We start from the raw sequence: 72,089 nt of genomic DNA on the forward strand, positions 1-72,089 counted from the left end.
CCTGGCGGATGTCCGGGAGGATAACTTGAGTAAGATGGTCACGATTTCATAAGCATCCTCAACATTCTGGAGGTCATTACCGCTATCACCGATGGGCAGAGTAACCTTGGCCAAAATGGTGGCATTGCTGTGACTCCTGTACATATTCACTAATATACCATTGCTCTTGCCGCAAATGGTGTTCCTGGACTTGAAAAGCTGGCTCTCTGAGCTGGTATAGGCCTGGGGATGGTGGCATGTTGCTCTAACCAAGCTATGCCTTCCTATGGCTGCCGAGGGGACTAGGGGCACCCGACTATGTGCTGTTTTATTGGGCCAGCCAGGTGCAGTGGCTGATGATATGGATGACCTAAGAGGCGTTGCCGGGGGTGGGATACCCTTGGCCCTGTGAAACGAGCGGGTACATCCTTGAGTGCGTGATCGGGATGGCACGCCTACACAAGACATTTGCGGAAACATCGCACTATTGTCCGAATTGTGGGGCACAGCAGGCTGGCAATACCCCCCTTCTGGACAGAATTGTGCACACACATAACGTGCTGGACGGGCAGACAGCACTTTAAAAGGCCCAAGACCTGTTTACTGGGCTTGATGTCCCCCTTAAGAACTGTCAGAGTAGACTCTTGAACCTCATCCTGGTGCTAGCATGCCACAGGATCCCTATGCATTGGAAGGGGACGGATAACACCCCACCCCCAACCCCTTTGGGTCACTGTAGAAGAGAGATGTCCAGAGATGGGTACAGGCCGAAGGATGGTGCCTTGCAGTTCTTCCGCAAGCAGGCTGGGAAAGATGCACAGATCTGGGGATATTATATTGCTGGCGCTAGATGGGGAACAAGACTTAAGACCCCTGCCAGGCGGGAGGTGCTGTGCGCCGTGGGGTACACCTATGGCAGGGATTGAAGACACTGGTGAGTTTTCATGTAACAATACACGCCCACCTTTGAGGCATATAGGCTGAATAACACCTGCACACTTGGGACAAGCTGCACAAGGTCTCTGTTGTGGTCTGTGTATGATTAAGTAAAATATGAAACCCTGTATGCACTGATTTTGCATCATTTGTTTGGGGAAAAAAATAAAGTTCAATTTAAATTCTTTTTTTAAAACAGTGTCCCATAGATGTACTCCTGGATGGGTATGTCACACTGAAGTTGAAAATGTCCACTTCGTTAACTAAACTGATTTCCAACATATTAAACTACCAGAATCCCCAATTTAAATAGCCGTATATCAGCAGTCTCTGAGTAAATATGTTTTTTTTGCAGAAAGAGGGCCTGGATATTAATATGTGATTTCTCATCTGTAACAATGACATGGTCTCTTTCCCATAAGTACTTACAGTCTTTTCAGTAGCTAAATACCTTGAGCAATCATTTCTTCTGCTGATCCAACACCCGAGGTTGTATCCTTTGTTTTCACTATTTTGTCTTATTTTTTCCTGCAATGTGTTTGCAACCAGAAAATTGATCTTGGAGGCTATAGTTTGCCTCGTATAATACAGGGTATCCCAGTATATCATGATACCTCCATTCACATGGAGTGTTGGAAAGAGAAAGGCCTAGTTGCCAACAAGAAGCTTACTGTAAACCTAACCCCCAAGGTAAAAATGTGTCTAATGCCCAGCTTCTTCTGAGAATCAGTGATTGTCTCCCCTTGTTTGTAAAATACCTCAGAGAGAGATTACTCATGGGGTGAGGTGACAATGGCTTTAGGGGTGAGAAATGTGCCATGTCAATACCTGAAGACTTTATTATTGTGGAACATCTTGTAGAATGTAATGGCCTGGTGGAGATGAAGAGCTGGCTGGTGATGAAAAACCTTATTGTGTGATGAAAGGGTAATATCTAGAGGAGAATACAACAGTGCATGTTCCTTCACATATTATACAAATGAAGGATGAAATTCCCCAGGTAGAATATCTTCAGGTTTTAGCACTTGTTCCAGAAGGTTCATGTAAGAATAAATCAGGTCCAAGTCTCTTGGTGTCTGCCCCCATTGATGAACTTATCCTTTCAGATCACCATACACAGGATGGCGTTATTCTTGCTGATTTCCCTTAAGGATGTTTTCTTTATGTACAACTGGCAATCCTGCCAAGAGACAGTAACTATCTCTGATATCTCTTAAATGGTAGACCTGTCCTTTCTAAATTAACCCATACTCTAGGTGTTCCATGCCACAGAAGCTAAAAATCGCCAAAGCACACAGAGCCAAATTGAAGGTTCATGCCTGTCAATGCCTTATTACATATGTATTTGGCTATCCTTGTGGCTCTCCCTTTTATATTTCATATAGACATTAATTCCAGAAACTATTAATCAGCACACACACAGTCTTACATTTTGTATTTGTATATTATACATTTTGTTCGCTTCTAGCCTTGTACAAAGTATTCTTATGCATCTCAAAATTAACACTGTGGGGAAAAATATAACATTACACTTTAAGCTTTACTGGCACCAATCTAAAATCTTTGTACCACTTATGTATCATGTACAGTGCCTATTTTATTGATAACACAAATGTAAAAGATTATTTTCCAATTATTTTGAAGCGATCAACCTAACAGGGGCCAGTCTTTTGGCACAATGCCTGAAGCCTTCCCTGTAGGTCAACAACCTCGCCACTCCTTTGCCCTAAAAACAGACATCTAACTCTGGATGATCTCTGTTCTATTTACCTCTAATAGTTATTACAAGACTAATTCACCTGAACATGGAAAATGTAGCCTGGTTTCACCACAAAGATTTCAATGACAATTGATAACAATGTCTTTCAATTAAACTGTGTTTTATCTGTTTGTTTGATGTTTGTGTATACCTTGTATAGTGTACCTTGGGAACTTTAAATTTGACGTATAAATTCGATTCAATCTATTCTTACATTCCAGTTGATACCCCTGCTTATTTTTATACTCTGGCCTAATTTAAAATAAAGGTGTGCAAAACATAACTATATATAGAAAGTATCATTCCTAATATGGCATCTTTTTGAAGCAAATGCAGAACAAATCAAAACGTTCACCCTCTGTCAGGAGATCTGGGTTAAAGCCAGCATTCTTTTGCTCACCATGCCACCAGGGGAGTAACACAGGCTCCAGGAGGCCCCCTCAGCACTGCCCTCTGGCCGGAGAGCTCCTGATTGAGCTCGGAGGGGGCCCCTCTTAAGTTCTGTGCCGGAAGGCCCCTTCAGTTTTCGTTACACCAGTGCATGCTACCCCAGATAAGACCTGGCCATATGAAAATCAGTCTTGACCCTGTGCCGAACAGTCCAGCCCGAACTGCCAAGCCAGGATCTCCCTGGGCCGGAAACAAGCATAATAGAACTGGACCAGTTTAGGAGTTTCACCCCTCATCAGCCAGGATAGCTTGAATCCAGTGGCAAAGTGAGCCTGGGACCCACGTCTGAGCATACCCGGCACACTTAGGGCAAGAAAGCAAAAGACACACAATTTATGGATGTAATGCAGAACAAATCAAAACATTCACCCCCAGTCAAGAGATCTGGGTTAAATCCATAATTCTTTTGCTCACCATGTGACCCCAGTTTAGACCTGGCCGTATGGAAATCAGTCTTGAGCCTGTACCTCATGGATACAGTCCAACCCGAACTGCCAAGCCAGGCCCTCCTTGGACCTGAAACAAGCCTCCTAAGACCGGTTTTGGGGTTTCACCCCTCATCAGCCAGCATAGCTGGAATCCAGTGGCACAGTGAGCCCAGGACCCACGTCTGGGCACACCCGGTGCACATAGGGCGAGAAAGCAAAAGGCACACAATTGATACAATTCAAACTGGAATGGCATGGGTAGCAAATAACTATGGATTTAGTCCCGGATCTCTGTACTGGGATGAATGTATGACATTGTTCTGCATTCTGTCCATCAATAGTTGTTTTTGCATTTGTCACCCCGGGTGGGACGGGTTTGCCCTGACTTGAGTCCTGTGCTCTCCATACCACTAGAGTCAAGCTATCTTGACTGAAGAGGGGTGAAACCCCAAAACTTGTCCTAGGATGCTTGTTTCCAGTCCAGAGAGGACCTGGCTAGGCAGTTCGGGGTAGACTGTTGCCTTGGGCGCAGGGTCAAGACTGATTTGCATATGACTGAGTTCAAACTGAAATTGCATGGGAAACAAAAAAACAATGGATTTACGCCCAGAACCTGTACAGGGGTGAAAGTATGACATTGTTCTGCATTCTGTCCATCAATTTTTGTTTTTGCAATTGTCACCCCAAGTGGGAAGGGTATGCCCAGACGTGGGCCCCGTGCTCTCTATACCATTGGAGGCAAGCTATCCCGGCTGAAGAGGGGTGAAACCCCAAAACCGGTCCTAGGATGCTTGTTTCCAGTTCAGGGAGGACCTGGCCTGGCAATTCGAGATTGACTATTCCCATTGGGTGCAGGGTCAAGACTGATTTGCATATGGCTGGGTTCAAACTGGAATGCATGGGGACCAAAATAATTATGGATTTAGGCCCAGATCTCTGTACTGGTGTGAATGTATGACATTGTTCTGCATTCAGTCCATCAATTGTGTTTTTTAAAATCTTTTTGAAGCAAGCTTTGGCAAGCCAATACACATGGGTCTCGATTCACAAAGGTAAACTGAGGTGAAAGTCTAACTTTACGACCTTCGGTATTCACAAAGGGCATTTACAAGTAGTAAAGTTAGACTTTTGTCTCAGTTTTGGTCTCAGTTAAACTTAGGACCAAAACTTAAGTTTAAATCTTTGCATGCTCGTGACGGCCAGGAGCCATCACGCGTCAAGGTGGGCATGTGCAGAGGACGGCCCCTGGCCGTCCAAATCCCGCCCACTTATTATAATGCCAGCACAGCGTGAAAATTTGCGCCGCATGCAAGGGGTCAACTGATCCAAAAGTTTACCTTTACACTTGTAAATGCCCTTCGTGAATACCGAAAGTCGTAAAATTAGGCTTTCATCTCAGTTTACCTCTGTGAATCAGTCCCATGGTTTGCAGTGTTAAGGAGCTCCTCGGAGAAACACTTGGGGACTGCCACCTTCAGCAAGAGGGGCTGGGCGAGTGCAGCTCATAGGACTGTAATGCTCCAGTATGAAGCCCCTGTCAGGACTGGAGAAACAGCTTCTGATGCTGGCATCGCCACAGGCTGGGTGTGCAGAATTAAACTACTACCACATCACTGAAGCTATATTAATAAGTGCATTACACTGTAGCCATTCTTAACATGTTTTGGCCGTGTATTGGTCACATGAGTGCTCACAACAGACAGCTAAAGCTGCCTCTAGAAAGAACCTAGAGCTACAAACAGAAATTACAATTCTTCCCCAGCAAATGTTTCATGGCTAAACAGTCATTCTGGCTAAACAAATAACAGGACTGGAGATAAATGAAAATACTTGCTTCACACTGGTCAGAATCACACAGCTGTTCAAAACTTAGAGGAATTTCTGGTTCTAATCAAGAATGATGCAACAGCCATTTTCTTTTTTTATTGCATAAAACAGCTGTAGTCAATGTTTTTCTCTGATCACTGAGATTAACAAATAGGAAAACTACTGCAATCATTGATCTCATCACTGTTACCTGCCCCATTATTAAACTGTTAGATTTCGGATTTTTGTTTTATCTACCCGGCCTTTTACTAAACACACGGGCTCATTCGCAGACCGCATTTATACTAAATCCAGAGCTCATACTGAGCTACTTTCCTTTTATGTTCTGAACCCTCTTTACTATGATTCTCCCTGAAGGGACAGCCACTTGCTGAAGATATGTCACTATCTACATCATAGTCCTAGAATATTCTTATGACACATGTCCCCAGGTTCTGTAGGCTAATTACCCCTCCCCAGGGTCTGACTGGGACCAAAAATAAGCCTGGGCACCAAAATAAAAGTGGCCCACTTTAGCGAGTCATATAGTTTAAAAAGTGGTAATATATTAGGTCTGGGCAGAACTCACGGAATTTCACTCGACAGAGTCAGACGGAGTTACATATAAACTCTGCAAGGTTCCACCAACGGGTGTAAAATGTGCATCATGCTGCTTGTGCTCCGATTGTAGCACTGATAGTGCTTCCCATGCTCAAATATCAGTGCGAACAGCGCCACACTATTTTTGAGTTGAGTTTGCTGGCAGTCGAGTAGAAAATCTACTCCGAAAGCAGCCCTCTGACTGCCCACTTTTGTAAAATCTCACTGGACGTCCTCCTAGAAAGACCATAAATCACGCTAGGGACGCCAAATCTCTCTTGCCCCAGGCAGCTTGCATTCTGAAGCCTAATGTTGTTCTCATTATCATCGCTTTGCTCGAATAGGAAAAAACTCCACCACGCGCCAGTTGGCAGAATTTGGTGGGAACGTCGCATTACAGGAGTCAAGCAGAATCACCACAAACCTCCAAATCCACTTGCAGGATTACAATTCTGCCCAGACTTATAATATATGGGGAAAAATTGTAAAAACGGGCCCACCTGGCCATAAACCTGGCCCGAACCTGGTACAGAAACAGCCCACATGCTGATCTGTCAGACCAGCCCATCAGGCACTACCTGACTGCTCTAAAGGCTAGTCCGACCCTGCCTCTCCCTCTTAGCAAAACTAGTAGAACTATATGTAACCATTTAGCTACATATCTGAATTGAAGGACTCAACTTGCTTCTCCCATTTTAGTCTAGACTGAACCTCTCTTTGCAGAACAAATCTATTATTCTGTCTGAGACATTATTCTAAAAGCACATAACCTTTCACAAATGCTTGACTTTACTGAATAAGCCATGATTTGTAACCTGATTACAACAGATGAATCCATGGCTCTGTTTTTTCTCAAATGGTTCATGTCTTTTACTGTGGAGTCCTCGGAAACTTAGAGTGTGGCACACTTTTTTTTATTCATAATGTCTCTTCTGATGCTCCAGGGAGTGTTTTTGTGACTGATTGATTCCCATGTTATGGGTTATTTTCCTGTCATGTTCGTAAATGTCGTCTTGTCACTTCTTAATGGTCTTCCCAAAATTATATTTTTTAAAGGTAGGGATTTCCCTGTTGAAGTCTTTAATACATTTGGGATAAATTAGGGCTCTTGATTCAAGAGGTCTCTCTTTCATTTCTCTTCCAGTGCCTAGATGATGAGAATATCATTTGCTGTCTCAATTATCCACATCCAGGTATATTGACTGTGATGGATATGACAGCGCACCTTCCTCAAAACTGATTGTCATTTGGGAAAACAATTGGGGGCTCATTTAGCGTTTGGTTTGCATGGGGATAGCCAACAAAAAAACCTGTGAATGTTCCAATTATCCTTCTTATTGTCCTCTCTTACCTTATGGAGTTGGCAGAACTTATCACAAAATATTTAAACAGGGGTTCTCAGGGGAAATATTTAAAGACCAAACGGAATTCCATCCTGTAGTGTTGGTGTAGGAATCAGGAATCAGACGAAGTGGAAGGTTAAGGTATTTATTCCAAGTTTGGGTTACAAGTATAAGTCAAGGAGGAATGAACCCCACCAGGAGCAGTGTGATACTTGCTTAGCCCAGTTATCAACTGACTCCTAGAGTCCAGTACCTAGCATTCCATGACATCACATGAAAGATAACATTCCACAGGATAACTAGACAAGCATAGTAGATATGCCAGACACGACACATCCCCAAGCTAAATTATACATAACAAACAAAAACCGTTGGTCTAGAGGAAAAATATATACTCAGACAGCAAAAAACTAGAATTGTGTTGGTCAAAAAAGTCCCTTCAAGAAGGACAGAATCCCAGTGGTATGTTTCATCATCTGGGATGTCCTCTCGACTGCAGGGCTTAATGCAATGACATGCTACAATCTTCCCAACAGTGGAAGAGAGCTCCCAAGAGTGGCTCAAACTAGAAAACCTGTAGGATCCTACATGTGATGAAACAGAATTGTAATTTAGAGTGGGTAATTATGGATATTGCAGTGCAGGTGAATACATCTGTGAAAAAGTGAATCTTTAAATTAGCTACCAAGGCACTCAATAATTTTAATAAACGCTATCCTGATGTCAACAATAAAACAGTGCGTGTACAGTTTGACAAAATAACTGTAGGATGTCAATACAAATGACACGTCTACATGTTTCAGCCAATGGGTTAGTTAATCCAGGCTTTCGTCAGGACCTAAACAAATGAAATCGCTACTGCAATCTAGTGTGATAAATGTGAAAAAACTAAATATCTAAATATAAGGTCTCAAAAAATAGAAAAGGTTAGTTCGATACAACCTACATTCACCTGTGTATCTTGAATGTAGTTGGATATCACAGGAGTATTGGACCCATTCCTAGAAAACAAGAAAATCATGTTTCTACTATCCTGACCAAACAGAAGTAAGTTGGCAGAACTATTAGGTTTCTGCTAGAGAGCCTCAGAAGACAGTAACACTTGTCCTACTGCTTGTCTGCTACTGGGTTGCCATGTCACAGTGATGGTCACCCTTTTATATTTATGGTGGATCAACCATCTCTGCTTTTTTTCATTTCTGTGTCCACCTCCTGAGCATAGTGGACTCAAGCAAGCGAAACATTCAATGGCCCCCACTCATAGGAAGAAAAATCAATTATATTGATACTTTGCTTGTCAGAAATAAAACACTTTAGGATTTGTTTCTCAAAAACAAAAATGAAATCATAAGACTAAATAGGAAAACACTCTATAGCCTGGTCAGCATCCAGCCATGGTGAAACTGCATCTGCCACATTGATGGATGCACTTTCACCCAGATACCCCTGATAAGCAGGCTGACCTGGAGGACCCGCAGCAGATTCAGGAGAAGGGATGACTGATTTTGTTGCACTTATTAACTGGGCTAATAAAGCCACAAAAGTGTTATACCTTCGTCAGGTAAAATTCCAGATATATACAGATGACGCCTAGATCATTAGCTGCCATAAGCAGCAGCCTAGAACTGTTTAGTGCCTTTCCAAGTACAGTTGTGTGTGAAGGAAAGTTGCCTTTATATGAATGGATAAAAGACTGAAGACCTAATCATGGGAGGGTTTTAACCAGTCGTCTCATTTCACCAGCCTTCCATTTGGGCACCTCCTCTCCCAAATTATCAGGTGGGGATCATTTTGGATTCGAGCCCAACATCATCCAATAAATGAATGGACTGGTGAAGGGAACCAACTTCATCTCTCCCCTTTACAGCAAATCTTTCCATTCCTCCAAACAAGACACATAATAGAGCTCTTGTCATGACTGGCATGGACTACTGTAACTAGTTTCACACAAAAACGTATTGTCAGACTACAAAGTCAGAAAAATTAGGAAAAGAGAATGTGCCTTTACATACGGAAACATGACCACATTAAGTCATCCTTAAAAAAGGCCTTTTGACTTCTAGTTTAGTCTAGGATCAAGTTCAAAATTGTTTGCTTAAAAAATAGGGGGCCATCTATATGCTTCACTGCCCTTGCAATTTGATCTATGTGGGTATGACCACACGCAAGGTGAGACAGAGAATAGTGGAACATCAGAGTTCGATACAGTGTAAGAAAAATAACACAAAACTCACTAGCCACTATTTAGATACAGGCCACACAGAGGATGACAGCCAATTGGGAAGCTATTCTGACCTCCCACATCATTAGAATAAAAATGAGTTCATTCCATTTCTGAAGCACACTGGTTCTTTATTTCATACACATCTGCTCTGTTCAGTTGGGGCTCCTGTCCTTTGAATTGTTTCCCTCCTAGCATTTCAACATCTCCCTTTCATGTTGGAACATGTCAGTCTTCCAGGCCTGTTTCCTTTCTCCCTGACACCTCATTCGGTAAAGTTTATCCCCCCCCCCTCTGATAATCCTGGCGCCCACCCTGAAGTTTCTCTTGCGCATGCTCCTGGACCAAGGAACTGCAGTTCTCATGGTCCTTAGAGATGCGTCCCCATGAGTCGCATCGGGTGCATCTTTTTCAATGTATGCTCTCCCGGCGGTCTTCCCTTTCTCTCACTGGCACTTCCACATACTGCAGTAAATGGACCATTATGCAGGTAAGCTGGGCAGCGTGGTCTTTCCAGACCTCGCATTCATCCCGTGCTTGTCTGAACGGCCCTCATACCGCTAGACCAGAGGTCTTTATAGGACATGTTACAGATCTACCCTCTTTTACGGCCACAATTGCAAAGTTTGGGATATACCTTTCCCAAGATTCTTTAGTATGTGCCCCTTCTTTTCAGTATACTTTTCCTGTAGGGCCACATGCTTTTTTGCCATTCTGGCAAGTCCTGGAAACACGAGCCTTTTTCATCTAACATGATATTTCTGAATACACACATGCCTTGCCTGCGGCATCGCACAGTAGCACATGGTTATTTCTTCCATTCCTTTTATAGAACAAAACCGCTTATGTCTCTTGTTTATTTTACAATCAAGACATACCAGATATACTGAGGTTATTGATGAGTGTTTTTTCTGTTCGCATTTCCTGTCCCATTGATTTAATCTAGCCGTGTAAACAGTGGGGTCACCGACAAGGTTGGAGAGAGGTATATATCACCCATTAGGTAAGACCACCTAGTTAACACTTTTATTTCATTGCTGTGGTAAGTTTTGTTTTCCATTTGGTTTGGAGACCTTGCTGTATGTAACCAGTAGGACACTTCAACACATGATTTATGGCCTTGTTGTGTTTTTTGATTATGTTTGTCAGATGAGACAGAGGACCCATTCAATTTCCGGGCCATTGCTTATTTGAACAGGCTACCAAAACGAGGTGGCTAGTATATTTACTTACTCTTTTATATATATATGAATTTCATGCAGAGTGACTTATCATTTGGTTCTGAAAAATGCCCCTGAACCCCTGTAGGGGTCTCTAAAGGGCAGAAACATGTTGACCTACTGTAGGGGTTTGTTTGCTGACAACCCCTAGTCCTCTCTCTTTTTAATCCTATTCCAGAAGACTGCAGAATAAAATATTTGGCCTCCTGTATACAGCTTTAACCTTCCTCCTTGGCACTCAGCCCCTCACCACCCTTACCTTTGGTCCCTTCCTTAAAACACCCCAGCTCCTCTTCAAGCCCAGAAGAGTTGTAGCCCACATCAGTGACCTTGCGGCCCAGGTGTGAGGATGGAACCGTATGATGAAGCATAATAAAAATAATAAGGGTGGCTTATAAAGCGCTTGGTTACGCAGAAGCGTGTCCCCGCGCTACAACTGAAGAACACTGTGCGAGGTTTGCAGACCAGTGATCAGTTATCTGGAGAACAGGTATGTTTTTAGATTCTTGCGGAAGCTGGATTCAGTTGAATCAAGGCGGAGATGGAGAGGGAGGGAATTCCAGCTTTTTGCTGCCAGATAGCGGAAGGAGCGTCCGCCCATACGGGCCCTTCTGACTCTAGGAACCTGGAGTAGGCCCCCATATGAGGAGCGCAGATCGCGTGCTGGTGTATACCTTGTCACTAAGTTCTGGAGTGGGATAGGTGATTTTTTAGCCAGGATGCGGTGACAGGTACAGAGGGCTTTGAATTCCACTCTGCTTTTTACTGGCAGCCAGTGGAGGGTTTTGAGAGCGGCTTTGGTGTCTGATCGTTTAGGGATTTTTAGGATGAGACGGGCTGCCGCGTTCTGTATTGCCTGAAGGCGATTCATAGCTTTGCAGGTGGTACCCAGGTAAAGTAGGTTGCCATAGTCTAGGCGTGATGTCACAAGGGCATGTACCAGTGTTCTCCGTGCTGACATGGGAAGGAGGTCAAGGACCTTCCTTATGGTTTTTAAGACGCTAAAACAGACACCTGCAACTCGGTCTATTTGGGGTCCAAAAGATAGGTCAGCGTCGAGCCATACACCAAGGTTTTTAACTCCCTGGCTGGGTATGGGAGCCTCACCCAGGCATGGAGGCCACCACGCCGATGACCAAGCAGATGGGTTCCTCCCCACCACGAGCACCTCGGTCTTGTTGCCGTTTAATTTAAGGCAGTTGGTGGACATCCAGGCTGCAAGTTCACCTTCGGATGAGTGAGGGTTCTTGTCCTAAAAGAGGTTTCCTCCCTTTGAACAGGGCATACTGTGTGTCCTTTTTATTCACTACACTACATCCAGGGATTTTACTTCCTTCAATTAAGTCCAGCATTTACATCGAATGAATGAAGAATGTCTCATGTAGGATCACCTTAGGCATCCAGTGGACTCTGATGTACGCTGTGCTTTTATTGAACTGTTGAGGTTTCGTCTTCACAGTGCCTGTGGTGTGCTTGTGAAATCTATTGAATTTAATATATCTTAAAATGGGCTAACATCCTGCCCTTACTTTTCATTTCTTTGTGTGTTTGGCACTTACTTTTCCTCCATTTCTATTGTTTGCAGCATGCTACTTCCTGTTGTTCTTCATGTGTTTTTTGTGTTCAGTGGAGCATGGCCAAACTACTCCTTGTCATCCACTTTTGTCGAACTTCTTTCTTATTTGTGAGCAAGCGTATCAGTGCCCCTTCTTGTCCCCTCCTTCATCACCCCGACCCCGTCACTGCTTTTTCCCCTATGTTACTGCTTTCCCTGTTTCCCCCACCTCCTCCCATCCATTGTTGCTCGAGGTGTGTGTGAGTAGGGCCTTTGGATAAGTGAGATCGGCCCATACCAGACCAGACAGACCCAGATCCTGGGTGGGAGGGCAGCCTGCACCGCCCTTTGGCACCTCTCATGCATTCCACAAGACCCTCATGTACCTAGTCAGCAAGAGTACGTGGACGATACCATCTTTATAACCTTCCCCCTAAAGCAACCAAAGGTGGCTGCTTAGATTCCTGAGCTGTAATGATTGGTAAGAAAACATGTCTTATGTATTTAGAAAACTAACATGTTCATATAATAGCGAATGGAGCAACTGATTTGTGAAGTTTGTCTCTACATGTCTTTGCTTGTCCAAAGAACCTTAACCAGTGAAATGTTTTTTTATTTGAGGGCAGTGGCATTGACCAGCATGAAGGCATAGTCATAATATCTGCTGCCACAGCAGGTGCCATAACCCACCCAGGCTTCTTGGCTGGCTCCAGCCTGTGCTGGGGGGTGATGGGTTTCATGCATTCCTCTGGTGGTCTCTGGAGGGGGCACACAGAGCACATACGCCGCCTCCTCTCCCTGCGTGTTTAAGTAAGATAGCAGAAGAGAGACTGCTGCTCAATTTGATTTGGGCATGATTTTATTACATCTTGCCATCTATCCACCCATTCATCATCAGTTTGCTTATTAAAATAGGCACAGGCTCCGGAATACGCATGCTCCCTCTGAATGTTGCCTTCTTGTATCATACCATCTATAACCTAGGGCAGTGAGGCCATGAGAGGGAGAGATGCTAAAACATTGGATTGCACCACAGCAAGAGCATTGCAAATGATTTATGGGCTACCGAGATACACATCCCCCGCACAATTGAGACTAGAGGTCGGGATACAGAGACAAGAGCAGGCCCGAAAAAGAGCATATATCAAAAGCTGGTATAAAATCAGAAAGGGGGAGCCCGGAACACTAAATGCCTACTTATAGAAAGAACTTCAAGCTAAGGAAGCATGTCCAGCCAGACGCTATCTGGAAAGCTCACTCTACCAACTATGCCTACGACATCTCTGGAAGACATCGGGTACCTACGCAATAGTCAACAACACTGTTATCACCTTCGCCGTGGGGGTAATTCCCCCACAGCTTGTGAGAGGGTGGGCCGCGGTGCTCGTGCCGAGCCCAGCTCATCATGAGTCACAGTAGAGCTGTGCTCATGACAAGCTGGGATCGTCACAACCCCGCCCACTGATTAATTCTCCCACACAGGCGGGGAATTGATCGCGCGTGAGCGCGCCCCGGCAGTTATGACGAGCCAACCTCGTCATGAGCACAGCTCCACTGTGCCTCATGACGAACTGGGCTCGTCATGAGCATGAAAGAGGTTAAAAAGGAATCCCTCATACAAGATAAAGCTACGTTGTCAGAGCAGGCACATGGCTGGTTCACCATACAGTCATACAGCAAAGCATCACCCCAAACATACCGTCACACTGGCTTTTCCAAAACAACCAAAGAGAAGTTCCTGAAACAACGCCTACATATATTACCATCTGCGCACCACCTGCTGCCGTGGCCAGCAACCTGTTGTCTCTGCAGGACAGAGGAGGAGGATATTCTGCACCTCCTAACCATCTGCAGGGAGCTACTATGAGAGCGCCGGACCCTACTCAGACCCCTCTTCAACAAGAAAAACATACGGTCCTGCAGACAAGCAGTGCTAGCAAGCTTCGCTGGCGAGGACTTCCAACGGAGCTGATGTTTGGTAAAATTTCTTACCGCTGTGGACACAAGAATTAAAAGACAAACTAGCCAACAAATGGTTGCTTAAACTACATGATTAAACAATCCTAAAAGTGATTTCGCACGGAAGCTGCAATCATAAAAAACGAAATGGTTGAGCTTTAACAGTAACTGTCGATCTCTAGCTGCACTAGAAGGTTCCTGGAAGCCCCAATGCAGCGCCCACAATAGAATCATGCCCACTTCCCATTCTCCGAATTGAATGACCTCAAAAGCGATCTTGGGCGGACGAGGTCTCTAATAACTGCAATTTTTGCACACAGAGCTTGCACTTTATTCTATATGCCACATAGAACCTGCACTTTACCTCCCCCAAGCCAGGGATTTGGACCCGATCAAGCCATAAACCAAAAAAAAACCTACTTAAATCTCTGGGTCTTCATTGTGCTGGGAATCCTTCCATCTGCGATCCTGGAACACACAACTTGCACTTTATTCCTATCCGGATCTGCGATTTGGCACACAGAATTGGCATCTGATCTCCCTCCAGCCAGGAATTTGGAACAATTTTACACTAGTGATGTTATTCTAAAAATTTTAATCAACCTCTTTTTAATCTATATGGGAACTAAAGCACACATAAAATCGGATAATCCGATTCCCTGCCTATTTACCTATGTTTTTATTAATGTAAATTGTTGAAATGATTTTAATTAAGCACTCAAATAAAGGATTATTTTATCTTATCTTATTCTTGTATCATGACACTGCACTTTAAAGCAGAAGCTCTTCTGAATGTAGTACTTCATTAAAAGCATTGGTGTTATAATAATGAATTCCTTCATTTCACATGCATTGTCGTGCCTAATAGTGCAGTGTATACCTGCCTGAAGAAATGCCATTCCATGCTAGAGATTTGGAATTACTGAGGACTGGAATTTGGTCTAATGCCCAGAATAACACTGTCATAATTTGGGGCATGTGAATGAAAGTAATGGAATTTGTAGGCATCAATATTAAGACTTACTTCTTATTTTTAGCAAGAGCTGCCAATCTGATGGTAATACAGCAGCATTATTTGTGTACACACACGTAGAAGCAGCTTGGGAATCTGTGTAGGGGCTAATCCTGGTTAGCTATTCCTAGTTACACCCCCTATCATCATGGCTGTCCTGGCACAGACACTTCCACTGGGTTTTGAGAGACATTAGTAGTTCACCCAGAATGACCAACTTCCCCAGACTCTGCGGCCAATCACATGGCCTGTTTAATAACCATGTGTCTTATACCAGCTTTACCAGCTCCCGCTTTTAGCGCCGATGTTTGATTATTTTAAACTTGGCTGCCAATTGACAGATGCTGTTTTTACTTTCAGCTACAGCTCCGTTTTTAAAAGTGTTGTGATAGATGGGGGGCTCGTCTTGATAATTGATCTTTATACAAATCAGTTATGGATACCTCATGGAAGTGGTCATTGCTTTAGTCGAAGACATTTGCTTCATTTCTGAGGTTTGCTTAGATTGACCAGGTGCTTTCATGTGAAATGTGGCATGTATGGGGAAATGTTTTGAAAGTAGTTTGTGGTTATATTTTTTTCATCGCTTGAAACACATTTTGTTTCGCCAGTACTAAATCGGTGGTAAAGACAGCTATATCATCAGCAAAAGCTGTGATTTTCAAACTCTTGCCTCCATGCTCTACTGGGATTATGTTGTCTTGAGCCATTAATGCATTCAAAAATGGCTCCAAAGCTAAAGCAAAAAGCAGGGGTGATAAAGGACACCTCTGCCTTGTCCCCCTTTTGATAGAAAAGTTAGCCGAGTTGGCTCCTGCATACCTAACTAAATTTTTTGAAAGTAGTTTGTGGTTATATTTTTTTCATCGCTTGAAACACATTTTGTTTCTTGTACTGGACAGGTTGCTTGACTGATTGAAGGGCGGCATTGAGCAGCGGGGGTAATCAAATAGCGGGTTCTGCTGTAAGTGTTGTTTCAAATTTGCAGTATGTGCACATGTGGAGCTGGGTTTATGCTTCGAATGGCATGTGCACTTGTAAATATTGATTTGTGTTGTTTCAAACACTGTGTGAGGGGATAAACATGGCTTTATTTTAGGCACAGAACTGTTAAAGTGTTGCATCTCAGCTTTTGCGTGTCCTCTACAATTTAAACATATATGTACAATGCTCGAATGTGGGTGGAATGTTTTGTTCCCTAAAAACATCATCCTCTAAATCCAAGTAAGCATACTGTTGAGAGAAAAATAAGATATAACTAAAAAATTAGGGAAGATGATCTTTCTCATCTCACCCCACCACAAGCACGCCCCTCATCATTACAAATAAGTTGTAGGTCTCAAGCGAGAACACTCCTCACAGAATGGGTCCAAATGAAAAAAAACTGTAAAAGTATTTTGCACAATTTTGTATTTTCTTGTACACTTGTTTGCCATCACTTTCTAAGATGAAAAAAGTTCAGCAGCAGGCACCAGGCGCCCTCCTTTACTTAACAGAGAGGTGTGAAAGTGATCAGCAAGATAGCTCTCAAAGATGCATTCAGAAACAAAACATGCTTCAAAACTATTACATTCTGCAGCTCCTTTTTTTAATAGAAAAGTATTGAAAGTCACTGTTTAGGTTTCCTCTGCACAGAGCTTGCGAAATCTGTTACCAAAAGAAAATTCAAACCCTGTGACATGCCCAGCATTGTAGTAGCATTTGTTTTATTACTTCACGCCATGTTACACAGCACATGCAACATGTAAAAAACATTGGCAAATTCAATAGAATTTGCATAGGTGAAACCTATTAGCTTTGCCAATACTTGTTTTCTCTTGCTGTGCCAGTGCTCTGAAGTGGGAAGGGGTACATGTCACACTGTACAAATAGAGTCAGGCCGTTCCTATAACATAAATGTTAATCTCCAGCAACAATGTTACAGCTTGAATGTGCGATTTGTGATTGCTACTCCAGGATTTACGCGTTACACAAATAGTTTTAACATAAGGTAACATTTGGAGCCTCGCCCCAGTGCTCAAAGCCAGCAGCTGAAAAATAAAATGATAATAAAACAATATTATTATCATTTTATTTCCTAAGTGTCTGTCTGAGCCTGTGAGCCATGCGTGTGTATGGTGGGGCGTGGCAAGTTCATGGCAGGGAGGAGGAGTGATGGGCATTGTAAATGCATATGTCTTAGGACGACCAAACCAACATGCGTTCTTAGGTTTCCTACCCAGCTGTGTTCCAAAGTCGAGTGGAGAAATGGCACATACTTCTTTTGCCTGAGCGAGCGTCAAATCAGCCCAATCAGACCAATCCCAGCGCTTCTCTCATGCTTGGTAATAGCATGAGAGCAGCACCTGGATTGGATGGGGAGTTTGTGATGGTGTTCCAAGGGATTGCCGGGAGCAGGAGAGCAGAGGAGCACTGACGAGCGAGGAGTCCGGCAGCATTAGGTAAGTCTTTTTTTTTATTTCTTATTACGAAACTGTTACAATGATGTAATACGAAAATGAATTTCACTTTGCATCTCTCAGTTCACCACTAATTTATTCTTACCTTTCCTCGCCAGACCAGCTCCAGTTCTTCAGAGATTTTTCTGCATATCTTTTTTTTTTTTTTAACAAAGGCCTTATTTAGAGTTTGACAGATCCATGACATCCACTAAAAAGCCATACATGCCTCGTCTGCCCTATCTACAGTGTATAGGTTTCTCTGCACTCTAAATAGGGCGAACAAGAAACCCCCTGCTTTTTGAAAGGTAGCCAGCAACTGGTAAAATCTAAAGAAGGCCTTTTGGGTTTTAAAAAGTAGTATAATAGGAACTGCAGAAACAAATCAGTGAACAGTATTTACAAACATTATATTAGTTTAGTGTTTCTTTTTTACATTATCTGTATAGTTAAGAGAAGAAAGTATGTTTAATAATGAAGGCACGATGTGGTGTTTTAAGTCGTATTAAAAGTGGGACATGGACTGGTGGATCAAGAAAGGTAGATGGAAATTGAAATAGATTTTCTACTGAATACTGGGTGTTTTTTTATTGTTTGCTTTGTACAGTTTATTTATGAACACTGCTTGGGATTCTCGCTTATGCACTTGAGTTAGCTCTCTGTTCTGTGTAAATGACAAGTCCTGCTGGAATATGACCTGTAGTTCATACGAGCGAAGCGACAACAAGAACAGACTGTGCCATTCAGCAGTGAAACATTGACAAGTTTACAAAAGCTAAATGCAAGTGACTTATGGAAAGTCATTTGTATATAGCCATCATAACGTGCAATGTCTTACATGTTTGTTGCGGGTAGACCTTATATCATGGCAAATGCTATTAATAGCATTAAGGTGTAAGCTCTATGAAATAATGTATGGCTCTATTTTATTTTGTTTTTGATTCTCATCCTTTAGAAGGTCCTTGTGTGAAGAATGTGTCCGCCGAATTGTTTTACCTTAAATATGATATGCAAATAATATAGCTAATCAAAGACCTGATATCCTTATAGCATGTCCACATGAGGCTTCCATTTTCATTGGGTATCTTAGCTACTTAGCAGTGGCCCCAGCTCAAGTAACCCTAGTCTGCCTGATTACTGTGACAGCATGCTTTGTACAGTTAAGGGCCATCTTCATTTTTGATGAGAGTCCCATTGCCATTAAGTCTGGCGCTATCCGGAAATCTCAAACTAATGTTTTTTTGCAGGGTGGCCTTGTTGTAGATTCACGTGCTCTCAAACGCCACTCCCCTTGGGGCTGGGCTGGGAAATTGCAACATGTCTCCCCAGTCTTTAAAATGTATGTTGGCCCTAGGTGTGGCTGCAATAGTGCTTTAAATCTTGATCACAAAGCTAGCAATACCACACACATGCACACCATGTACAGATTAGCTGCTTCCACCATTTGGATCTAGCTCCACAGGGAGCCCCGCAGATGAGGTAGAACCGAGTATGTTTGATGATGCAATCTTCAGAGGACAAGATGGTGAAAGAATAACTCTGAAAATGTGGAATTGGGAGACCACTCATCTTTTCAACACTTAGCACACAAAACAGATGTTTAAATTCAGCATAGATTGCATCAAATAGTTTCTGCTGACAGATGCACAAGGTTTGTAGTTTCTACTTATCACTGCTTCACTAGGTGTGCAACATTTTAGATTAGGAATCCAAAAATTAGAAAACAAAGGTTTGTGGCCAGTTTATGTAGTGATATCAGGGCTGTAGAGTGTAAACAGGACTCTAGAGATTTATTTCACAAATTAGCATTTTAAAGTGTTTATGTCCTACATAAGCCCAGCAAGGCCATCTTCACTGGTAGTCACACCCTTTAGAAAAATGAACAGGTTGCAAAGAACCTAGAGAGACATGTAATATCTAGGTTCACATGCTGAGGCAGGGAAACATTTATTATAATGCAGGCATTACACCTTTAGTGCCTGTACAACGCAGTCAGTACTACGAGTTCCATCACAACGCAAGTCATTGCAATGACTTGCTTTAGGGAATGCGATGCTGAACTGGTGTTGGAATTTAAGTCCAAATCCTTCCCTACTGATACACTGACTAGAGTTGGGATAGTAATTTAAACTATTCCAAAGTCCAGCGCTTCCCTAAAGCAAGTCGTAGTAATGACTTGCATTGTAATGGAACTCATGATAACGACACAGTTGTGGTATTGACTACGTTGTTAAGCCAAGCATAGTTGTGGCTTGTGTGGTAACAGATGCTATTCATTGAGGCATGCTATTACTTTGGCAGTATCAGTCCCCAAGAAATCTGATTGACCTCAAGCTGTACGGTACTGTGAAAGAAGTGACAGGCTCCGTGACTCCAACATTTCAGCATCAAATTCAAATTAAAAATTGACTTTCAAAACAGCTTTGGCTTCTGCATCCCCTGTACTTCATCTTAAATGGGTACATAAAAAAACTCTGAAAAGGACCACATTTGTATTCCAGATAACAGTATAAATACTTCAGAACCACAGTTGTCATCACTGATAGCTGTGTAATCCTTATGGTGGGGATTCACAATGGAGGAGTTTGAGAGCATGGAAAGATTACAGCACTGTTAGCTTCAATCCTGACGTTTTCCATCTCATCACACTACTACTTCCTGGCCAGAAAAAAAACTACTCACTTTCAAATTGTAACGCCCCCCTATAAAATAAAAGCTAAGTTCGCCCTTTGAATAGCTACTCTGCACTAAAGCAAATGCCATAGTTGATTAGCATTATTAGTGTATTCAGGGAAACCCAATAAACCTTGTAGGCTTGGGCAAAATAGATGATTAAGGTAAGGAGTGTCTACAAGGGATTTTGTTATTAGACTGATTACATATAATTTAAGAAATATCACTTCCAGGATTCATAAGTCAATTGAACCTGACTGTATCCATAGGATAACTGATAGTTGATTAGCAGTCTTTGTAGAAGGATGAGATTCTGCAAAGATCGAAAGGCTTGTTGGAGGTCAATATGTATACCCTGAAATTCATGCACTGCAGACTGATTAGACTAGCTTACTTTTCAGAGGTAATGTTTAAACTTTCTAAACTCAGGACTAATCCCTTGTTGGATTTGCAGATGAGGTGCCACAAATGTAGGCAGATGGATAGGCGATGGAAGTTGTCAAGACAGGTTGCTGATAAAGATAAATGTCATGAGAGTAACAGTTTTTTGTAAAGAGTAATAAGATTTACTGTTATGATTAATTCACGAAGCAGAATAACACGTGAGTGAATAATTAATTTATAAGGTATTTAGGAATTTAAGGTGATCAGGATGTATGGACACTAACGTCAGTCTGTTATAAGATCAAGTGAGACTCCTGGGAGACTTAAGGTAGTTAACATTGAGCAGATGAGGGAAAGGATCCAGGGGTTTCCAGATTGATATCCTTTCATAATCTCTCCCTCCTCAACCACAATTGTGGCCATTATTCTCAACTAGTATTAGACTTAGAGGCGCGTCTGTCAAAGAGCCATTGATCTAGCTGCTCTTGGGCCTTGTCCAAGAGCAACATTGAAAACTTTAGCTCTGCTGATGACTTGTTTGCTAGAGAGAATTTCACTCAATTTGTGTTTGGGGGACCTGGTCCTGAGCCATTAAAAGAGACACTTTATACCCCTTTCATTTAGAAGAGGAACATCCCAGTGGACTCAGCTTAGTTCAGACAATTGTGCAGCCAACCCACGGTTTCAAAAGGACTGCGGGGTGTGGTCAAGAGCAGCTGCAAAGCATCTTCCTGTGACCACTATACCTGATTACTTTCAATCAAGCATCATCCATATCATGGAACAAAGGTGGTCCTGTTGATATTAGAGGGACACAGCTGTGGGTGAGGGATAGAAAGCAAATTGGTGTCCTAAAGCTTTTCCATTTGTCTGCTGCTTTCTATACTGTGAAACATCACATCTTAGTGTAAAGAATGGATACAGGGCTAACAGTGTATTTTATTTACATGTATTTCTCACGTATATGCAAGTAGTATGGATCCAACCATATAGACAGCAGGTGGCTTGGAATTTTAATAATGAGAAAATAATATCAGACACTCATAATTACTGTGGGCTGCATTCCATTTCAGCTTTGTTTGAACACTCTGCCACCGCTGACCAAGAATAACCACATGGAAGTTCTTGGCCTTCCAGTGGGAACAGCCCATCCCAACTTGGCCACATCCCCTGTCAATGGGAACGCATGAAACCACATGTTGAGTCCACAGTGAACAGGAACGGGTAGCCAAGAGATCCACATCCAGCAACTCCCCTCGGGCCTTTCACTGAGTAACATAACAAGCATTTGCAATGCAATTGGTCTCGCATTAGGAAAGTTTGAGCTCTTGGTATTGAAAATGACATATTTTTTATTTAGGTGTTGGTTTTGAAAATAGCGGAATTAATAGCTTTGTCATTTACAATGCCAATAGTTATAACTTGCGCAAATGTGACACCTACAGCATTTGTAATGCAATATGTGTTGTATTTACGTGACTTAGATGTATTAATATTACAAATAACAATGTCTTTTAATTTTTCTAAATAATTAATACTTAAATGAAAGTTATGCTGGCAGATGCATCAACGAAAATACCTCCCGGTAAAACACCGAATCGGTAAAACAGGCCGATACCGAACGCAAAACCAGAAAATACTATGCATCAAACCAAAATCGGTAATAAATAAAGAATCGCTAAAAAACCCCCGCGATAAATTATCGAATCGCAAAACAGACATTCGGAAATACCGAACCCCAAAGCTGACCTCGGAAATACCGATTCGCTATTAACGAATCGCAATGGAATGCATGATAAGTCGCTAATACCGAAAATCCCATAAATCGGTATTTAGCATGAGCAAAATAAGGGGAATCACAATCAGGAGGTAAAGTTAACTGAAGGATAGAAAAAAAAATACACCCCATCAGCAGGAGCTGACAATCAGTAACCCTTCACAAATGCCCTGGGAAACCCCACATGTCATCCAAAATGGCTGCCCTCTACGTGCTTGCTACGAGGAGGAGGATCAACGCCCAGGCCCAGCGCAGGAGGATGATCCAGGACAGGATCTTCAGGGTGCGCATCACTTTGCTGGGGCAGACCGAGGAACAGGTGTACGACAAGTACAGACTCAACTGTGCCATGATAATGCGCCTAATAGCAGACCTGGAACCATTTCTGCAGCACGAGACCCGTAGGACCAACGCCATACCAGCCCATGTGCAGGTCCTATGCTGCCTGCACCTGCTTGCGTCTGGAAGCTTCCAGGGGGTAATAGCTGAGACTGGAGGCGTGTCGCAAAGTGCTTTATCACGCTTCTTCCACCGGTTCCTAGAGCCCATACTGACATTAATAAATCACCACATCACCTTCCCCACAACCCCCCAGCAGCTGACCCGCACCAAACGGGAATTCTACCAGGTGGCACAATTCCCCCATGTCATAAGGTGTGTTGACTGCACACATGTCCCCATCTGTCCTCCATCAGCCACCGAATACATATTCCGCAACCGGAAGTCATATCATTCTATCAATGTGCAGGTGGTGTGCAATGCCAAATACATCATTACGGACCTTGTCGCCCAATTCCCCGGGAGCACACACAACGCTTACATATTCCGTCACTGTGGCCTCCACAGGCGCCTGATCAACGGTGAATTTGGAGAGGGACACCTACTAGGTACATATTGATGCATCATCGTACTCTCCATCCCCACATGCATATTTTCATTCATGCTGATTACCATTCTCTCCCCATCCTGCAGGTGACAGCGCATACGCATTGCGTGAATATCTACTCACTCCCTACCTCAACTCAGCTACACCGCAAGAGCAGCGCTACAACAGAGCACACATCAGCACAAGGAATGTAGTTGAGCGTACATTCGGCATCCTCAAGAGTCGCTTCCGAATACTGCACAAGACTGGAGGTGCCTTGCAGTACGACCCAGTGACCTGCTGCCAGATCATTGCTGTCTGTGCCATCCTGCACAACATCGCCACACGCAGGGGGATACCCATAGAGGTGGACGGAGAGGATGAACTATGTGCACAGCAACCCCCTCCCCCCAACACCGACAGGCGCATGTGCCCAACACAGCTGAAGGGCAACGGAGGCAGACATACATCACACGGAATCATTTCTGAGACAGGTAAGAGAGTGACTTGACAACAGGATCAGATTTGCAAGGGTTTAATGGGCATGGACACCTGACTGGTGCAGATATGCGTAACACAAACATGCTGCTGCTGCAGTTGAAATCTAACTTAAATTGTCCCTTCTCAGAACGGGTGATGCGTGTGGCACTTCAGTCTGGCCATGGCTACGTCACCAAGGACAGTGTGACTTTGCCACATGTTCATTTGCGTTTGCCGCGTTACCCCAGTCTCTTGTCCTGTGACTCCTCGGCTTCTCCACGATGGGTGTCTGTGGCAGTTGCATTGCGCCCACTGCGCCTCCTCCCGCTGGTCTCCAGCAGGGAGACGCTGCTGACACTGGAGGCTGCCTCACTCCCCTCTTCCGCTCCCAGACTGCTGACACTGGCTGACCCAGGCTGCAGTTGCTCCACTGCAGTGGTCACCCTCTCAAGGGCCTTTGCCATATCCCCACAATAATGACCTAGGTCCACTTGCAGGGACACGGACCTGCGGGACAGCACAGCTGTGCTGTTGCACAGCTTATTGATGGCCTTGTTAGTAGAATTCACTGCCAACGTGATCTGCCTGTGACGCCTGCGCTCACTTTGTTGCCCTGCGACTACGGCACGTGTCTGTTCCTGCAGGCAAAGCTTGATTTCATTGTTGCCGGCAGCTACGGCAGTGGTGTGCTCACGCACAGCGTCAGTCATGTTGCCTAGTTTGTTGCAAAGTTTGGTCATGGAGAGTTTCATGGCACCCATGTGTCTCCCCTGCAGGCGCTGGACACGCAGCATCCGGGTCTCCACAACTCTGTACCCTTCGGACAGATCGACTGGTCTTGCAGCTGCCCGACCCGTGGGCACAGCCCTCTGCCTGATGCGCTGTCGTGCTGCAGTTTGGCTGGTTGGAGTGACGACAGCCTGGCGTGGGACATTTTGGGGTGCTGAACTCTGATCCAACTCCATCACTGGCAGGGAGGAAACATCTGCTCTGCGGCTCTGCGGAGTGGCCCGCACTGGTGGTGGTGGGGGTGTCTTGGACCGCGAGGATGGTGGTGGTGGTGGTGGTGTCTTGGATCGCGAGGATGGTGGTGGTGGTGGTGGTGTCTTGGACCGCAGGGATGGTGGAGGTGTTGTCCGCCGTGGTGGTGAAGGGGAGTACATGGCTTCAGCTCCCTGTGAGCACTCCGCATCGGTCAACACTGGTGTCTCTGAGATGACGAGGCGGCCACTGTCGTCAGAATCGATGGGGGATGCATCTGTGTGTGAAACAGTGCATAGTTATTATCATGGTATTGTATGTGAATATTGCTTTGGCATCTCGCAATAAACTACTTTTTGTGACAGACATTTGGTTCTTGCTGCTGTATTCATCTCTGGGTTCTGGCATGCACCCATTCATGTATTGACTACAACTCCCATGGTGCAACACAGTGGTGAGGGTATGTGTTTTGGGCAACCCTACATGTGCACTGGGTCTGGCATGGGGGATTGGGCAGAGACTTACTACACGCTGCATTGTTACGCTGCCATGCACCTTACCTTGTCCTGCTTCCGCAGCACCAGAGGTGTCCAGAAGTGTGACCCCCACAACAGCTTCCGGTTCTATGGTGGACTCCACTAGATCCTCCAGGGCTGTGTTAGGCGTCACATCCAGGGCTGTGTTAGGCGTCACATTGGATGTGCCCCCTCCTGTGCCAGCAGCATCCTTGACCCTCTGCGCAATCCTCTCCTTGGCCCACTTACGCAGGTCATACCTGCGTTTTTTTAAGTCGTCGATGCTGCGGTGGGTGACTCCGCAGGCATTTACCTTGTCCTTGATGCGCAGCCACATCTTTCGTTTTTCGGCCTCAGGCACCTTCAGCGACAACTTCCCAAACAGTCGGTCATTGTTGCTGGTCACACACTCTATTAGGATTTCCAGTTCCTTATCAGAAAACTTGCGTTTTCGCTTTCGGTGTGTGTTCTTTCCCTGCTGGGGGCCTCCTTCTCCTTCTTGTCCTGCTTGCCTAGTCCTGGTTGCTGCTGGTTCAGTCTGGTTCCTCAGCTCCTGTGCTCTGCCTCCTCCTCTGTGCTACTCCGAACACTGAATGGAGCATGGGCTGTCCTACTTCCTGGTTGTGATGTCATCGGCCTGCTAACGATGCGTCGCGTATTTTTGCCGTTTTCGCTATTACCGAATTCGCAAATACCGGATTCGCTAATACCGATTCGGTATTTGCTAACTCGGTATTTGCTAGTCTCGCTGACGTACTTTCGCTATTTAATAGCGATTTTTACCGATTCGGTAATTTTTACCGATTACTTTGATGCATCGCGGTTTGCATGTCCTTAATAGCGATTCCTTATTTTTCGCTATTACCGACATGTATTACCGATTTTTGATGCATATGCCCCATAGTAATTTATAATGGCAATAGCTTAATCTTCACAAAGGTTATTTACAAAAGTTTGTTCAGTGTATTTTATTGTGATGAAAATCCAAGAACAGAAGTGAAATATTAACATCTTTTTGTTACATTTGTAATAAAGCTTGAAACATTGATAGAACATATTTGAACCCGTTGTTTTTGAATGGTTGCATAGATTGATGCTGTGGTAGCATATAGTGATGCTGCGGTGCCCCTAAGTGATGTTGTGGGGCCCCTGAGTGATGCTGTGGTGCCCCTGAGTGATGCTATGGTGATGCGATAGATAGATAGAGTGAGTGAGGGCGATAGATAGATAGAGGGCGGGCGATAGATAGAGGGCGGGCGATAGATAGAGGGCGGGCGATAGATAGAGAGCGGGCGATAGATAAAGTGAGGGCGATAGATAGAGTGAGGGCGATAGATAGATAGATAGATAGATAGATAGATAGATAGATAGATAGATAGATAGATAGATAGATAGATAGATAGATAGAGTGATGGCGATAGATGGAGTGAGTGCGATAGACAGATCGAGTGAGGGCGATAGATAGAGTGAGGGGACGATAGATAGCTACTTAGATAGAGGGCGATAGAGTGAGGGTGATAGATAGATTAATAGAGTGAGGGATGATAGATAGATTGATAGAGTGAGGGCGATAGAGTGAGGGCGATAGATAGAGTGATGGCGATAGATGGAGTGAGTGCGATAGACAGATCGAGTGAGGGCGATAGATGGAGTGAGTGCGATAGACAGATCGAGTGAGGGCGATAGATAGAGTGAGGGGGCGATAGATAGCTACTTAGATAGAGGGCGATAGAATGAGGGTGATAGATTAATAGAGTGAGGGATGATAGATAGATTGATAGAGTGAGGGTATAGATAGATTGAGGGCGATAGAGTGAGGGCGATAGATAGAGTGAGGGCGATAGATAGAGTAATAATTTGACGTGTAATTATGTGGCACTGAGTGGTATTTGCAGTGTATGTTGCGTTGAGCGCAGTGTAAATATGTAGCATATAATTATGTGGCACTGAGGGGTATTATGAGGAGTGTATGTTGTATTCAGTAGAGTGTAATTGTGTGGCGTGTAATTATACTTATGTGGCACTGAGTGGTATTTGCAGTGTATGTTGCGTTGAGCGCAGTGTAATTATGTAGCTTATAATTATGTGGCACTGAGGGGTATTATGAGGAGTCTATGTTGTATTCAGTAGAGTGTAATTGTGTGGCGTATAATTATGTGGCACAGAGTGGTATTTGGAGTGTATGTTGCATTGTAATTATGTAGCATATAATTATGAAGCACTGAGTGGTATTGTGTGTAGTATGTGTTGCATTCAGTAGGGTGTAATTATGTGGTGTGTAATTATGTGGCACAGAGTGGCATTTGGAGTGTATGTTACATTGAGCGCAGTGTAATTATGTAGCATATAATTATGTGGCACTGAGTGATACTGTGTGGAGTGTATGTTGTATTCAATAGAGTGTAATTGTGTGGTGTGTAATTATGTGGCACTGAGTGGTATTTGGAGTGTATGTTGCATTGAGTGCAGTGTAATTATGTAGCATATACTTATAATAATAATAACACGTTTTTAAAGCGCCTGGTTACACAAAAAACTGTGTGTCCCCGCGCTATGTAGACAAAAGGATCTAACCAGCTCCAGGACATTCAGTAACGACCGGAGCACCGGGGTACTGCTCCTTATTTTGGAAACAGAAACGTTTTCATTTTATTTCTAAATCTCATCTCCGATGGTTCCATACGGAATTTAATTGGTAGCGAATTCCATTGTTTACTGGGCAGGTACTTAAATGATAGGCCACCCATCCTAGCTAGGTGGATGCGAGGAACCTGAATGAGCATACTGCCAAGGGATCTAAGATGTCGCTTTGGCCGATACATGGTCAGTAATTTTTGGAGATATGGAGGCCCCTTACCCTGCGCGATGCGGTGGGCCAGACACATAGTTTTAAAAGTAATGCGCTCACAAATAGGAAGCCAATGTAGCGTGGCCAGGGCACGGCTACCTGAGGACTTCCTAGAGAGATTTAGTGCCAGCCTAGCTGCAGCATTCTGTACACATTGTAATCGGTGATGTCCTTTTTTGCTCAGACCCGTGTACAGCGCGTTGCCATAGTCTAAGTGCGGCGCAACCAGAGAATGAATCAAAGTTCTCCTGGTAGTTGCGGGGAGTAAGCCCAAGATTTTACGCAGGCTTTTTAGTATGCCATAGCACTTTCCAGCAACCCCTCTGGTGTGATGTTCATAGGACAGGTTGACATTTAATCTGAACCCCAGGTTTTTCACTAGCTCCGAGGGGTAAGGAGTGGGCCCTAAGTCTGATGGCCACCACGCCGAGGACCAGATGGAGGGTGCTTTCCCTATCACAAGAAGCTCGGTTTTACTAGCGTTAAAATGCAGGCAATTGTTTTTCATCCAGCTAGCAAGCATTCCAAGACAGGCCGAAAAATTAGCTGCAGCCTCTTTTGGGGGCTGGGATAGTGTCACCACCAATTGGGTGTCATCCGCATAGGACACTATCTCCACCCCATAGGCTTCCACCAGCTTGGCAATGGGTTCCATATACAGGTTGAATAAAGTAGGGCTCAAAATAGAGCCCTGTGGAACACCATGCCTTAGTGATCGTACTTCCATTGTATATGGGGGGCAGCAGACTTGAAATCGTCTATCTACCAGGAACGAGGACAGCCACTCGTAGGCCGGCCCCTCAATTCCCGCTTCCCTGAGGCGGGAGAGTAGTATGGGATGCGAAACGGTGTCAAAAGCCGCGCTGAGATCTAATAACAGCAGCGCGGCCGTCCGCCCTTCATCAACTTTACAGCGCAACAGTTCCGTCGAGAAGAGCAGAGCCGATTCAGTGGAATGGTTAGCCCTAAAGCCGGACTGTGAGGGGTGCAGGAGTTGGCCCTCTTCCATATATTTCACCATCTGACCATTCACGATCTTCGCCACAACTTTGGCACAGAAGGGTAGGAGTGAGATGGGTCAGAAATTATCCAAGTGGGCAAGACTGAGATTGGCTTTTTTTTTCATGGGGACAACCTGCGCTATTTTCCAGTCTTGCGGCACATAGCTAACCTGGAAAGACAGTTTAGCCATGTTGCTTATATGGTCGATAAGGAGTTCAGCCTGCTTCATAAAAATTTTAGGCTGAGCCACATCTTTGGGGGAGCCCGATTTAATACTGTGAACTAACTTAATCAGCTCAGGGTTTTTAGGGACTGTGAACTGGTTAAGGCAGGGTTTACTTGTCCGTCTCTCATCCCTAATTTTTTCAGTGGACGCCATTTCTGCTCTAATAGGGAAGGATTTATATATAATTTCAACTTTTTGGACAAAGAAGTCTGCAATCGCCTCACAAGTATCTATAGAGTGGACCTCCGGGGTTAAAGTCCACTCTAGTGAGGTATACTTATGTGGCACTGAGTGGCATTGTGCGGAGTGTGTGTTGCATTCAGTAGAGTGTAATTATGTGGCATGTAACTATGTGTCACTGTGTGGTATTTGGAGTGTATGTTGCATTGAGTGCAGTGTAATTATGTGGCGTGTAATAATGTGGCACTGAGTGGTGTTTGGAGAGTATGTTGCATTGAGCGCATTGTAATTATGTAGCATATAATTATGTGGCACTGAGAGGTATTGTCTGGAGTGTATGTTGTATTCAGTAGAGTGCAATTATGTGGCGTGTAATTATGTGGCACTGAGTGGTATTGTTTAGAGTGTATTTTGCATGGAGTGCAGTGTAATTATGTAGCATATAATTATGTGGCACTGAGTGGTATTGTGTGTAGTGTGTGTTGCCCACTTCTCGACAATAACTTTAATCAGCGAGTCTAGGTCTGTAAGAACAGCTAGTACCAACTCAGTGAATGTTATTATCACCTCAATTAATAAAATACAAACTATCTACCAGATTACATCACAAATGTTTCTTACTCAGCATGTCATACGAGCAGTTGGATAATTCTCATGAGCAGGGCTTTAAATGGGCCGGTACTGCCTGGTACGGAGTTTAATTGGGGGGTACCGGCGCTTCTCAGAAACAAGCAGGTACTCAGGTTCAGAGTACCTGCACTTCTATTTCCCTATTTCAAGCACTGCTCACGAGTCAGATATGATCATTGGCTCATTGAAGTGATTTGACAAAGATCCAAAGAGTTCTTAAGATGTAGCTCAAAGCGACGCGTTAGAGCGCTAAATACATTTCGGATACATTAACAAGTGGCAAAAAAGAGTAAATGGTTATGCGTGTTGCATAAATGCGCCAGTGCCGAGTAAATGATGTACCGCCATTTGTACTGACCAGTGGGAGCACTAACGAATTGGCACTGGTTCGCCACTTCAAAAAAACGCCTGCATCCATCGTCGGAACCAAACGCATTTACGCACCGGCTGGTCGACGAGTGTCGTTCTTGCACTCTTCAGTTGGTGTAAAAATTGGTGCAAACTTCCTACGACAGTTGTGCAAATATTTGTATTCTTGCCCCTTCAGGGTCTGAAGTTGGCGGCATGTTCACTATATCGCATGTAAACATCCTAGAACCAATACACATATTTTCACAACAGTATTTTAAGAGCAAGCTAATCATTATATCACCTGTGTACTTAGTGTGTGATCATAACGAAAATATGTCAATGTGCGCGCTCTCTCTCTAGGAAGGAAACACAAGCAACAGTAAGTAGACATGCGCTGTGGCTCTCTAAATATCAGCCATGCATGGTGCAGTTTAAGTGTGGGGAGGTTTCACTGGCTTCCCCCGGGGAAAAGAGTGCAGCTACAAATATAAGAAATAAGCAATATTATGTCGCAAACTTTACAGGCAGAGTTCCTGGCCAAATACATATATAATACACACAATAATTCCACTTAACGCATCAAAATGTACTCATTTCTAAAAGTAGCAACACATAATTAAAGGTTAACAACTGCAACCAAAGCGTTAAACAAAAGTTGCCAGAGAGATTGAAATCTGCAGAAGGCACTATACATTCAATCGTTCCCTCGTTGAAATAAGGTACCACCATTACTGCTTCTCACTCAGGGCCACCGCAAAGCGCACGCTGGGCAGAAACAAGAGTTTACATCAATAGAGGCATCAGACAGTGTCTTCTGCAAGTGATGGACAATTGCTGCGCCTTTGCCACAACATACTGACCTGTTGCTGAAAGCTCGGGGCGCTCTTTGCTGAATGCAAGAAAGTGATCTGGAGAAAGTGAGCGATAACAGGACCGTCTCGTACGTCATTACTTGGGCGCTGTATTATTTAAAAGGGACAAGGGCACCCAAGGCGCAATATGCTAAGGACCATGGGTAGGTACTATATTGTAAAGAACAAGGGTCCTTAGAGCAACAAACCAATGAAGTGAAAGATAAATATAAACCAAATGGAAATATATTTGGGGGAATTGTCCAGCCGGACGATTTATTTCCCTGATACAAAAGTAATTCTAAAACCAATAGAACACTAGGTGTGATAGAAGCGGGACACCGTCCGGTGTCCGACTAACACACTGAGAAGACATACAACATACCCTCTGTCCTGAGGATGAACCTTTATTAAGTATGGTTCGAAACGTCGTCGACACATTACACTAAATGCATAAAATGTATATATAATTTTTCTTGCATATGTGTATACTTTAGATTGTCTGGTTTATGTCTTATTCTAATCAGATGTCCTGCTATTGCCTGTCATTTTGTATGTTGTATGTCTTCTCAGTGTGTTAGTCGGACACCGGACGGTGTCCCGCTTCTATCACACCTAGTGTTCTATTGGTTTTAGAATTACTTTTGTATCAGGGAAATAAATCGTCCGGCTGGACAATTCCCCCAAATATATTTCCATTTGGTTTATATTTATCTTTCACTTCATTGGTTTGTTGCTCTAAGGACCATTACTTGGGCGCTGAGCACCAGAGATACACTTGTTGTTTGGGCCTGTGTATTTTACACTGAGTCAGAAGCTACATTATTTGTATTTTAAGATAGTCAAGTAGCAACGAAAGCTCACTGTGCTCACACGAGTATCTCAAGCTTCGAAAGCATCACGTTCTCCACACTCAGCAAGCAGGGTCCGTTGCACAGACTTTGCTCAGTGAGGCAGAGAAGGACGGTTGACGAAATAGATAACGTGATAGACTTGCCCGCGAGCCGATCCCCCTGGCTTATTGCCTGAGAAGACTTAACTCCCCCTACTGTTGTTTGCCTTTGAGGCTCTTGCACAGCAAGCAAGCTACTGAATGTCCTGAGCTGCGCCTGTGGCTCCGAGATAGAGATAGCTGTAAACTCTGGAAATAAAAAAATGCCAGACACGGCCTGGCAGCCGTGAAAAGTGTGAAGCATTGCTGTGGGGAGGAGAAATGCGACACACGGCCTAGTGGCCGTGAAGTGTGAAGCAGGGGACGGGGGACTGGATGCTTTTGAAGTGAAGCTCTTGGAGGCAGGCGGGAGCAAATGGCAAGCACGTGCATGAGCACCTGCACTCGACGAAATCAGCGATGGTTTAGACCTTGGTTTGCCCCCAATACTCTCGTCTATTTATTCCTTGCGGAATATAATAGACGAGACCTAAAAATGTGGTGAATTAAATGCTGGAATTAATTTCAGGCCCTCGTGTTTAACAAGAACATGCAGCAAAATAGAGTGACCAACAAAACAGTAGAAAGTGGAACTATGGCAATTATTATTATCACATTCATTATTGGTGGTGCAATTATTATTGATATGATGCATATTATTAATTGATGGAAATAATAACAATCATTGCTGTTCAATGAATAATTCGTATTGCTGTCACACGTATTAAAACATAACGAAAACTGCCAATTTCCTTCTAGAATGTCTAAAACAAGATCATGCCTTGCGTCACCGCTGAAGATGGTGGTCCATGATATGTAATTTCCAGACTAGATTTATGTAATTCAGTTTGGGAAGCCATTTCTCACCTCACCCCCACTCAGAGCAATCTTACACTCAGATTCACGGCTGATGCATAGAGGTAAAAAGTATGATCAGATGTGGTCTCATCTCCATGACCTGTCATCCCAGCTAGAGTCCAATTCAAACTATGTGTCACTGCTCACAATCATTCAACAAGCCTCCTGTAAGTACTCCAACGCTCCAGGGACGTGCTGCACTCAACCATTTTTTACTTCTGCAGCACTTCCTCCTTCCTGGTTCCCGAAGATCTCCCTTGACAGCTACACCCCTCCCTCCAGCCATCCCTCCCACACAGACACACATGCTGCATTACAAATAAGTATTGAAAGTTGATCCTATCCTCAAACAGAAGGAATTTTAAGTAGGCATACGTTTTCATTTACTAGCATTGCATTTTGACACACATTAGGACAAGAACATATATATGCATAATACATGGGAGCTTGCAATCCCTGTATAAATGTCATTCTCTAAGTCACTTATTAGAGTTGAGTAGTGAAGTCGCTAGTCAACTGTGATAACTAAAGTACATATCTGTGCAACTGTAATATGTATTTACAGTTGTGTTGTGACATCAAAATCATGTTTCCAGCAGCCAAGTAGAAAGCAGGTCAGAGAACATAATTACAGCTGCAATTTAAACAAGGAACATGAGATCTGTCTTTTCGTTCTTCTGGTCTATTTTCTAAAACAAACGGTGATCAGCAAAAAGGAGCTATTTATGGCAACATGTTTATTTTTACACATTATTTCAAGAAAAAATAGAGACTGTTTGCATGTTTCAGCAGATTCCGAGCTAGCGCTTTGTTTCAAATCTGAATTGCATTAAACGTATTCTAATATATTGTTGCAACAAATTACTAACTGATTCTGGTATGTTGCATTTTACACTACAGATTACACTTTTATTCTTCATGTCTGCAACAATACTATCTCTTACATGTGAAACAGCGAGACCACATTCATCTCAGGAGTTTGTAGGAAGGGTTATGGCATAACCATGTATTGTAAGGAATAATGCCACCTGCCATACATTAAAAGGATATCGCAAGACACCCTCTGTATTCTTCAGCCTCATCCTCTATATGGTCCTGGAAGTCCTTGGTAACTCGCAATAGCCTTATAATGGACAGTCGGGTTACTCTGTCCCAATATCTTACTCCTCCTGATCCAACCACCAGTTGGGACAGAATGATTCACTTGCTTTTGCGCTGCACAAAGTAGGTGAACTATGATGTTGGCTGCTTATGCTGCAGCATCATATCAGGACAAAGCAGCAATCTGTTTTTAAGTGGCCCAGGCATGTGACACCATCAGCTCAATTTTGATGTTTTCATTGCTCTGCCTCACTGTGTGCTTCTGTGCTCCTCCACAATCCCTACCCAAGTCTCCATGTTGTTCTGTCTCACTACGTGCTTCGTTACCCCTCCAGTGTTGTTTCTCTCCCCAATGTTACTTTCCCCATCTCTGTGTTGCTCTGTCTCGCCATGTGTTTTCGGGCTCCTCAGTGTCTGTGCTCCCTGTGTTGCTATGTCTTGCTGTTTAATTCTATGTCCCTCCGTGTTGCTTCTCCAATCATGTTGCTCTGTATCACTGTGTGCTTCTGAGCTCCCCCCATCTCTGTGTTGCTGTCTCCCGCATTGCTATATCTTGCCATGTTCCTCTGTGCTTCTCCTATGTTGTTTCTGTCCGCCATGTTGTGTCCTCCCCCGCCCACGTCACCCCTTTGCTTCCTCATCTGCCCGCATCCTCCATTTTAATTTCATGCCTTTCACTTGTTTTTTTTTTTTTAATTAGGTACTGATCCAACTCTCTCTAACTAAAAATGGAAAAAAGTGCCTATGTTATTTTGTGGATGCATGCATGCGTAATTTGCTTGAAAGGGTGATTTTTTATTTACTCACATAAAAAACATACATTGATGGACAGTACTGACAGAGAGCGTGAGTGACAAAAAAGGGATTCTATCTTTTTTCTATAATATACTCGCATGCAAAGTGGCATGGACATTCGCAGCATAAGGTTTTTTTTATTTCTTTTTGTGCCATGCAGCACGGCATCAGGGATGCTGTGCAGCAAGGCTAAAACATATTGACAGTAGGTTCCAAAGGCAAAACCTATTGGCTTGGTGAATACTTGTGGCATTTGTAGTTCCACTTTTTATCATTGCAAGTTTGGGTTCTTTTTTTCTTTTTATAAATCTTTTTATTAACCAACATCAACATCAATTGTTAAATCAGGCACTTTTCATTACTATATCTTTCAATCAGGCATCAGCCAGGTAATTCACGACATTAGCACAGTACATACAGAGGGGCAAATCAGGGTGAATGCATATCATCAAGGGCTAGTTGCAACGGCGGGGTAAATATGCTGCCTCTGTATCGATTCCAGAGTCCCCAGACTCAGGACCATTTCCCAGGGTGGACACGGGCCACACATACAGTCTTTACCCGGAACATACACCAGTCCATACAAATCTTCCAATCTTACAGCGTTGGCAGGGCAGCCACCCCCCATGTAAAAAAGGGTTCCAAAGACAACCAGTAACCAAAGACCCTTTTATGTTGCCCGGCGGTATCGCCTCTATGGCCCAGCAATATTAATCAATGAAGAAGCAGGCGCTGGAGACTGGAAGGCAGGAAACGAGGATTTTATTCTCTCCGGAGGAGAACACATCAATTCAGACAGAAAGTATCGTCACGAGGTGCTCTAACCACATCTCTGAGGCCTGGCCTCTTATACTAGGGTTTATGACCTTTATTGCACATAACACATTCTCGCAACACGTCGATAGTTGAAAGAACATCCTCGGAATCTCCCCTTCAGGCCCGTTCCCACATACATTTACAGTTGGATTCCCCACCCCGGTCACAACAGGTGATGGTTGCCGCACAGCAGGGCATTCCGCCGATTCACGGAATGCATGGGGTTGATAGGATCTCATAGGGTGGGGGCTTTGATCGGTTCGTGGGTCTTTTGATGGGGAGGGGAAGCTTCCTACTGTACGGGGTAATAAACAGTATCCGCAGGGCCAGGTGGCGGCCTGGGAACAAGGAAGACAAACGGGGACACAGGAAAAAGGGGGTTTGCATCAAAAGGATCTGAGGCCATGAAAGGAATGAGGGGAGGTGTCGCGCTGGGAACAGGATGGGATTCCGTGGTGAAGCTGCGCTGAAGGGGGTTTATGACCCAAAGCATGAGAGAGCGGGGGTTGTCAGTGTGCGGGGGGAATGCTTGCGAGGCTAAGAGAGAGAGAGAGACGCGCTGGCTATCAGCGAGGGGCAGGGAGGCCATGGTGCTCAAAATGGCTGCCGCTTACGCGCACGAATGGGCTTGAAAAGGGGCAAGATGACGCCGATAATGTTCACCAAGTTTGTGTTAATTTTCCACAGTCCTCCCTTTAACATTTCCAAGACATCTTGCTGGCCTATTTCCTATCTATACCGATATGCAGCGATCATAAGTAAGGGAGAGGGGACTTAGGCAAAAGAACTGTACATAAACATCACATTATAAACATCATATTGAAAAATCTCATCATCTAGTAGGCGGGTTCATCGTTAAGTTGTTTGCAGAAAAAAGTCATCGTAATGCAATATCAGACTAGAATTACGTAGCGAGGGCGTTAGGTACAGATCATAGATACTTATAGTCATTTGGAATAAGAACTGGTAAGTTATCATATAAGTAAGTCCTTTTTTGCATTCGGCGGGTGCATAGTTAGTCCAATGGTGATTGGGAGAGAAAGGAGATACAGTAAAGATATCAGAGTTCTCGTTGTCTTTTGTCGTCTTCTGTTGGCACTGTTAAGTACCTGGATTACAACTCGGTCTGTCAACAGGAATGTTCATGTGGATCGAGTCGTTGGAGGTCTGCGGGCAGGGGTACATTTTGTTTTGTTTCGCCAGACCTCATAGGAGAAATGCGTTACGGTTTTGGAGCAGGTGCATCTTCTTCCGTAATGCAGAGCATAGATTTGCAATGGAAAATGCAATTGTTCCAGAATTGTGAGATCTGTTTGTTTCTTGAGTCTGTGTGGTGGGCATTTCCTGTCGCTTCCATCATCTTCGAGGCGTTCAGCAGCGGGTAGAACCACATACTTCGTTCATCTTCTCTTTAGAGGCGACCCTTGGTGGAGTTCTAGGTCACCGTTCTAAGATTAACATAGTTCGTGGTCTACTTAGTCGGAGCTCCCTCCCTTCTGACGCAGGGAGTACTCTTCTCTGGGTAGCTCAGTAGGATTTGGAGGAACTTGGGAGTTCGGGTGGAAAGGTGCGGGTGTGAACAGTCCTTATGGTAGGTCGGAGGAGGAGGGGATGGAGCAAGGCCAAGTCGGGAACAGATCAGGGGGGCGGAGAGTTTTCGACAGGCGGGTCCGTAACCATGTTCAGAGAGCGGGGACTTTTTGGCACACGTTGATCATAGAGCAGGGGCTTCAGGTCAGCCCTTTCCTTAGCTTTGTCTGAAACAGTGCCCCGTCCTGCGTCTCCTTACTGCTGTGGTCTCGCCTCGGCCTCCGTCGCTGATGTTCCACAATCCGCAGTCAGGCCGCGTGCTCCCACATCCGGTCTCTTTCTCCTCCGACAGTGATACCCTTAAATGAGTTTTGAAAAGACAGTCTTTAGAGATATTGCAGAAGAAGGTAATTACATAAGTCTATTTCTCTCCCAACACCAAGCAACTGGGGTAAGCACTCGCTACATTTGAGATTTTTGCGGCTAACGTATAAACAATTGATGATGGGTTTGCTGGATTCCTTACGACTTTCTTTTGTTGGCTAATTCTTTGGCGCTTTGATAGTTATTACGTTCATTTGTAATAGGTACGAGGTCTGGTACTCATTTATTGCATACGTCTATTATAGTAGATGTCAGTTCTTCTGGTAGGGACCCATTTCCCTAGTACGAGTCTTGCAAGGCTAGGCTGGTCTTCAGGACCTTGTATTTTACGAAAAAGTGCAACGTGCTATTCACCATAGTCTGATAGGCATCCTTCTGAGGGGTGAACATAGGCTAAACAAGTCTGCATTACATAAAAACATCTTATTTTCAACAAGGCTTACTGCAACAAATTCTTTCGATTTTCGATCTAATTTTCAACTTTGCACACATCTTTCTAACTTTCTATATAAATCCTCGCAACCTGGTTACTACAAAAAACTCGGGGGGTGGTTTGCGATAATTATTAAACTTATCCTCGGGGAAGGAGGGATCTTATGGAAAACAATTGGGAACACAGTGAATTAGAGCAGGGGCGTTTTTCAGGCTCTCGTTCAGGGCAGCTGACACCAAACTGGGGGCATTTTGGGAAGACGGGGGTGTCTCGATCATTTCTTACTGTTTGGGGTATGGGGACAATTTGGGATGGGGATGGTCGCATTACCACAGACATATGTTATCATAGAAGCCACTGACAAATAGTTCCCTGGTTGTGGGTCAAATTTGGAGAACCTTAGTTGTCTTACCTGTCCTTTTCCTTTCGGTCAATTTAAATTTCATCCATATTTTAGTAGAAAAGGAGAGGTAGTAACGTGGTACCGATACAATTTTATTTAGGACAAATTTGTGCAAATACTTGTGGTATTTGGGGCCAATCAGGAGGTGCACCAGGTTCGTCAATTAGGTGCCAGTCGCTAGGAAGAGGGAAAGTGTGGAGGGGTGAAAGAGTGAGAGAGAGAGAGAGAGAGAGAGAAAGAGAGAGAGAGAGAGAGAGAGAGAGAGAGAGAAAGAGAGAGAGAGAGAGAGGGAGAGAGACAGACAATAGGCCAAACAGTACACGTGGGACATGGAGAATGACCGTGTATTGTTTGGGCTATTCAGTGCGTTACCCAACGTTAGACGTTTCGGGTCTGTGTTAGGATGTAGAAAGCATGCAGTTTTGGGACAGAAGAGCATTAGATCAGGTACAAAAAAAGGTCGCGCATTGGGTAGGGCGTCTTTTTGTGTCGTCTTGCAGCGTTAGTCCGTTTTCATGCATCGGGCGTGACGTGGCTCCAGATCCTTTACGATACTCTAATCGGGATTCTAATGTAACCTGCAGAGGGAAAAAAGGAGGGAAAGGGGGAGGTGGGGGGACAACATTCGCATACATCAAATGTACGGGCACGAAAGTCCTTTACTTACCGCATACTCGTACTTATCTCTTCGGGATATAATCCTTAGGGTCTTGGTCTCCGAAGTCAAGGGGGCGGGCAATGTGATAGGTGGTTCATGGGGAGGTTCGAGGATGGCATTAAGGGTCGTGTGTAGAGAAACGCTTAAAAAGGAATCAGAGGTGCCTAGCGTGAGGTACCCGGTTTTGTAGATGTATCCGGCCTTCGGGATCCTTAAATCATTCCCAAAGCTGTGAGGTTCTAAGGCATATCAGTTCTTCGTTTAACCCGGTACCTTAGTACCTTCGACCACCATATCTTAGTAACATTTTATCAATCACCCCTCTTTACTTTACCCTTTCTCAGAAGTCGAGGTCCTTCTTCATACGTTAGTTCCTGAGCTTAGTCGCATATTTTGGAGGCAACGTATCATACCTGGGATCCGATCATCAATCCGGGGCCGAACAACCATTTCTCGGATAACCTTAAAAAAAGAGCAGAACGGTTTCGCACAGAAAAACCCTCCCACCGATACCCGCATTTACAAAAGTATGCGATGCCTATTCATAGTTTTTAAGACCTTTATTTGTATAATCATTCAGTACGTAAAATGTGAGAGCACAATCATAATTTGGCCTGACATGTCGTCGATAGAAGCACATACAGTAGGGGGTTATTTTATAACACAAGAACATGTAAAAAGGCCTAATTTATTATTTGCAAGTAACTAAAAACATTTCATTGCGTGACGAGGGAATCAGGGGCATTTTAGTTCATAAATGGAAACACAGTCAAGCTCATCGGAATCGCATTTCCTAGATGTAAACCGTGGGTGTGCATCATAAGCGACGTTATGTACCAGTTACAATAAATATCAAAAAATAAATCGTTCATTGAAATCAACATTTTCACGGAACCCCTCTCAAACGTTCGCCAAGTGAACCCTCCTCCCTTTCCCCTCGAGTGCACAATGGTTCGTATATATATCTTAGTACATCAAGTTTCATTAGTTAAGGAACACCACGAGGCGTCCGTTAGTTTCCATTGATACTGGCGCCATTTTGGGCGAGGCCGGTTTAGTCCGGAAGTAGCATCAGGGGCAAAAATGTCCCCGACGATTGGCGGTTGGACCAGGGTCCCTTTCGGCAGTTCAAAAAAACTGTGCTAACAGAGGGGCTGGTGGCGTGGACCGTCAATCAAGAGAGGGAGGGGGTAGAGTCTTTCTTACCGGGTCATGTTGATGTTCAGCCGGAACTTACTCGAGTTCGTTAGCCCATAATGTTCCTGGGTGGTTCAGACGGAAGCTGATGCAGACACGAGAGCACCGCCATCTTGTTGCTGTGCCGTGGTTATTTTATTTGAGATCAATGCAGCTGTTCCTCACCGGAAGCCTGAAGGGGCTGAGGGCTCTTGGGACTTTGGTAGAATCTTCAAAGTCGAGGGGATGTTTGTCGATGGTGGGGGCTTGCGCCCAGGTGGGCAAGTGCCCGAGTTGCAATTTCGGACAAAGTTACTCCAGCGGCCTAGACCCGCCTTTCGAGGGCCCAGACGCCATTTTGAGATCCTGCGGCAGCCACCTTTGTCGTATCCATCAGGAGTGGAAGAAACTTCTTGTGATGGCGAAAGACAGAGCATCATGCTGCTGGAGCAGGACATTTTGGTTCGGGGCGCCAGGGTGCAGCAGTGGAGCCTTCGTCTGGGGAGGTGAGAGAGGCTCGTCCGTGCCGCCTTCCTCTCCCGGCGCATCCTACACCGTCCCTTTGAATCAGGGGCGCACATGATGACCACCCTACACCCCTGATTCCGACTCTTGGGGGACCACTGTACATCCGGTGCTCCGTAAATATGCCCGTCGGACATTGTATGTCCTGTACTATGCAAGTATACCAGTCGGGCATTGTATGTCCTGTGTTGCGGAAATATACCAGTCGGGCATTATATTTCCTGTGCAGCGTAGGTATATGGCCGTCGCCCGGCTGGAGGACATCGGTGCCGGACCAGGGCAGGGAAGCCTCCTACCTGTGGAGGTGGAAGAGGCTCGTCCGCGTCGCCTCTTCCTCCCTGCCCACCCTGCATCCGTTCGATGGAGAAATTCGTGATGGCCGGACCAGGAGATACAAGGGAGGGGGTCATTTTCATCCGCCCCCTCCCTACTCGCGGCCCGGGGGACGCCATCCCTGGAAGGGCAGTATGGAAAGACCATTTCATTGCCTGCTTGGTGGAGCCTCCAGGACCTTCTCGCCGGCGATCTCCTTTTGGCTCATGGCTGCTGGTAGGCCCCGCCCCACACGTGCTATGTGATTTCGGATGGGTGGGACCATCGAACTGTTACATTTCGAGGACTTCCGGAGTGAGCATAATATGTTTTGTAATTTTCCTATTAGTCAAGTTTTTTTTTTTTAGAGAGTTCTACTAGTTATTCTTTTTACTGTTGGTTGTGTGTTTTCTTTACCGTAATTAAATCCTAAGTTATATAATAGACGCTTGGCTTCCTTGAGTCTTTTCTCTAACGGGGGGGGTTGTTTACACTGGCCTGCAGTTGTGTTTGTTTTTCAGAGTGGGGGAGCAACAGAGAGCAATCAGTCCCAGAACTCTAACATGTCGTTAAAATTGGTCTGACGAAATCTGTGCCATCGAGCATAATCAAACGGGGTGGTTCTATCTGTCCTGTCCGCACTAGTCTGATTGGTTTTTATTTCGCGCCTTTTCCCTTTCTGTCGGCCTGTCCTTTCTGTCGACCCTCCGTTCTTACCTATGCTCTGTAAAGTCGGGCATTGGGCTTTCCAGTGCCCGAGGCATTTACAGAAAGCACATTGGTTCTGTTTTAAATCTATTCGTCCTGTGCACAGTGTCGGGGGGTCACCTTCGGATCGTTGTGTTCCAGGGTTGACTTGTCGGCACACCCCTTTACACCGTTCTCTTTTCATATCTACTCCTCGGGACTGTGCCATCGCTGGCCCTTCCCTTTGCCTACTAGACGTTTGGAGGGTTGTCCGTCGTGTCCCTTCACCTTTTCTGAATTCGTCGCCTTCCCTTCGTCGCGTGGCTTCTTTGCGCCACATACCGAGACTATCGAGCATAATAGGTGTTGTTTCATTCCTACGAAGGGCTATTTCTACCGTTTCTATTTTGTCAAGATCAAAGGATCCTCTCAGTGGCCACTGACTTTCTCGATCCTTTTTCGTATATTTATGCCACAGCTCACTATAGGCTATAGCGATCAATCCATGCTTCATGAACATGTCCTTATTAGGGGTGCCTTCCAGCGGAGCCGGATGGTTCATCTCTAATAAGCGGTCCGGGCTAAACAGGCTACTAACCAGTGGGGAGAAGACAGGCATGACGGATCACAATGGGATAATACTCAGCACTACCTATCTTATCACTGCGCGCAAAGACTAGACAGAATATTTCTATTCTACGTTGTTTGCACGTAGTGAATACCTCATGAACCAATCTTGAGCAATCAATGTTAGGTCAAAAATAAAAAATCAATATGGTCAATGGGGAGAATAAGTAGGCTCGCAAAGGTTCGCGTCACCTACCCTTTCACTATCTGTAAAGAGGGGACCTATTTTTCCCTGTTTGCAGACAGAGAATCTCCAGAAAACAATCTATAACAGTTAATCAATGGGGGGAAGGGGCAATTGTTCAGTGGGGGAGAAAGATAGGTCCGACGGGTGCGTACCTATCCTTCGCTGTTTATAAAGGGAGAGCCTGTTGTTTCTCCGTTTGTAGACAGTGAATCTCCAATAAATTAACAAAAAGTAATACTAGTATTTTCTCATCAATTATCAATCACTTTCAATTATCAATCACTTTCGCAATTTGTCGTGTTTACACGACCTTACCCGGACCGCATGGACAGTTTCTTGTCTTCCGAATCCAGCGCCCGATCGTCCTCTCCTCTTCGTACTTCTCGTGGCACTCCTGATGGTTCCCAGTCAGGACCGCAGATCACTCGAGAGAGGTCTGTTCGGAACCAGTGAAGTTCGGATGATCGGCTGTCAGACGAGGGTCTATCGGACAGGGTACCTTCCGATCGTTGCAGTCGTTCACTCTGTCGTCAGGACCTCTCCCACTGGATCCACGAGTCGCTGATGGGCCCCACGTTTGGGACGCCAATTGTAAAAAAGGGTTCCAAAGACAACCAGTAACCAAAGACCCTTTTATGTTGCCCGGCGGTATCGCCTCTATGGCCCAGCAATATTAATCAATGAAGAAGCAGGCGCTGGAGACTGGAAGGCAGGAAACGAGGATTTTATTCTCTCCGGAGGAGAACACATCAATTCAGACAGCAAGTATCGTCACGAGGTGCTCTAACCACATCTCTGAGGCCTGGCCTCTTATACTAGGGTTTATGACCTTTATTGCACATAACACATTCTCGCAACACGTCGATAGTTGAAAGAACATCCTCGGAATCTCCCCTTCAGGCCCGTTCCCACATACATTTACAGTTGGATTCCCTACCCCGGTCACAACAGGTGATGGTTGCCGCACAGCAGGGCATTCCGCCGATTCACGGAATGCATGGGGTTGATCGGATCTCATAGGGTGGGGGCTTTGATCGGTTCGTGGGTCTTTTGATGGGGAGGGGAAGCTTCCTACTGTACGGGGTAATAAACAGTATCCGCAGGGCCAGGTGGCGGCCTGGGAACAAGGAAGACAAACGGGGACACAGGAAAAAGGGGGTTTGCATCAAAAGGATCTGAGGCCATGAAAGGAATGAGGGGAGGTGTCGCGCTGGGAACAGGATGGGATTCCGTGGTGAAGCTGCGCTGAAGGGGGTTTATGACCCAAAGCATGAGAGAGCGGGGGTTGTCAGTGTGCGGGGGGAATGCTTGCGAGGCTAAGAGAGAGAGAGAGACGCGCTGGCTATCAGCGAGGGGCAGGGAGGCCATGGTGCTCAAAATGGCTGCCGCTTACGCGCACGAATGGGCTTGAAAAGGGGCAAGATGACGCCGATAATGTTCACCAAGTTTGTGTTAATTTTCCACACCCATACTTGGGCAATGTTCTTTTTTGCAACCATAAAGCCTAATGTGGCCCACTGTGTTTGGTTTACATTCAGATCAGTAGGTTCCCATATATTAAGCAAACATCTCCGCGCCTCTGGGAGCAAGGGGAATCACAAGACCGTCCCCACCACACCGTGGATCTCCCTCCAATAGGACTGAACATGCGGGCATTCCCAGATGATATGTAGAAACGTGCCCAATTGGACACATCGCCTGCGACAGTCCTCCGTAGGTGCCCTTCCCATTAACACCAGTCTAGGCCCTGTCATGTATATTCTATGTAAAATGTTTAGTTGGATCAGTCAAAGACGTGCAGGAATAACCAGAACTCTGGGAGATGACACGGCTTCCGGCCAGTCCTCATCATCTAACTCAATACCATCTGCTACCCATTTTTGCCTGAGCTGTGTGTGGGGGTCTTCCATAGTATATATCAGCTTGTTGTAGATCAGGGATAGAGTCTTCTCGGGAAGGTGTCTGTCCAGTATTCTATTTTCTAGTGGGGAGAACTCTGGGTGAGGAACTGACTGGGAAAGCAACGCGTAGGGCATGCCTAACTTGTATATAGCCGAAGTGCTCTGAGTCAGCCAGTTCATGTTCTTCTTGCAGGGAAGCGAAAGTTTTTATGTCCCCTTTTTCCCACATGTCCTGTACTCGGGAGATACCTATTAAGTCCCAGTTATGAAATCCCTTTGTCTGCCACAGGTTCCCTAGCTTCTCTGAGTCCCATGAGGGAGTGGCCAATGCAAGTTTGCCCTCCCATCCCAACGATCTGGAAGCAGTGTGCCAGATAGCTATAGAGTGTCCGCTAGGACCCGCTAGAGCAGGTCGAACAGGTTTAGCATACAATTTTCTATTATAATTCCCACCCGGAAGAAGCCATCTGTCCATTCGATACCCAGGGTTGTCAGATGTGCCTTAAGTGCCATGGTTAATGGCAGCCAGATGGGCGGCCCAGTAATATTTCCTGATGTCAGGAAGGGCGATACCTCCATCGTACCATTTCAGGGTCGATTTCGTAAGGGCTATGCGTGGCAGCCCGTCCCACAGTAAATCCTCTGCAGTTTCTCAATTTCTTTGAAGTAAGTCGGGGGGACTACGTCTAATGAGCTTTGTAGGGCGTACAGAAAGTGGGGGAGGGACATCATTTTGAAGAGAGCGGCTCTCCCTGGAAGGGACAACGGGAGAGTTCTCCAATTGGCAATGTCTCTCTGCAGATGATGGACAGGGGAAGGAGATTATTAGTATATCGGAGTTTAGGGTTCCGGGATATGAATATGCCTAAGTATTTAAAGCCCGATGTACTAATTCGGATTGGGCAATAAGAGGGTAATGCCCGTATTTCCTTGTAGAGGGGATACAGATGAGACTTAGTCCAGATAATGTCGAATCCGGAGTATCTCCCAAACACCGCCAAGATGTCTAACAAGGCAATTAGAGACTTCTGTGGATTTGTTAAGTAAAGTAGGACATCGTCAGCGTATAGTGATATTCGATCTTTCCAATCCACTAACCAACGGAAGCCTCTGATCATTAAATCTTGCCAAATCCACGCCTCTAGTGGCTCTATTGCCAAAGCAAATAGGAGAGGGGAGAGCTGGCAACCCTGACGGGTACCTCGATTTAGGATGAATGTGTCTGATTGCTTATTATTAACTACGACCTTGACCAAAGGCGACGCGTAGAGGAGACGGACCCAGCTGGTGAATTCAGGCCCAAATCCCAATTTCTGGAGTACCGCGAAGAGGTAGTGCCATTCGATCATGTCAAATGCCATAGTTGGGTCAAGGGAGACCAGGACCGCTGGCTCACGTATCGTATCTGCCCTACCGACCACAACATGAACACGGCGGAGATTCAGTGCTGTATTCTGGTGGGGGATTAAGCCGGATTGATCTGGATGTATGAGGTTGGATATGACCTTAACTAAGCGATTGGGGAGGGCCTTTGCAAGGATTTTTGGCTTGGTGTTCAGAAGATAGATGGGCCGATATGATGCGCAGTCCGTCTTTGGTTTGCCTTCCTTTTGTATTACCACTATGTTTGCTATTAGTTGGTCAAATGGGAGCTCCCCTGATTTCCTCCTGTCCTCAAACATGGCTTTGAGGTATGGTGATAATTTATCGGGACAGAGTTTATATAATTCTAGCACTCTAATAGACTTAGGGCCACATGTATCAACACATTTCCCCATAGACATAGAATGAACAAAACCCTTTGATACATCTGGCCCTGAGTGATTTCATCGGCGGTCGGAGGGCTGTCCAGTAATTGTTTATTGGCCGGTGCTAGAGTGGGTATGTTAACATCAGTCAGCAATACAGGGGAATCTAACTCAGTATATGGTGTCCCAGCACTATAGACAGCCCCAAGATATGTAGCGAGTTGAGAGGCTATTTCCTGAGGTTCTTTTATATCGGCTCCAGAAGCGTCATGAAGGACCAGGACTAGTCTACTTGCCCTCTCTCGCTTGTCCAGCCAAGCTAAAAGTTTTCCTGCCTTGTCTCCCAGATCGTAAACCCTTCCCAACCTTTTCTGTCCTAGACTACCGGATGCCTCAGTAACCAGGGCTTTATATTCATTCTGCTTTAGTTGCAATAAATGCTGCCCTTCAGAAGAGTTTTGATTCACTAATTCCCCCTCAATCCGGAGAGTGTCGGCTTCTATTTCCGACACCGCTTTCTGCTGTTCTCGCTTATGATCTGAGATCAAGGACAACATTTCCCCCCTAATTACCGTTTTAAAGGCTTCCCAGAGATTCCGATCGGAAGTTACGGTTCCTGCATTTTCGGTAAAATAATTATCAGTTACGGTAATGAGATCTTTGCGTATTTTCGGGTTTCGGAGATGCCAGGGGTTGATAAGTGCAATAGGACCCATCCGTGTGTGATCAAGGAGGAAGTGTACCCAATGTGGTGAGTGATCGGAGATGCCTCTGGCTAAATGCTTGACTTCCCGAATGTGTGAGGTCTGAGAGCTAGGTATCAAGACATTATGGAGATGAGAAAAACTGTGGTGGGTACCCGAATGAAATGTGAATTGCTTTATCTCAGGGTTGAACATACACCAGGTGTCTGTTAGTCCCATGGCTTCGAGGAGGTCTGGTAGACCGCGGGAAGAGGGCCCCAACTCACAAGGAGGGTGCTGGTCTAATTCGCCGGAGCACACCAAGTTAAAGTCACCCCTCAGCACCAACAAACCGTCTGGTAACGAAAGTAGAGTAGTACAGAGGTCCTGTAACGTGGTCGCCTGGAGGGCGGGTGGGACATATATTATGAACAGTGTGAGAATCCTTCCGTCCCAGGTGCCAGAAATGCCAACATAATGTCCCCTGTCGTCTGTCAAGGTTGAGTCTACATTAATGGGAAAAGTGTTTTGATCATTACGCCCACCCCCCCTGGATCCAGTAGTGAATCCAGCGTGGGCCACTAATTTATAGCCATATCTATTCATTGCCCTAAAGGAGTGACCCATAAGATGCGTCTCCTGAAGTAACACAACATCCAGGCCCTGTTTCTGAATGTACTGCAGGACTACACTCCGCTTGATTTTATCCCCCAGGCAGTTGACATTCCAGCTTAATAATTTAAAGCTTTTCCCCCAATACGTATGCGTCAAAACCATGGTAATCATTCTGTACAATAGTAGTGCCTTCAATCAAATGTTGATGAAAAAACCAAACAATGAAACCCCCCCACCAACCACCTGCCTCCCTGCTTCCCTGCCCTCTGGACTTAGAACTTCCCATTACAAACTGGTAGAGTGCCTGTCACCCAATTCCTCGTACAAGGAAGTACCTAAAAGTAGAAAAAGGAGGATAATCGGCACCCCGCCTTCCTGCTTCCCCAACCCGGAAAATTTATAAAATAAGTGTCCCCATCGGGTCCCAGTCCACCGACTCCAATGCAATGCGGAACCCTAAGGATATGTGTCCAACTACGAGGCCTCAAGGAACCCGTTACCTCAGTGCACTCATGCCTACGAGAGAGGCTCCCATCTGTTCTCCTTACTGGTCCTGCAGCCTTGCTCATCACCCTCGTCTCTTCCATCAGGGCTGCCTGCACCCTGATTGTCCAGCCAGTCCGAGGCCACCTCTGGATTGTCAAAAAACCATGCCCGTCCACCAGCCTCCACTCGTAGGCGAGCCGGAAACATCATGGTGTATCTCTTAGTTTCTTCTTGATGGCCATAAACGTACGGCGTTGCTTCTGCACCATTTGCGTGAAGTTCCGGAAAAGTGAAGGGTGGTATTCTCAAAGTGCAAAGGGGGGTGCGGACCTTGCGTGTTGCAGGATAACGTCTCTGTCCCTGAAATTGAGGACATGGGCGATTAAGGGACTTGGGGGAGCATCGGGCCTAGGACGACCACCCGGAATTCTGTGTGCGCGTTCAATAGTAAAGAAATTGCCCAGTCCCTTCGGTTTAAGATGGTTTAGGATGGGGTCCTCCACGGACAGGTCTGGCGCTGGCCCTTCCGACTTTTCTGGCACTCCAAAGATGCGAACGTTATTGCATCTAGACCTCCCTTCATAATCGTCCAGTTTACTCTCCGCTGTCTCGCAGAAGGACCGAAGATCACGCACCTCGTGCTGGAGTTGAGACACGTTTTCTGTTGAACTGGCCGTCTTAATGTCAAGGGATTTGACTTTTTCATTTATTTTTGTGAGGTCAGCGCAGATGAGATTCACATCTATGGAGATGGTGTACATTTTATGTTCAAGGGATGATTTAACCCCCTCCATAGCTGCCATGACGTCCTGCAGTGTCAGGCCGGGGGGAGAGCTCTCGGATTCTTCACCCATCTTGGGGGTATGGTGCTGGTCCGCCGGTGAGCCCTTAGGCAGAGTGTACTGTTCAAGCTTATTAGATTGAATCTAGCTCGTACCCCTGGGACCCTTGGCAGGCCCTTTGTCCATCTCCAGCCTGCCTGCCATTAGTCATCAGAGTCCTGAACACTCCGGCCATGATGGTTTAATCTCTTTGATGTGTGCGGGGGAACCACAATGAGGGCAGAGGAGCCTCTGTATCGACTCCACAGCTCCGCGGGCAGATCTTCCCGGAGCCCGATTCTTCGGGCTGCAGCCACAGCACTGCAGGAGCCCTCACTCCGTGTCACGGCCGTTGCCACACGGGGTGAGGTAGAAGCAGCCCCTCACCGTAATTGCTGCAGTCTATGCGCCGCTGCTATGCAGCGTGAGGCAACCAGCACCGCAGGTCCCGCTCTAACGCTTAACTCCCGATCCGGCCAACCGATTCAGCCACACCCTCCGCCAGCAATCTGGAAACTCCAGGCCCCGGTTCACGGAGCCGTGCAGGCCCAACACAACGAGGCCTCAATCTCCAGGCCCTGAGCGTCGCTCGATGACCGGATCCGCAGGTACCGGTGCCGCTTTCCTTCCGTAGCTTGAGGGGACCCGTGGAGACAGGATATTGGTCAGGATATTCGGGTCAGGGAGGTCTTTGGGACGGAACTAGGGACTTAGGCGGCCATACTGGTCCGACGCTAAGCCACTCCCCCACAAGTTTATGCTCTTGGCTAGAACGGCAGACCTTGCTATCCAACACACCAGTTGGCTTTACTAAATAAATGTTAATAAACTTTAAACAATCAGCATTTCAGTATGGGCAGCTATTATTTAATTCAGCAATCTAGTACTGGCAAAGTTTGTGCACAAATTGCATGTACGCTGAAATGCATTTGGTGTTACCGTTACACACTGAGCATTCATCCACCTGTGGAGAGTCAGGTCCAAGGTTGAGCAAGCCAACTTGCAGAGAACTGGCTCAACATGCCCTGGCATTGATTCATCCGCCTGTGTGACAAGCAGGTTTTTGAGCAGTAGTTTGAAACCCACCAGTCTATTCTCAGCCAAACCCCTCAGTGGATTGCTGCATGCTGGTAAAGCTCCTGTGACAACAGTTTCACTTAGCTGTTCTTCTGTACAGTACGAGTTGGTGTTGTCGAAGAGTAGCAGTGCTGAGCGGGGAGAAGAGGTCGGGGTTGATGGAAGACAAATAACAAAATAAAAAAAGAATGAAAAAAAAACTTTACCTGCAGCCGGCTGCGTCACGCTCTTCTGCTCCTCTCCTCCCAGACTCCACTGCGGCAAATCGGGATGCTGCTCTCATGCTTGTGGACGCAGCATCATGATTGGCCTGAGCACTCAGAATTTGTGCTCCCAGGGAGACTAGGAGCCTGTGCCTGCAGTCTCCAACCCGGCAACGCAGCTCAGGTTGGAGACAGCATCAGTGATCATGACGGTTTGGCCTGCCTGAATCCATCATGCGCACTGATCACCGTGCCCTTACCACTCCTCCTGCAGCCTGTCATTCCCATGACCCCGCCCCCAAAGACTCGGTAGGAAAGTAAAAACAAGCATTGGCATTGGCATAGCCAATAGGTTTCGCCTTTGGGACCTTATAAGTGTTTAGTTATCCAGCACAATATCCTTGGCGTAACAACATCAGCTGCTGCATGGCTAAACACTTATAAGATCCCAAAGTTTCCTTTACATACACAAAAACAGTACCCCATTTGCAGCATTAGTGAAGTGAGTCTAAGAGAAGAGGGTAATGTGGAGAGTCTGAGGTGAAGTAGAGAGAGGAGGGGGACGTGGAGAGAGAGAGAGCGGGCGATTAGGGTGAGGTGGTGGTGGAGAGAGAGGAGGGTAGGGTGGAGAGAGAGGAGGGTGTGGTGGAGAGAGAAGAGGGTGAAGCAGAGAGAGGGGAGTGTAAAAGGGAGTCTAATAGAAAGAAGAGTTAGGGAAGAGGGAACAGGGTGAGGTAGAGAGAGGAAGCATAGTGAGGAAGTGAGAGAAAGAGGAAGATGAGGTTTAGAGAAGAAATATGGTAAGTTGGTGTGGGAGAGTGAAGAGGATGAGGCAGAGAGATAGAATGGAATGAGGATGAGGTGGGCAAGAGTGAGGTTTAGAGAAATGAGGTTGACACACAGTGAGAGAATGGCGAGGTGAAGAAAGGAGGATGAAGCAAGAGAAAGATGAGGGTGCAGCAGAGAGAGGGAGCCGTGGTAGGGAGAGAGGAGGGTGAGGCTTGGAGAGAAGAGGGTGAGGTGGGGAGAGAGGAGGATGAGGTGGGGTGAGAGGGGGTGAGGTGGGGAGAGAGGACGGTGAGAAGAAGATATAAGATGGCGTGACTCAGAGGTGTAACATTAGCCCTCCCGCAACCTCCGACGTGGGCTGGGGCCGAGCTCCATGGGGACCCCTCCAGCACTGTACACGGGCGACGGGCCCATGGCCTGAGAGCTCTTGACTGAGTGCAGGGGAGTGGGCGCTCATGCACTTTACAAAGGGGCCCCCTCAAGATTCATTACGCTACTTGTGTGAGGTGGAGAGGAGAAGGCGACGCAGAGAGAAGGAGTGCAGCTCTGTAGGAGGTTGATGCATGATGCACTTTCAGTAGATGACAAGGTGGAGCATAAAAGGAGGGTGAGATGAGGGGAAAATGAGGGTGGGTCAGAGACTAAGAGGAATCCACAGCTATGAAAGTGGCAGATTGGGCAGAGAGAAAGGAGGGTGTGGCAAAGAGTGTGAAGAGAGCGATGGCCGCAGGAGAGCAGGGTAAAGCGAAGGGTGTGCAGAGAGTAAGGATGCCGAGGCGGAAAGAGCAGAAGAGATAAAGCGCATAGGGACAATCCCAGAGAAAATATAGAGTACATTTTGACCATCCAGCACCCAGACCTAGCTTTCAGATGCCCGGGAGACACCAGGCAACCCCATGCTTCCTCGTGGCGCTCCCAGATACCGAATCCCGGAGCTGGGCCCGGTGTCATTCCTGCTGTCACTCCTGCTACTCTCGAGCTGACACAATCCGTCTGTAAAGTTGTAAACACTTTTTCAGTGACACGGTTAAGGATTTAGGGAGTGCGTGGTGTATGTCCTCTATGTCACTCCCTGAAAGCAACTGTCAGGAACCGTGGTGTGTTGGGTGGACAGCAGCGCCCACAACTGTCTCTGTGGAGTCACTGATCACGCTGTTCATTCTGGCTGTGCTGAAGCTTGGAAGTGAGGATGACGAAGGCCAGTGATCGGCTGAGGCTGCACGACTAAGAAGTTGCAAATAGAGTACCCTCAGTGCATCTAACTTATGACCAATGACTCCCTCCTGCCCTTTCCAATGTCTTGAGCCACTTCGCCCTACTTTAAGGCTCAGTTCCACTTGCTAGTGCTTAAGGACCGCTTCCTCAACCCAATCTCCCATATATCCTGTTGCCTGCCCTAATGACTTCACATCCCGACTAGTTGAAAAGTGATCTTTTTTCTGGTTGGCAGCCCCAGACTGCCACTCTTGAAATTCTCTTAGCAACCCCAATAAAAGTTTCTCCTCCTGCCCTACCTCTTTGGCCACTGACAGGTTTTTGCATAAGACTCCTCCCCAGTTCCCGGGCAGCACCTTCTTCAACCCTAATACTCCCCTGTGGTGTTCCCGGGCCCCCTTTATGCAGACAACTTGGTTCCAAGGCGCTGGGACACACAACAACCTCCAGCCGACCTCCGCCAGTATTCTTGAGTGGCCGTCATGCAGCACCGGTTAAGCCCACCAATTAAAGAGCGAGTAAAAAACAGAAAACACACAGTCTCCAGCAATAGCCAATCATGATGAGGTAAGAAAGAAATGCTGTTCAAGCCAACCATAATGGAAAATACTAGACAGTATTCTGAAATGTCACGCTAAGTGAAAGAAACGTAAGCAGCACAGCTGGCACGAAGATCTTTTAACAACGCTTCCGCCATAGAGAAGGACTGGAAGAGGACGTCACCCAGTGTGACAGCGTTCTTTCGCTTTCTGCTCTTTTTTTTTTGCTATGTGATATAGCGCAGGTGGCCCGCGGGCATTACAGCAATTTACATAAGCGCTAGAACATATTACACTATTTTCCTGGCACAGGGGAGGATTAATTGTTGTCCAGAATGACCAGATTTTGTGCCAGATATGAAGCCTGTTTCCCCAGTGAAAATTGCAAAAAACACAGTTGATGGACAGAATGTAGAACAATGTCATACATTCACCCCAGTACAAGGATCTGGGCCTAAATCCATCGTTTTTTTGCACTCCACACCACCCTGGGTTAGACACTGGCTATATGCAAATCAGCTCTGACCCTGTGCCTCATGGGAACAGTCCAGTCCGAACTACCAAGCCATGTCTTTCCCAGACCGGAATCAAGCATCCAAGGACCCGTTTCTGGCTAGCAGCCTTCATCAGCCTTCCCCAGTGCCAAGCTCGGTAGTTCCAGCCATATGACACATCTCCGCATCATTAAGGGGCGACCGCATTTTAAACAAGCAAAAGTGCAAGCGCTTCACGCGGCAGCTGGGGGAAGGGAGAGAGGAGGAGGCCTGCATGATTCCCTTGCGGGAGCGAGTAGCAAGGCGCCATAATTCATAACATATGGTGCCACTGCTCGCCCCGCAAGGGAATCGCCAAAAGTGCACGCGTTGCCATTGACAGCAATGCAATGCGTACACGTTTTTGGCTTCAAAAATGACTCGATGGCTAAAGGTCTTTTTCCTATGTAGCGCATGTGCGCTGCGTAGGCGAGACCTAATAAAATGACAGTAAAACATGTTTAATATTATTTAATTTTTTCTTTCCTGGCGTTTTGAGGCAGCTGGCAGTGGTGGTGGCACTCCTCCACCATAGCGAAGTACCTACCATTGCTTTGTAATCTGTTGTATACCGTCAGGCACTTGCAGAGGTCTAAGGCCTGGCTGGGGACACGTACACCATACAGGATGCTGTGGTTTTGTGTTTTTTTTGCATTCTGCATATATTACTCTTGTATAGTGCCTGCTTCAAAATGAGTTTCCTCCAGGTGTTTATTTATTTATTTTTTAATTCTTTTTATTACCAAAACGGCAAAGAAAAACTTCAGGTGACAGTGGCAGTTCTTGCGGGTTACATGATTACATTTCCATACATTCAAAATAATAGACATAGAATCTAGGTAAAGGATCAAGGGGACACTTGCGCCTCCACTTCCTCGGAGCACATCGGGGGCACACAAACATCTCTGTGGTAGTGATTCCAAGCCTCCCAGACCCTCCCCCACTTCGCAGGACACCCCCTAGCCATGTATACCGACTTCTCCCTGAACATGCACCAATCCAGGTCCTCCTCCCACTTCTCGACCCGGGGCAGCTGGCTAGCACCCCATAACTGGGCAATATTCCGTGTAGCTGTCATGTAGGCCAACGTTACCCATTGCTTCACATATGCAGTCAGATCCGTGAGTTCCCAAACGTTCAAAATACACCTGCATGCCTCTGGCCGTATCTCCACCCACAGGACGTCTTGTAGAGTATCGTGGATCTTCCCCCAGTATGCCTGCACCCCAGAACAATGCCACAGTATATGCATGAACGTTCCAATCTCCCCGCACCACCCCTACACTTCCTGCCCTCTGAGCGACCCATACAGACCAGACTGGGCCCGTGACATATGACCTATGAAGAATCTTTAGTTGTACTAATCGGAGCCTCATCTGTATCGCTACCACCCGTGGAGAGGAGACCACCTCCCGCCAGACCTCCTCATCCGACTCTATCCCTTCCTCACCCCAGTGCGTTCTTAAGAGCATCAGCGTATCCTCCATATGATTAATAAGCTTCTTATATATTAACGAAATTGTTTTCTCAGGAAGGTGGCCGTCCAGTACTCGGTCCTCGAGAGGGGAGGTGTCGGGAAGCGGCGTGTCCTTGCGGATGTTCGCAAGTAGGGCATGTCTGATCTGGAGGTAATGGTAATGTTCACGATCGTGAAGATGGTATTGTTGCTGAAGTGAACTAAATGTGAGAACTGTGCCTTTCCTCTAGACATCTTTGATCTGCGTAATCCCGATGAGATCCCACTTGTCAAACCCCTTGGATTTCCATAGGCTCCCCAACTTCTCCGAGTTCCACAACGGGGTGGCCAGTGTGAGTCGCCCCTCCCACTTGAGGTGCCTATTCGCTGCGTGCCACACCTGAACTGCGTGTGCCGTTTGTCCCGCGAGGGAAAACCTACGAGGTCCAGCGTACAGCGCTCTAGTGAAAACCCCGCCCGGAACCTGCCAGCAGTCCATAGCATACCCTGGGTCCCCGGGGGGCACGTATATTTCATGGTTCACCCCAGCCAGTTGGGAGGCCCAGTAATATTTCCATGAGTCTGGCAGGCCTATTACCTCGTCATACCAGGGGAGAGTGAGTTTAGAGAACGCTATGCGGGGCCTGCCGTACCAAAGAAGCTGCCTCTGGAGGGCCTCTATCTCCCTAAAGTATGATGCGGGTACCAAATCTATCGAGTTCTGGAGTGCGTACAAAAACCGGGGAAGGGCCATCATCTTAAAAAGCACTGCCCTACCCAGAAATGAGAGCGGAAGCGCCTTCCAGCACGCCACATCTCCTTTAAATCTCGTCAAAGGGGGGCCTAGTATCGGGCAGTTCTGTGGAAGAACCGATGGGTCACCCCAAGAACGAAGGGCACTGACTTTGACCAGTTTATTGCAAAGCCATAGTACCTCCCAAAAATGGCAAGCACGTCTAAAAAGCATATAAGAGATCACCTCGGGTTGGTGAGGTAAAGCAGGATATCATCAGCGTATAGTGAGATTTTGTCCTCCCATTGCACCGTCCACCGTAAGCCGCGGATCCCACGGCCTCACCGAACCCATGCCGCCAGGGGCTCCAAGGCCAAGGCAAATAAAAACGGGGATAAGGGACAACCCTGTCTCGTGCCCCTGCCAAGGAGAAAGTCAACAGACTTGTGATTGTTCACGACTACCCTCTCCAAAGGCTGAGCATACAGGAGGTGTATCCAACTCACAAACTCCGGACCAAAACCCAGCTTCCCTAATACTGCAAATAAGTATGGCCACTCAACACTGTCGAATGCCATGGTGGCATCCAAAGATACCAAGACCGCCGGTTCCTGAATCGTCCGGGTCCTACCTAGCACCCCATGTAGCCGCCGCAGATTAAGGGCCGTATTCCGAAGTGGCATGAAGCCGAACTGATCCAGATGTATCAAGGTAGTGATAACTTTGGCCAATCTTGTCGCCAACAACTTCGCCAGTACTTTGGGCTCAGCATTCAGCAACGAGATAGGTCTGTATGACGAACATAGTGCCTTGGACTTACCCGATTTATGGATGACCACCATGTTTGCCACCCGCTGATCAGATGGGAGCTGTCCCCCCTCTCTACACTCTGCAAACATGGAGCAAAGAAATGGAGCCAGCTTGTTGGCGCACAGTTTGTATAGTTCTAGGGAATTCCGTTTGCGCCCGTGGCCTTCCCGGAGTGCACTCCTCTGATGGCCCACCTCATCATCTGTGAGTGAGGATTCTAAATATTCACAGTTATAAATCCGACAACACAGGCATTTGGATGTCTTTTATCATTGCGCTGTTATCTGCCTCCGTATATACCCCAGCCAAGGTATATACACCGCTATAGTATTCCGCGAACCTATCTGCAACGGCCTGCGGATCTGTGATCGTACTGGAGTTCTCCCCCTGTATTTCTGGTACCAACCCCGATGCCCACTCTCCCTTTTCCAGCCATGCTATCAGTTTACCGGCCTTATCTCCGTGCTTGTACAACCGACTTTGAGTCTCGTCATTCTGTGCTCTAGCCTTGTCCCTAGCGAGGCCCTTTTACTCATCCTGTCGCAATTTTAGCTGATGTAGCCCCTGCGGGGTCACAGCCCTAGATTCCTCCACCTCCAACCGTGACACCTCCCCCTCTGCCCTCTCCATCTCCGCCTGCTGCTCCTTTTTCTTTCGCGCAACCAAGGATAAGGCCTCCCCCCGAACAACGGTCTTATATGTCTCCCACAGAGTTTGTGCCGAGTCCACCGTACCCACATTCTCCTGGAAGTACCTGTCCGAGACCTTAACAATTTCTTTCTTGGTGATGGGGTCCCTGAGATGCCAAGCGTTAATTGGGCCAAACCTGCCTACGTCAAACTGATCGGACTCCAGCCGAAGCCAAACTGGAGAATGATCTGTGATGCCCTTCCCCAGGTGGCGATCCGCCCCGACCGCATTTGCCTGGGCAGCTGGCACCAACACGTAGTCTATCCTAGACAGGCTATGTTGTACTGCGGACTCGTGCATATAATGCACCCTACTCGGATTACGGACCCTCCAACCAGTTCCGTTGTTTCTAAGAAGTCGGGGAGCCACCTCTGCACTGGTCTCAGAGCTTGGGCTGGATTCCGGTCCACCTTCCCGTCTACCACGGCATTAAAGTCCCCCTCATCACAAGAAGGCCCAACGGTAGAGTTAGGAAGATAGAACTCAGATCTCGGAACGTGTCGGATTGAAAGCCGGGCGGGACATATATGGAGACAAAAGTGACCATCCTCCTCTCCCACTGCCCTGATATGCCGATATACCGACCTCGCTGGTCAGACCATGTGGCCTGAATCGTTAAGGGAAAGGATTTTTTAACCAAGACAACAACTCCTCTCGACCCAGTGGTGAAGCCAGTGTGCGCTACCAATTTATAACCCCCTCTATGTAGGGCCATGCAACGATTCCCAATGAGATGTGTCTCTTCTAATAGCACTACATCTGGGGAGTGGGGGAGTGCCTTCTGACCAACTGGCTAACCATTCCCCACTTAATTTTTTCTCCCAGGCCATTCACATTCTAACTAAGCACTTTCATCCCTGATCCCCGTCTAACATTTGACATTTGGCATTTGTCTGGTATGGAAGATGTACAGTCACAGCATTGTCTCCTGATGTGAAAAAGAAAGGAAAAAGAAAAAATGCAGTGCAAACGATTCTGAAAACAATCAAATGAACCCACAATCAGCGTGGCCCCGATCGCACAGAGCCCTGCCAACCCCAGACCCCTCTCCCCCTCCCTGCACCCCTGCTCACGGCTTACGCCCATCCCCAACTGGCAGTGTGCCTGTCGCCCCACAAATCCTACAACTAACTAAATGTAGTTACGAGGAGGAGAGTCAATAACCCGCACCCCCTCCCGGCTCCATAGCCAGCTTCAACACCCACACCCGGAGTGATCCACTCACCTAACTTTGTCCATAATATAAACAAGTTAAGAAACACCTCTGGGTTTGGCCCCACTACCTGACAGTACACAAAAGTCCCACAGCTCCTTCTGCCTCCATCAGTCCTGCTCCTGCTGCTCGCCTTCTCCCCCACGATCACGTCCTTCCGGATCAGCCGTGGGATGAGTGTCGATCCAGTCTGAAACCACCTCCGGATTATCGAAGAACCAGACTCTTCCATCAGCTTCCACCCTCAGACGTGCCGGGAATATCATTGCATATCTCAATCCGCTGTCCCTAAACTTCTTCACTGCAAGAAAGCTTTGACGTGGTTTCTGCACCAGCTGCTTGAAGTCAGGGAAGAAGGAGAGGGTGGCATTTTCGTTGCGGAGGGCATCTCCTGAGCGAGCTGCCTGCATAATAACATCTCTGTCCCTGAAGTTCAAGACCCTCGTGATCATTGGGAGAGGCGGTGCCCCAGGCCTGGGCCGACCCCGGGCACCCTATGTGCCCACTCAAAGAAATTACTTATTCCCTTGGGTTTGAGGTAGTTAAGGACAATCTCCTTGATGAACAGATCCGGGCCCGGTTCTCTGCTTTCTCCGGGACCCCGAGGATCCGAATATTATTGCACCAAGCGCTCCCCTCAAAATCATCCAACTTCTTGTCAGTTAGAGCCCGGGATGCCTTGAGGTCAAGTACCTCCCGCTGGAGCAGTGCCACATCGTCAATCAAACTGGCAGTCTTTATGTCTAAGGATTTTACCTTTTCGCTCGCATTCTTGAGGTCCGCTCGGATAAGATTGACCTCGATCGTGACTGTATCGAGCTTATTGTCCATTGATTCCATCTTCTGTCCTAGTGACGACTGGACACCCTCGATAGGTGCCATTACATCCAGCAGGGTCAGCTCCGCCAGTGTTCCTGAAGGGTCATCCCGCCCCCCCCCGACTAGGGCCGCTTTGGTTCTGTAAGCGAGCCTTTAGGTATGGTGTAACGGTCCAGCCTATTAGATTGCACCTGTTTCGGTCCTCTGGAGGATCTGGGGAGATGCCTATCAGTGTCTGGTTTGGTCGCCATTTGGGAATTCCTCGAAGGGTGAACCCACTCCCAAGCTCTTGTGTAAAAGTCCAAGGACCCAGACAGGGCCCACCTCACTCGCCAAGGTATGAAATGAAATGAAATGAAATGAAAAGCCGTTTTATAGAGCGCAACAGTTGCCCTGAGGCGTCCAGGCGCTAAAACTAGAACAGTGTCTTCCAGAAAAAACGATCCAGGGGTAATCTGAATTAATTAAACAAAAAGGTCTTGAGCTGTTTACGGAAGCTTACTAAGTTGGAGTTGCTTCTCAAATGGCATGGAAGAGTGTTCCACAGTTTGGACGCGTTGTAGGCAAAAGAGCGGCCTCCTGATCTGGCTCTGTAGATCCTAGGGACTTTTGCCAAAAAGGCATTTGAGGAACGGAGTGGTTTGTTGGGCTGGTAGGGAAGAATTAGGGCATGATTGATTTCTGGGCCAGTCTTCCAAAAGGCTTGGTGGGCAATGCAGAGTGTCTTAAACTTTATTCGATCCCTGACAGGGAGCCAGTGGAGAGTCCTTAGGCCATGCCTTATCGAGGTTCTGCGTGGGAGTCCCAGCAAAGAGCGGGCTGCACAGTTTTGTGTCCGCTGCAGTTTTTGCAGGCTGTACTCCGGAGCCCCGAGGTACAGTGAGTTGCTGAAGTCAAGGCGAGATTGAATTAAGCCTTGGATCACTATCTGCCTGGCCTCAAATGGGAGAAGAGGAAGGATTTTTTTAATCGACCTGAGGAGACCAAAGCAGACCGCAGAAACCTTAGTTGCCTGGATATTGAAAGTCAACGATTTGTCCAACCACACTCCCAGACTTTTTATGTTATCTCTGGGAGTGGGAGGAGCGCCCATGCTCGAAGGCCATAGCAGTTCTAAGGTGGTGGGGGCTGCAGGGCCTAGGAGCATGAGCTCCGTTTTATCGTCGTTGAGTTTCAGGCAAGACATGGTCATCCAGCTCTTAACCTCCTCCAGACACATCGCTAGGTTGGATTGTGGTTGGCAGTTGTTCCCCTGCACAAGGGAGACCACTAGCTGAGTATCATCCGCATAGGTGATGATGTTGATACCATGCGGACGAACGATCTCATGCGGTATCGCCCACTCAGCCTGGCGACGTCTCTAACGGGTTGGGCCGCAGCCACCAAACAGCCCAGGAGATATGCCAGCTTGTAATCCCAGAGGGGCAAGTCCGCTGGTGCGAGCCAGATCACCGCCGGCTACCCCGCCTTCGTGATGGGCCGGACAATCCGTGGTCCGTGCAGCACACCCAGTCCACAACGGTGGGCCAACAGGCCAGGGTCCCAATTAGACACCCCCTGGGGGTATACAATACAGACGGAGGATTGTTCCCTCAGGCCGGCCACAGCGGGGGACCCGGGTCCAACGGCGGTGGCAACCAATCAATATATCAGGCTAGGGGGCGCATATCTGAGGGACCCCTCAGCAACACCATCACGCCCCGATGTCACAATGTGAATGGCTCACGGTGCGCACCCCAACCACGGATATGGACAGGCACCACTCCGGTCCACGGCAGGATGTATTCCAGGTGATGGGCGGGCGCGGCCGTGCTCTCTAGCCCCCCTGCGCTGTCACTCAGCAGGCTGATCCTCCTGGAGCCCCCACTCTACAAGGGAGGCAATGTGTCTGCTGCAGCCCCGAGGTAGGATATCTACACGGGCAGGATCGCCCCCACCACCACGCTTCCTGGAATAAGTCCCTGCCCCACACAGAGTCCACATAACCAGGCAGTCTGCCGCGGCTCCACAAAACTCCAATTCCAGGGCCTGCGAGAGGGGGGCGAGCGGACAACCAAGAACTGTCCACTCGCCCCCAGCACCCCACCCGTCCAAGCCGCCGCCTCACCGCCGATCCTTAGGGCTACACCGCACAGGATACTCTCCGCAAGACCGGGGGCTTCACAAAAGAAGGCGGGGGGCACCAAGCAGGCACCCCTGCAAGTCCATTGCACTGCCTCGCCTCCGAAGTAGGACTCCAGCACCTCTGTTCGTCTCCAACGGGCCAGACCGGCGACTTCCGGTTTCCGACCCGCTGTTGATCAACTGCAACGCGGCAACCAGTCTTAGGCGAGCTCCCGGTCTCGGCCGTCCTCTAGGCCACAATTTCGGCTCGATGTTTCTTTGGCCTTTGATGTCGGAGCAGGGCCAGAGTAGGCATCAGGAACTCTGCTGCACTTCCCCCGCCAGGAGGTGGGCTCAGGTGCCAGGATGGTGTGCAGGATGTTAGAGCCGGAGGGAGCCGAGGTCCTAAGCGGCCATCTTGCTTGATGCAAAGCTCCTCCCGCCAGGTGTTTATTTATTTATTTTGTATTGATTTTCTGAAACATTATATTTTGCGAATCCAATCCTTGGCCTCGCTGCAGAGCAAGCACAGACAACCATTGCAAAGTCAATAGTCTTGGCTGGGTTTAGGCGTATGTCAGTTGTTATTTTATTATGACTGGATTCAATAACAGAAATCTCAGAGACATGGATGGCACACTATGAGAATCACAGAAAATGGATAACTACAGAGGCCACGCTCTTGTATAGGGTTCCCTTACTTTTTTGATCCCACTTCTATTAATATTCTAACTTTTCCTCCGGGGTGTATTATCAGGCAATGGCGAGACCTTCTAGAGTTTCTAATAGTTTATGATAGACACTTTTATATTTGTAAAAGTTTCTTAGCCTCTGCTTGGCCACTGTCACTTAAACACACTCAAGGAATAAAGTTGTGCGAGTTTAGCCTTTTAAATTAAGCTAGGTGAGATGTGGGCATATAATTACAATAGATGATTGGTTGAAGGGTGGGGGGACCAAGAGCCGCCATGGTGCTCGAGCAGAATGGAATGTTAGGAGAACCGGGCTTGTCCCTCCCAGAGCAGGGCGGCTGCTGCAGCCTGGTGGGGCCGGGGCTGTGGGAAGCGGTGACTCCATCGACAAGCCCACTCACAGGATGCAAGGCGGGGAAGCATGAACAAGCTGGGGAGGAGCGGGCGGCTGGCAGAGGCCTCTCGTGGGCCACTGTGGTTGTACATCCTGACTTTCCATCGCCTAATGCCGTGGGTTTGAAAAGAAGGGCGGACTGCAGGATGTTGGGTGTGTGCAGCGCGTGGGCCGCTGCGATGAAATGGCAGTGGGTGGAGAACATGAGTGCATTTCATAGGGTTTTTTTTTCTCTGACACCTTTTAAAGCGACAGCTTGCGTTTCTGTTTGTGAGGTTATGGGCATTTCTGCTATGCCAATTCTACCGCAGATCCAGCCCTGCAATCTGCAGGGATGTGGCAAACCTCCTGCTGCTCTGATCTGCCACACAGCACTTGCAACTTTTATTAGCACTTAGCAGACACGATCTGGAGTTCTGCACATAAGGAACATTTGTCTTCAAACAGATAAAGCACAGCTTTTCATAGGGATTTCAAACAAAACCTGCTAAATGTTGAGTAAATGTTTTGCTGTTGGCAGCCGTGCACGGTTTGTTCTTAATATGCATTGGTGTGAGGTATGCTGCAAACACCTTGCTACCTCTTAAATGAATAATAACAATTATGAAGAATTTATCATAGACAATGTATGAGATAAAAGTCACATGTACCTTAGGCCACAATTCACATTGTGTAGAACCTTAATGTATTTATCACTGTGTTCACTTTATTAATAGAGAATTGTTCTCTTTCTCCTGCAGTGTTGTTGTCTGTGATTGAACGAGGATTCCGCACCCACTATGATAGATCGTCTGGTAGACCGAGCTACCAAAAGAGAGCGCAAACTTCAAGTGTTGTAGGGGCTGATCAGGTACATTTACAACCACGGACGGTCATATATTTTAATTTTGGTTATCAGAGCAGTGCACGGCATTCGGTAGTGATTGACAAACAAACTTAATCATGTGACCGTGAGTAGAGCTGACAGACAATATGCAGCCATCTAAAACGATTAAGAAATTGTGAATTTGAGATCACTAGATTATCTACATTGAATCAAGTGTGTTCATAGCTCTTCTCACTGTGAGCTCTGAATAGGTTATTCTCCTGTGAGAGCATCCATTTGGTCATGCTACTGCAGGACATGTTTAGGCACCATGGACCTGACCCCCATGAAGGAAGAAGAGGTATAGGCCGACAAGTACTCAGTCCTTCTAGGTCAGGCCCACCTGCATATAGGATACCACTGCCAGGTTCATCTCAGAAATTGTCCTATTACCTGATTTGAGAAGGTGACTTTCAGTTTCAATTTAACCTGGAGGAAGAAAGTGGGGCTGTAGATACATTTGCTATTCTGTATATTTACTCAATTTGTGAAAGCTTTCCAATGTTGTTTGATGAAGGAATGTGCATATTTTTTTCTTCAAAAACTGCCATACAATACAATGGCATGAAAAGTACACTGAGTATTAGGGAGCAAGGCAAGGGATCTACCACAGAGCTCACATTATTTATAAATGTATGCGATTATGTTCTGCTATGTTATATTAATTTATTTTAAAAACTCTGTCTCTCATGTGCATAATGGCACTTACAAGGGAAAGGAAACTGGGATTAGTCTAACAAAGATTGTTTATGGAAAGAGACATACTTTTAGCTGCTTTCTATAAGTGGCTTTATTTGCAGAGATTTCTCGCTGCCTGAGTAGTGTGTTTCATAAATGAAGGACTGATAAAGAAAAAGATATGTCCCCAGAATAGGTTTTGTATCCCAGAAAGAGGGCTGGAGGGGAGTTTAAACATCTTGTGCGGATATAAGGGGGAGGGGGGGGGGGGGGGGCGGGGGAGGGGGGGTAAATTATTTTGCCTAAAAAAATTTGGGTCTGTGTTTGAAAAACGCCCAAAGGTTATACACAAGTTCTTGAACTTGATGTGCTGCGCCACAGGCTTCGATCAGGGCAAAGATCTGGTGTCACGTGATCTCTGCGCCTTAATCTTGTTAGTTGATGGAGGTAGGCATTCTGAAACCTCTGGATGGGATCAGTCTGATGATCATACTAAGTTGTGCCCATGGAAGGTTAATGTGAGAAAGTACAAGACTTACCACCTTGCGGTTATGAGCTTTCGTCCTAAAGTTATGTCAGATGAAGAAACCACTATCCATAGTGCCGTAGATTAGATGTCTATTTTAATGAATGTAAACTGTTTTATGCAACGGATCTTATGAAACTATTCTTTTGGAAACTGCTTCTATGGAGTTGTAACATTCCCAACGTAAAATCATAAGAACCCCTTTTGGATTGTGTTTGCACTATAAAAAAACTGCAAATAAATACATAAATAAATGGAAATGGTATGTTTTGACTCGTGCAGAAATTGAGGAGTTTGATAAATCCAAATCAAAGAAGACTCGGAGGTTTACCACACAAGAGGCTGGCGAGGGGCAGTTTTCTAACTTTTCCAGCGGTTTCAGTAGTTTTCCTCTTAATCAAGTGCTGAGTAAAATATACAATTGTCACCTTCCTAAATACAGAATTGTGTCCAGGTTGTAGAAATGTATAACCGGCTAGTACCCATGTAGCTTTGTACCCTTTTTACCAACTAAAAGAAGAATTTGACCACCTGTTACAAAAAAAAACATTTTTGTAAGCACTGTTGTATCCATTTTTTAAATATAACACTTTTTAGGTCTGGCTTTTGAAAGAGCAGCCCTCAGATCTTTTGCTAACAAAATACATAGAGTGGGCTTTAGATCAACTCCAGTCAACCAATAGCTTTCTCCCACCAGCTTCTGCTTCCGATTGCACCAACCTCAAATATCTGGGACTAAAGGACTTATTAGGAGTGCACCTCATAATCAAAATGAGGTCCTCTGATACCCTTTGCAATATATACTTCCTTACTTAATGGCTGGTATGCCAATTGGCATGTGGGGCAGCAACACTATACCACCACTTCTGCCTTCTTTGGGCACGTTTCTGTATGGTGCTCCAACTGTGGTTCAGGGTTTTCATTTCTGTTTCCACAGTTCTCCTCCAGGTGTTCTATGGCCTGCCTCTCTTCTGTTTGCCTTCAGGGGTCCAGTAGAGAGCTGTTCTTGTGATGGAACCTTATCTTCTCTGATGCTGTGTCCTATGCATGTCCATCTTTTTCTCATAATGATCGTGTTCAAGCTCCCTTGCATGCATCTGGTGAGGAGTTCCTGTTTGGAGAAGGTTCACTGCCAGAAAATGTGCACGATTCTTCTCAGATTACTGGTGTGAAAGGCTTACGGTTTGGTGATGTCACTTTTCCTCATCCACCAGCATTCTTATCCATACAAGAGTGTAGACAGAATGCAGCTCGGGTAAAGTCTCAACTTGGTGTTGGTGCTGTACAGAGAAGATCTCCACACATTGTTCAGAATCTTGAAGGTATTCCTGGCCTTGTTCAGTCTGCTCTTGATATCATTGCCTGGCCCTCTATCATATCTTATAATACTGCCTAGGTAGGCAAACTCTTCAGCCATGGCTCGCTCCTCTCCATCCACCTTCATAGGTGAAGGCTTTGGGATGTTGAGTGGCATGACTTCTGATTTCATCGTGTTGATCTTCAGGCCAACTTGCTCTGCATAGATTTTTAGGCAAAATGTATTTTCCTGCATAAGCTGATGTGTGTGAGAGCAGGCTAGGCCATCTGTATAGTCAAGGTCCACCAGTGTAGAGAATAAGATCTGCTGCAAAATTTGGTGGGGTGATGGATCCGGTTGTTTACCCAATTTGCGTTCAATGAGGCTAATTATATTGCCACTTGTCCTAGGGAATGGGGAACCCCTCACCCATTACTTAGGGAAATGTGAAAATGTGCCAGGGCAAGTGTAAGTATTCATAATAAGCGGGAAAAATCTTGTTAGTATTAACACCTGCTGTTCATTTTGCAAAGAAATAGTTCAAAAACAATTCTTAATGTGTCAGAATCGCTAAGACCGAGAGAGTTGTAGACCACAGCCAACACATGTTTTGCCTCTATTGGCTTGAAAGCCTGGGGCTTTTTCAAGACTTATGAATTAATTTAAATTAATTTAAAAGACAACACAAATTAAACGTGTAAAACATCCAGTATAACCAATGGTAGACAAACATGTGAGAAATTGCAAATTTTCCCGGACTGTGGATATCCAGTTTCCAAAATAAGCAATCCGGAAAAATACAATCAGTATTTCAAATCAAACCAATAGATATAGGAAAAGAAGTAGAAGAAAAAAAGGGGAAAAGTACAATATCAAAGTTGCACGCGATGCCTATCCGTCGCGGAAGCTTGGGAAATGACATAATTATTGAAGTACATTTCAATGGCATAGATATATTAAAGTTTATAAAATATTGCAAGATGACTATAGATGAATCATATTTTCGCATTTAGAATATGAGGTCATCATGTTATTAGTATAAAAATAACATACAAACATTGTTGATGAACAAGTAGTAAACCCCAGTAAGGATTGGTAGCCATAATCCAGAATATGCACAGGTTAAAATGCATGGTGGTCGGTTAAGCGATATACATATGTACATCCAAATATTGGCATCAGATTGGTGATCAGAAGTATAGGAAACACATCGAGAAGAACATAGAAAGAAAAAGACAATAAAGACCAGTTCCAAAAGCAGTCCTCCATCTACTAACTAGCCTAAGTAATAGAAGAAACAAACTATAGGGCCTTGGGGCACCCGGGGGGAGGGGGGGGGGGCCCTGGTTGATAATCCATGGTTGTGAAACTTTCGGGTGGCGAGAGTGGGAGGAACTATTTAATGTACAGTGGGCGGAGGGATGGTGTTACCTAAGTGCCGAATTAAGGTATATTAGTGAATTAAAGCAGGTAGTTCAGTCATGTCAATATTATAACCTCCGTGAACGTTGTTAGAGTAATGACGCCTAGAAGGTCTGAAAAACACACAGTGAGTTAAACCATGTGCCGTGTGGTGGTACCGTGTCTACCACTGGAGTGGTAATGGTAAACTCTTACAGTGTTACTGTGGTCAGTAGACACTGTAAGTATTAAGTGGTTTGTGATGCTGTAGTATAAAAGGCTGCCATCACTAAGAGTTATACATGATAGTACACCCGCTTGGAAAGACTGAGCGCGGGCGACCCACACCTATTTTTGAGTAGACATTGTTAGTTGTAATGTCCTATACGGGCAGAAAGAGTATGGGATGAATACAAGTAACATGTTACAGGCCACTACTAGAGTCTGGGGGTTGGTAATGTGTCTTAGCGGCAAATATCAAATGGAGCGGTCCCTATCGGTCGGCACGAGCGGGAGGCTCAGCATCTCTACACCAATTATGGGGCTTGAACTCATAATGAAGCCCTATGTGTAGAGTCCTTAAGGGCCGTTCCCTGTCACCCCATTTAGGCTTGCATTACGTATTGCTACCAATAACTTAACTACACATGAGTGCTCGCTGGATCTGTAAAGAGGTGTATAACCTTATGATATTAGATGTTTGGTATATCCTCCTGCCTGCAATGGAGTGCTTCAATTTTAATGTTTGAGGGACTATTTTACTATTGAAAAATACATTACATGGACAAATGTTAAATTCTTTATCTCATTGGTGTATTCTATATAGAAATAAATCTTTTTTTTCAGTGCACCATGTTTTTTTTAAAAATGCTTTAGTCATGTTCCAAAATGTAAGCTAGGCCTTTTGGCTTTTTTCAATTCAGGTTGTTAATGTGTACTTGAGGTCCTTTGTTCCACATAGGAAGGCTGATCAAACGTTTACCACTGCTTTTCAGAGATCGACGGGTGTATGTTCATGAATAATTTAATAAATGGAAGAAGTCTGTCTACTCTATTGGCACTATCTAGGCAAACAGCAACCACGGTCAAAAAAAGAGCTTCTACGTGTGTATGCTATACAAACTCTGGAATAAACAATAGGACAAGGGTGTGGTAACAACTTTTTTATTGCATAAGTGTTTACCACCCTTTGAGCCATATCTAGACGGGATTAGGCCTAGTCTTGCTATATATTTGTACATTAAGTTCAGAACTGGTAATCTTCCATTGAATTTCCTCACAGTAAAATGGGATGGATCTCTGAATCCGACTGCTGGTTGTCCCTTTTGCCCATTAATAGCTGAGACAGAGGACTATTTATTTTTCTTTTGCCCAGGCTATGCGACTCCAAGGAAGCGCTGGACAGTTCCAGTGTGTAGGTTGTTGGGCACAATGGATTACTGGGAGGCTGGAAGGGTCTTGAGATGTGAAACTTCAGAGAATCTTACTTTTGCCATGTCAAGATACCTTCCCTGTGCCTGAAGAATAAAGCCAGTGAGACTTGGCGAGGCTGCCAGTTGATTGCCTGAAAGGCACAATGTTTCATTACTTTTGGTTGCTGTTGTCTGGGCTTTAAGTTCCAATGTTATTTGGTGTATTATTTTTATGCTGCTTCCAGCTGTGTTAGTCTTTTCTGTTTTACTTTTAATGTTTTTATCTTTTTTGTTATTGTTTACAATGTTGTTGCCATTTGCACCTGTATTTTAATCACAAGCCTGATATGATGTTCTGACTTAACTACTTTAAGTCATACCAACGTGTTGTTTTTACCGTAAAATACAGCGGTTACTCGTCAACTATTCTCTGCGAGAAGTGCTTCCTAGTTTATTCTACTTTATGCAAATTTAAGAGCTTGAGACATTAAGTGCAATGTGATGTGAATCAATAAAGTCATTGTTTGTATTTTATTTTGTAGTCTGTCAAACATTTATGGCCTCTGGCTGAAATAAAGTATTTATAGAATAATTTATTACCCCTATAAATCTGGAGTTGGGTTCACAGGAGTGCCTTCATTTGCCTGACCTAAGTCCATCTGCCACTAAGAAAGTGCTCTCTTTGAGTCAAAGTGGTCAAGAACCAAGGTTTTCTGTGGATACAAATGTATTAGCCAAATTCCCAAGTGGTGCCAGTATTCAAGAATGAGGATGGTGTTCCCTTAAGTCTCCTTTCCTTACTTAATGCAAGCCAAGATGGTGCTTGTTTTGTCACATTTAGAACTATAAACATAGCCTGAATGGGCCTCACCGTCTTCCTAGTTGACCGCCCACCAATCTCCATACAAGAAGTAGGTTCATTGGTCTTAGTGTGAACAAGAGAGACTTTAGGGGGCATTATGCTTGGCCTAGAATGCCTGCTATGAAAAAGGGATTTCCTTACGCATCCCTGATGAGCACTAACATTTTTGTCGTCTGTTTGCAATTCCAAAATACAGGCATTGGCACATTTAGTTAGAACACTTGCTGCATTACTGTGAGGAAATGGGGTGTATTACATGGTGTGGTTGTGCAACCTCATCCTTTAATACTCTTTCCAACCCTTTTAGGTCCCTTGGGCTTCTTCTGTCCAACCCTTAGCTCAACCCTGGGTATTTATGACACTAAGCAACAAAGCTTACAGAGAGGAGCAAGTGTAAAGCATTTGAAAAGCACCAAAACAATTGAAGAAGAAATCGACACAACACTAAAAAACTCTGACACCAAATTATCAAAAAAAACTGTATTTTTATAAGGATTTAGACACTAGAACGAAAAAGATCTACCAGGGTTCCATAGATCTAGATTTTACATGCTATAAAAATCAAAGCAACTTCACTCAACCGTGAACAAGCCATGGCAAAGTCAATGAATTAGATACCTAGAAACTTTTTCAAGGAAAACGTAGGTAAGTGTCAATGCGGTTGTTTGGAAGTACTTCGGGTGACCGTTTTAAGCAGAGAGCTAGTCTGGGGACCTTTAAAGTCCTAAAGAATAGTTACCTTCAGGGAAAAAGCAGTCGCTTATCAGTTTCAGACACCCTATCCGCTTTGCAATATATTAATTTGGACTGATCCTGATTTAAGGAATGAAGGATGCTGAAGATGCTCTTAGGGTGCTGTTGATGCTACGCTGTTGACGGTGTTCACCTACAGAGATTCCTCAATCCACAAAGATGGTGAGGGGGCGTGCAGGGTCAGCGTCCCACGAAGTTCTCTCCGGTCTTGCCGAAGTCCAGTCACCCCTGGGCTACCCGTCACTCACTGTTACGATATCAACCAATTGCTCCTGAGTTGATAACTCACATTCTGAGGTTCCCAGCAACTCTCCGACACCACTACCGAGTTCACTGAATCAGGTACAACTCTGTGCTTCAGATCTTGCTGTGCTGCACGGCGGAGGTGGTAGTGTTTTGAAGTCTTTTGGCTACCAACTTGCCCCAGCAGGCTTCTTCAACTGTTGTATGCAGCTCTGCTGTGAACAGGAGGTCAGTTACCTGGCCCTTGGAGTTCTCTTGGCTTGACTGTGCTCTTGAGACGACTCCTCCCTTAGCAGGACACTGCAGGCAGAGTCCCTCTCCTCGTTAGCCACCAGGTGCAGCAGATGTAGTCCTCGTCAGTACAGCCTCACTTTGCTGAAGCTTCACTTTGCTGGTCCCTCGGTGCAACAGGGCAGTCCTTCTTCTAAGTCCATTGAGATCTGAGAGCTGGGTGCAAGGGGTACCCCCTTTATGCTCGTAAAGTGCCCTCATGGCAAGAAGCGGTTGGTAGCCAATGGGCTACCAGGTGCCCTCTCACCTGGTGACCACTTTCTGGGGACTGGGCATTTGGCTATCCTGGGATACACGATTCTGCCCACTCCCAAGATGGTGAGAACCCTCTCTCAGTGTCCAGACCATACTAGCCCATCTCCAGGTTGTGGCTACATGCCCCTGGGGATACTGGTTTGGCAACTGGTTTCCCCGCTCTGCCTCCTGTACCAGCCTGTCTACCACAACAATGGGGCAGCCTTCCCCCTTGGTCCTACACATTGGCACACAGGGTCAGACTGATTTGCATATGGCCATGTCTGAACTGGGGTGGCAGAGTGGGCTAAAGAACGGCGATGGAATAAAACCAGATCAGTTGACTGGGGGTGAGTGCTTGTATTGTCAACGCTCCGTCCATCATTTCCTTTGGTTTTTCTTTGTTTACCACAACAATGGGGCAGCCTTCCCCCTTGGTACTACACATCGGCCCTTCAAATATGGCTTCCTCTTTGAAGACTTCCTTTTGGGGCTAACACTAAAGTGGCTTCCTGCAGGAGGGTGGTGGAATCTCTCTGGTCTGGTCCTAATTTTTTCCTTCCTGAGAGTCATTTGCGCATCTCTCCAGGAGGGCAGAAAGCGGTCTCATGGAGTAGACTCCATGTGTGCCTGGGAAGGCATAGGAGTTTTATGGGCAACAAAGTGGCTAAAGCTGCAAACTGCAACAAGTTACATTCATTTTGACCTGAGACACAAGTCGGGTTTATTGTAACAAGTTATTTGATTGCTTGGAGTATCCACTTTGGTCGTACTGTTCATGAGTTAGCACAGCTATGGGGTCAGCGTGTGAACCTGTGCCCACCAATCGGGCGGCCAAGTCTTTCCAAAGTGAAACAGTAGTTTTGTGTATTTTTACTGCCAGGACAGGTCCTTCCTGGGTCATATTTTTCACCTTCCCCTTTAGGGCTCGGTAGACCTGCCAGAGGGGTTACTTACACACATGTCATGGGGAAGTAGTGACTTTGCCATTGTTTTCAATGGCAAAGTCGGGCTGGCAGTGCACAACTGCTCTACCAGTCTGCAGTGGTGGACTTGTTTTACTTGGGGGATCTCCAGGGTGGCACAATCAGTGCTGCGATCCCTGAGGTCCCCCT

The 72,089-nt window shown here is 46.0% G+C and overlaps 1 pseudogene; it reads right to left on the reverse strand.

The window, feature by feature from the left end:
- Positions 1-24,106: 24,106 nt before the first annotated feature.
- Positions 24,107-25,048, reverse strand: LOC147697021 (uncharacterized; annotated as a pseudogene).
- Positions 25,049-72,089: the final 47,041 nt, after the last annotated feature.

This window comes from Lissotriton vulgaris, chromosome 8 (assembly GCF_964263255.1).
Source record: "Lissotriton vulgaris chromosome 8, aLisVul1.2, whole genome shotgun sequence".
In the NCBI taxonomy this organism is placed as follows: Eukaryota; Metazoa; Chordata; class Amphibia; order Caudata; family Salamandridae; genus Lissotriton; species Lissotriton vulgaris.